The sequence below is a fragment of the Papaver somniferum genome, chromosome 10 (assembly GCF_003573695.1).
Source record: "Papaver somniferum cultivar HN1 chromosome 10, ASM357369v1, whole genome shotgun sequence".
Lineage (NCBI taxonomy): Eukaryota > Viridiplantae > Streptophyta > Magnoliopsida > Ranunculales > Papaveraceae > Papaver > Papaver somniferum.
The window spans coordinates 161230940-161303028 of record NC_039367.1 but is presented as its reverse complement, the minus strand read 5'-3'; the positions used below and the strand labels follow the sequence as shown (position 1 = coordinate 161303028).

General features: G+C 38.6%; 6 protein-coding genes and 1 long non-coding RNA gene across 7 annotated transcripts; 2 read left to right on the top strand and 5 right to left on the bottom strand.

The window, feature by feature from the left end:
• The first annotated feature begins 13025 nt into the window (after positions 1–13025).
• Positions 13026–14909, top strand: LOC113315200 (probable acyl-activating enzyme 5, peroxisomal). Its single transcript, XM_026563504.1, has one exon. The coding sequence runs from the start codon at positions 13076–13078 to the stop codon at positions 14747–14749; it is 1674 nt and encodes a 557-aa protein (XP_026419289.1). The 5' UTR covers positions 13026–13075; the 3' UTR covers positions 14750–14909.
• A 16352-nt stretch (positions 14910–31261) lies between these two features.
• On the bottom strand, positions 31262–34687 carry LOC113316735. Its single transcript, XM_026564881.1, has 6 exons — positions 34108–34687; positions 33441–33966; positions 32919–33344; positions 32076–32363; positions 31942–32005; positions 31262–31843 (listed from the first exon to the last, which is right to left on the bottom strand). Exons 1-6 carry the CDS (start codon positions 34685–34687, stop codon positions 31262–31264), a joined length of 2466 nt encoding a protein of 821 aa, XP_026420666.1.
• Positions 34688–38990: 4303 nt separating this feature from the next.
• LOC113316733 lies at positions 38991–42507 on the bottom strand. The gene is made up of 5 exons (XM_026564880.1): positions 42469–42507; positions 42258–42320; positions 39975–41837; positions 39511–39723; positions 38991–39086 (listed from the first exon to the last, which is right to left on the bottom strand). Exons 1-5 carry the CDS (start codon positions 42505–42507, stop codon positions 38991–38993), a joined length of 2274 nt encoding a protein of 757 aa, XP_026420665.1.
• A 4242-nt stretch (positions 42508–46749) lies between these two features.
• Positions 46750–47106, bottom strand: LOC113318222. Its single transcript, XR_003344330.1, has 3 exons — positions 47079–47106; positions 46877–46996; positions 46750–46775 (listed from the first exon to the last, which is right to left on the bottom strand). It is a non-coding gene; the product is annotated as an uncharacterized LOC113318222 (long non-coding RNA).
• A 171-nt stretch (positions 47107–47277) lies between these two features.
• LOC113316732 lies at positions 47278–48639 on the bottom strand. The gene is made up of 6 exons (XM_026564879.1): positions 48610–48639; positions 48492–48527; positions 48160–48402; positions 47854–48056; positions 47603–47773; positions 47278–47380 (listed from the first exon to the last, which is right to left on the bottom strand). The coding sequence occupies exons 1-6, from the start codon at positions 48637–48639 to the stop codon at positions 47278–47280; spliced, it is 786 nt and encodes a 261-aa protein (XP_026420664.1).
• An 8302-nt stretch (positions 48640–56941) lies between these two features.
• Positions 56942–57914, top strand: LOC113317018 (ylmG homolog protein 1-2, chloroplastic-like). The gene has a single exon (XM_026565173.1). The coding sequence runs from the start codon at positions 56974–56976 to the stop codon at positions 57679–57681; it is 708 nt and encodes a 235-aa protein (XP_026420958.1). The 5' UTR covers positions 56942–56973; the 3' UTR covers positions 57682–57914.
• Positions 57915–69128: 11214 nt separating this feature from the next.
• Positions 69129–70202, bottom strand: LOC113316731. Its single transcript, XM_026564878.1, has one exon. The coding sequence runs from the start codon at positions 70200–70202 to the stop codon at positions 69129–69131; it is 1074 nt and encodes a 357-aa protein (XP_026420663.1).
• Positions 70203–72089: the final 1887 nt, after the last annotated feature.

Below are 72089 nucleotides of genomic sequence, written 5' to 3'. Positions count from 1 at the left end.
CAGTTCGCCAGTATGAGTACGGGTACGCATACCTCCAAACTCAGTTGAATTTCCGGGTCATGAAACACATGCTAGTACGCATACCAGTATGGATACTAAGTTCCCGGACTTTCACTAAACCAAATAGTACGCATACGGGTATGCATACCGTGGTTCCCGGACTTGGACTACATATATGCAAGTACGCATACTATGCTTTATCTAATCATGGTTATTTGTTCTAAACTCCCATTTCAATCATTGAAACATTCTTAGAAGACGACAATAGCTGTCTCACACAAACTATTATCTTAAAAGAAATTATCAAGTGATCGAATGATCAATACGAAACATTTCGTGTCTACATCAAATGATTGTCTCACACAAACCATTTAAGATGTTACCAGCCGATTTTCACATGATCATCTTTTGATTTTTGTCAAGAATATAAGATGAACTTGGTTAAGGAGAAACTTACCAACACATATTTCGAGAAATATGTAAGCGAGTTAAACTCAACTCGAAATATCAAATGTGTATAATTGAAATCTATATAGATATACGAGTTTTGTCTCAAATAGGAGATAGAGTAGATAGACTTTTGAGTGACATATGAGTTCAAGTCTCCATATACCTTTTGTTGATGAAGTTCCACAATCTCCCCTTAGTAGTTCTCCTTCTTCAATCGATGAACGTCGTGAAGTCTAATGCTCAACTACACTTACTATCATAATCCGAGACTTAGCTATAAGTAGACTAGAAATCAAGACTTATAGTTTTGGCAACTAAACTTGACAAACAAGCTTGAGATAGCAACGCTTGCGAGTTCGACCGAGTAGTGCTCTAACAATCTCCCTCTTTATCAATTTTACTGACAAAACTATCAATACATATGGATTACAAAATAAATAAACTTTGTAACTTCTCATCCAAATGCTTGATCTCCTTGGTTCTTCAACATTACTCTAAATCTTCGTCACTTCCAAGTACTCTAGTGATTCTAAACATGTTCAACTCAGCATCATTGTTGTTGAAGATCCGTAACTATAACAATATATAAAAATAAGATGTTTTTTCGTATTTTTATACAATGTCATAGTATTATTACACAACATCAAAGTCCAATTGTATCATAACCTTGAAAACAATACTATGGTGATATGTATCACTCCCCCTTAGTCAATACTTTATCTCACATGAAAACCACTCCCCCTGACATAATGATCCGTAAAAAACATATGTATTTGTACTGTGAACTACACATTAATTCTCCCCCTTTTTGTCAATATAAATTGGCAAAGGTATGAAAACTAGTGGGAACCTCATGAAATTTTCATAGAGATTCTTCATGACTAAAAGAGAACATATCAAATTTGTTTAGAAGCAATCATATAGTCGAAACTAAATGCATTCATCAAGGAGTTAATAGAGATACAAGAAAATACTTACAATATTCCACAGCCGTACTCCACACAAAGATTTCGCAATTAAACACAAGTTCAATTAAGAACCCTCCCCCATAAAATGTCATTCCCGAGGGAACAACAAGAGCGATCTTACTTTTACAAGAAAAGAAGGATTTCTTTAGACATTAACAAATCACATGAACACATGAATTTATATCCAGAAAACTTAATTAAATTAACCACAAGAGAACCCATGATTAATTTAATCGGAAATGCTCACATAAGAGAACTTACGGAGTCGTACAGTATTTACACAAAGATGTGGATCATGGAAAGATCAATACTGCGGAATATTCAAAGATTCATTCTATTTTTCATCAATATTTGCATAAAGACATATAATAGACTTAATCTTTGCAGATAAAAGTTCATCATATCTTCATCAATATTTGCATAATGACATAATAGGCTTAACTTTTGTTGTCAAAAGTTCATTCTATCTTTTATCAATAAAGACATATGATAGACTTAACTTTTGAGCAAAATATGGGACAATCACAGTTCACGGACAAAAACCCACATATCCCATAACAAGTTGCAATATACAAAACCATAAAGATTAATATTGCAAAATCATCTTCCAAATAAAATTTAGAATTTAAATAAATAAATATAAAAATATTGCAAGATGAAAAACACTGGGAATAGCTACCTGTACTCACAATAATTGCTATTCCAAACCATAATTATCCTTCTTTAGAACACAAGAATAAATTCTCATAATAAGTTTCCTAGACATTGAGACCCCTGAAAAATTCTTTATCATCCCCGAACTCCTTGTCGCCAACATATATTGGAACATAACGTTCATAAAGATATGAGTCAATTCCAACAAACCTTCTTGACTGATGCCGAACTAGGGCCTTCTGAATTTCCAGATTTCTAATAGCCTTTATTTGAAGAATCTCCTTTCTTGTTTCCTTCAACTCTTCAAGAACACCAGAAAACTTATGAGAATTTGAAGGAACAACACTTGACTTGCTCACATTCCTTATTTTTATTTTCAATGTTTGAGGTAAAGAAGATTTATCTTTTTTCTTCATGATTGATGACTTAACAATCATATTAACATCTTTTTTCATCAGAAGACATAATGCTTGAAGTCTCCATACAAATATGAGATTGTGGGAGGAAATCACAAATCAATCTCAATAAGCAATCTTATGATAAAAAGAGTTTCTAGAGAAGGAAAAAGGAATGTAGGGTTACAGAACCTTTAAACAACAAAAAGTTCATGTACCCACAACTCACAACCCTAGAGAGGGAAGAATTGTCGATATTAACCCTCATTTATGAATCAATCAGGGAAACCCTTTTAAATACCAATTAGATATGAAAAGATGGAAGAATTCTAAATAGGTGAAAAGACGAAGACAAAAAGAAGAAAAAAACAAAAACGATTTTCTTTTCCTAACGCCTGAATGTGCGTGTTTCTTTTTTAACCAGGCATATGAGACAAGATACACCGACAACACAATTAAGTTGTGCTGGGGTGAAAAATAATCTGTCCACCATAACCTTTTTGAATGGAATTCTTAGAACCCTGTTTCACAGACTGTTTAGACCGTATTTTCTCTCTAGTGGTCTAACCTTTTCTTTGGAAATTAACTTCTTTGGAGAAGAAATGATTTTACATACCTTAGACGACTTCTGAACAAGTTTGATCTTGTTTGCTAATCGATTTGCTTTCCGTTGAAGTTTATTAACATATCTTATTTTATGTTTGTACTTGTAACATTTAGAGTGTTCATGGCCCGTAAAAGTACAATAAGAACATGTCAATGTGGAGGACGGTTCAGACACCTTAGCGGAGCAAGTTGCTAGAAAAAATGTGGTACCAGAAATATTAGAAATAGATTCTTCAGAATACAGAGAAAAATCCATTTTATCCTCCAAAGAGATTGAAGTTTCTCCAGGAAGAATATAGAGGTTGATATACATATTGCTACAATTATCAAAATCAATATTTTCACAGAGGAGTGCAACACTTGATTTTTCGACTTCATTTGAATCATAGTGATCATACATTTCATCAAGAGTTGGAGCAAGACCTTTGTTTCCAGTGTATTTTCTACGATTTGTACACTCACTGGAAAAATGACCAAAACCTTTACACTTAAAGCACTGTGGCATATCCTCGTCATCAGTGTCATAAACATCCTTGTTTTTAGGAGGAACACGATTATGAGGTTTAACTGATAACTTGGGTTTATTTCTAATGAACTGTTTACTTCTCTTCAAAATAAGATCTCCAAACTGTGTTTGTGATTAAAGAGACTGACTTGTCAAGATCTTCATCTGATGAATCAATCTCAGAAGGATCATCTTCAGAGATGCCAACACTTTTACTTTTATCAACGTTCTTTTGTGCTTTGGAAGCAATATCACTTCCATATTTGGATACATGCTCTTGATCAAAGATCTTTAACTTCCCAACCAGAGTATTTTTGGATAAAGTATTAAGGTTATTTCCTTCAACGATGACATGTTCATATTTGGCTGACAATCATCTGAGAATTTTCATCACAATGTCCTTTTCAGGATTAGCCTTACCCAACGCAAAAGATGCATTAAATAACAATTTTTCAGACACATTGTGATTAAACTCATAAAATGAATCCTCATCAGTCATACGAAGGTTTTCCCATTCAGAACATAGGTTTTGAAGCCTAGCTTCCTTCTCATAGGAATTCCCTTCGAATACAGATTCTAAGATATCCCAGGCATCTTTAGACTTAGTGCACGTAGTCACATGGTGCTGAATATCTAGGGTAATGGCATGTATGATAGCATTTAAACCATCAGGATTTTTCTTTGCAACAAGAATCTCGTTACGTTCATATCTACCAATATCCTTTGCAATAGAGACACCGTCTATTGTAACCATTGTAGGATCATAGCCAATAACAACATAAACCCATGTTTGTAAATCAGGCGCTTGATGAAAGGCACGCATATCAATTTTCCATCATGAGTAATTTGAGACATCGAAGACTGGTGGTACGTTTATAGAGCTAACACCTATGTCCATAGAGTCAGATCGCTACAAACACAGACTTGTAAGGTCTTAAACGTGTTTTCATGCTCTGATACCAATTGAAAAAAAGGGGGTCTAACAACCACACACAATATTTCTCTTAACAATATGTATGGACAAACTCCAACATAATTCCAAGAGAATCAACTAGACAGTCAAACTTAATCAGTGAAAATATATCCAAAAGTTATACCTCAATTTCTCAATTAAATCTGCAATGAAACAAATAGGAATTTGCGAGCCCGATTGAATATAAGAAATAACTTGGGCGGTATCAAAAACCAATATGCAAGTGTTAATCAATTTAATAAAAAACCAAAGGTTGGATTCCCAATTGATCGAACTTACGCACAACTTGTGATATTTCAATTATATAAACAAATATAATGCGGAAAAGAAATAACACAAACACCAGAAATTTTGTTGACGAGGAAACCGCAAATGTAGAAAAACCCCGCCACTAGTCCAGATTTGAACACCATAATGTATTAAGATGCTACAGATACTAGCCTACTCCAAGTTAACTTCGTACTGGAATGTAGTTAAGCCCTAATCAATCTCACACTGATCAAGGTACAGTCGCGTTCCTTAGGCCTCTGAATCCCGGCAGGAATCTGCGCACTTGATTCCCTTGGCTGATCTCACCCTCAACTAAGAGTTGCTACGACCTAAAGTCAAAAACTTGATAAACCAATCTGTCTCACACAAAAAAGTCAATTGAATAGATAAATTTGTCTCCCACAAATATACCTATGAGTTTTGTTCCGTCTTTGGATAAATCAAGGTGATCAGGATCCAATTAGTATACCGGGCTTATATTCCCGAAGAACAGCCTAGAAATATAAATCACCTCACAATAATCTTAATCTTATAGTAGCGAAACAAGATATTCTGGAATCACAAACGATGAGATGAAGATGTTTGTGACTACTTTTTATCTTGCCTATCAGAGATTAAATCTCGAGCAAATCTTAAAGAAGATAGTACTCAATAACGATAGAAAAAGCAAGATCGGAACACGCAACTACAAAGAAAATAGTTGGGTCAGGCTTCACAATCCCAATGAAGTCTTCAAGTCGTTAACCTACAGGGTTTTGGAAAAATCTAAGGTTAAAGGAGAATCGACTATAGTCGCAACTAATATCACACATGAGGTGTGGGGATTAGGTTTCCCATTTGCTAGAGTTCTCCCTTATATAGTCTTCAAATCAGGGTTTGCAATCAAGGTTACCTTGGTAACAAAGCATTCAATATCCACTGTTAGATGAAAACCTGATTAGCCTCAAGCTAATATCTTTCAACCGTTAAATTGAACTTAGCTTGTTACACACAAATGAAAAGTGACTTCATTATATATTAGTAACTATACCTAAATGTGTGCACCTCTATTGGATCAACAATATTTAACCGAAGTTAGCCATATAAACACTTTCATATTAACCATATTCATCTTAACCATAACTAGTTCAAATCACTCAAATGAAACTAGTTCTAGAGTTGTTCAATTGTTTATATTCTCATAGAAGTATACAATACCCAATTGAAGCAAAATCGATTTGGATTCACATGAATCAGTTCATGACCATTATAGCCATGGTTTGCAAAATATTGCATTCCTTATAAATGTATTAGTTCATGAATAAACCGATTTTAGAACATAACCTACTCAAGTATGCAAATGGGTATGCATCCCTAAGCGGCAGGACTAAATTTGGGTTCGCCAGTATGCGAACGGGTACGCATACCTCCAAACTCAGTTGAATTTCCAGGACTTGAACCTCACGCTAGTACGCATACCGGTATGAATACTAAGTTCCCGGACATTCATTAAGCCAAACGGTACGCAAACGGGTATGCATACCATGGTTCCCGGACTTGGACTACATATATGCAAGTACGCATACTATGCTTTATCCAATCATGGTTATTTGTTCTAAACTCCCATTTCAATCATTGAAACATTCTTAGAAGACGAAAACAGCTGTCTCACACAAACTATTAGGTTCAAAGCAATTTTCAAGTGACCGAATGATCAATACGAAATATTCCGAGTCTACATCAAATGACCGGCTCACACGAATCATGTAAGATGTTACCAGACGATTTTCACATGATTATATTTTGACTTTCATCAAGAATATAAGATGAACTTAGGTAAAGCGAAAGATTACCAACACATATTTCGAGAAATATGTAAACGAGTTAAACTCACCTCGAAATATCAAATGTGTATAATTGAAGTCTATATAGTTATACGAGTTTTGTCTCAAATAGGAGATAGAGTGGATATACTTTTGAGTGATAGATGAGTTCAAGTATCCATATACCTTTTGTTTATGAAGTTCCACAAGATTCCCTTAGTAGTTCTTCGTCTTCAATCGCTGAACGCCGTGCAGTCTAATGCTCAACTACGCCTACTATCATAATCCGAGACTTAGCTATAAGTAGACTAGAAATCAAGACTTATAGTTTTGGAAACTACACTTGACAAACAAGCTTGAGATAGCAAGGCTTGCGAGTTCGACCGAGCAGTGCTCTAACACAAAGGGTTATAAGAAAAAACATGAAATTGATTACTTTGATACATATGCTCCTGTTGCTCGGATTTCATCTATTCGTTGTTTAATTTCACTTGCATATACTCACAAATTAATTATTTATCAAATGGATGTCAAAAATGCTTTTCTAAATTATAATTTAGAAGAAGAAATATATACAGAACAACATGAAGGTTTCATATTACCAGGCCAAGAAAAGAATTTAGTTTGCAAGTTGGTTAAATCTCTATATGGCTTGAAGCAAGCTCCCGTGCAATAGCATGAGAAGTTTGGAAAAGTATCTTTGTAATATAGTTTTGTTGTCAATGATGCAGATAAATGTATGTATAATAAGCATGATAGTTCTGGATGTTTGACTCTATGCTTGTATGTTGATGATATGCTTATTTTTGGATCTGTTATATCTCGTATAGAAGAAACAAAAAAGTTTCTTAACTCTAACTTTGACATAAAGGATTTAGGAGAGGCTGATGTGATCTTAGGAATAAAAATCCTATGAAAGGGAGATGAGCTGGCTTTAACCCAAGGTCATTATATTAAGAAATTTCTCATGAATTATGGTCATTTTGATGACATTCCAGCCATCACTCCTTTGGATCCTAATGTAAATCTAATGAAGAGTATTGGTCGCGCTCATAAGAAACTTTTAGTGCTATTGGAAGTCTTATGTATACTATGCATTGCACAAAACTGGACATAGCTCAAGCCGTGGGAGTGTTAGTCATGTCTCAAGTAACCCAGGAGTTGAACAATGACCAGCAGTTTCAAGAGTGTTGGCTTACTTGAAGGTAACCATTGATTATGGTTTGCATTACCAAGGCTATCCCACCGTATTGAAAGGATACAATGATGCTAATTGGAAAAATGTAAAATCCAAATCCAAGTCGACAAGTGGTTAAATATTTGCATTAGGTGGTGCTGATGTGTATTGGAGTTCCAAGAAGAAAGCATGTATTTTTGATTCTACAATGTTGTCAGAATTGATAGCACTTACGGATGCATGTAAGGAGGCAGAATAGCTTAGAAACTTACTTGATGAGATCCCATTTTGGAAGAAGCCAACTCCAGCAGTCTTGATTAATTGTGATGATCAAGATACAATTTTTAATGTCACTAACAATACATATAATGGGAAGTCAAGACATGGAAGTCTTAGACATCAAATTGTGAGACAACCACTCAAGAGAGGAGTAGTTTCGGTTAACTTTATTGAATCAAAGAAGAACTTGGCAGACTGATTCACAAAGAGTCTACCAACTGCAGTGTTTTTAATAAAATATTGGGAAATAAGACTAAGGTCTGTGAAAGAAAGTTGATCACCCATAGTAGAAACCCAGCCTATGTTTTGAAAAACATAAACAAGGTTCAATGTGGTACCAAAAAGTTATGGATGTGGTTATTGTGCACTAATTATAAACTTCCCATTTCAAATTAGTGCTTTGTTCGTCAAGAAAAAGGATGGATGAAAATCCTTAATGATTCTATAGTTGTTTACAAGTGTATCGCAGAAGCACCTTTAGAGACTTACCTATATGACTATGGAAATCAAGTCGTTTCCTAAGAGAAAAAGACCGCTCTCTGAGAAGACTCATGAATCCAGGATAAACACAAGGACATTAACGCGCTGGGCTATATAATACACAGTATTTGAAATCAGTATATGTGGAGGCTCCGGTTCCATCATATGGGGTACTTGGTTCAAGACTGGTATCACCACCGAATCCCGATAAGGGTTTGAATCTCTTACACTAAGTGAATGTTCAAATCCAAAAGATACCTATCATTTATGTATTGATTTCTACGATGATGCTTATTTCCCAACTGAGCGTGAACTATGTTGACTTGATCCCACTCGGGTACATAGGCAGTCACTCTAGTGATGCAACCACTATGATTTAAAAGTTTTTTACTTTGTTTTTGTTTTGTTTTTTTTGTTTTTTGTTTTCTTTTTGTGTTTTTCAATTTTGAAAATAAGGGGAGAATGTTGGATATTTTCGAAATCTAATTCGGTTTCCAGAATTTTCTACAGTCACGTCACTTCTCATTAATGAATGATGACCTATGAAAGCATCCGTTGGAGATGCAAAAACCTCTCCAGAAGGCATGTAATCCTCTATAAATTGGAAAGGGTGCTTCCCATCAATACACATCCAAAATCTTTGTTTTCTATCTTCCCTAAGCATCATCAGACTCTAAATACTGTGTGTTCTTGGTCGGGTCAAGGGAGTACAACTCTTGAATCTAACAACATTGTTAGGACTTCATCGTATCCTGAAAGCATTATTTCATTGACCAATTATACTTGCCAATTATTTGGAAAGGATCGAAATATTTGCTGAAAAGAATTGAAAGACTTTGAAGCTTAGTGATACAACATACTTTTATGTTCTCTGAATTTCATCCTCTGAGTATCCATTTTCCAACATTTTCCAACATGGTTTACAAGACTATGCTCTCAAAATTTATGCACCAAATCTGACTTCCACTAAATTTGTTTTGTTCTCTGATTCTCATTTTTGGATCACAGGATGTAAGTAAGACCTACTACCTGTTGATTGGCGGTTGGTGTACACAATATAATGAAACGAGACCAGGGTCTATAACTTCAGGGCTAAAAAATAGTGATGTCTAATGTAATTCCCCAGATATTCTGCCTCTCGTAGTCTTATGCAAGCCTTTGCCTATGAAAGAACCTTTATTTAAAATGAGAGTTAAATTATTGACGTCTGGTCATGGAAACAGGAAATGTTGCTATTAAAATTGTTGCTTTGCACTAATTTTGCCTCATGTATCAGTTGAGTTGTGTGCAAAAGAAACTTAATGCACAGCTGTTCTATATGCAACTTACTATAAGTTTGCTTCATATGAACATAAGACTTCATGTTTATTATTATTGTATTTGCACCCGCTGTTAAGGAAGTTGCATTTTTATTCTTTTGCACCGAAGTTGAATATATAATGTATTTGCATCCAATTACCCAAAGCTAGTGTGGTGGCTCGTCCGGATGAATATTGGGTGAAACACCTTGTGCTTTTGTGAGTTTGAAACTGAATAAGAGCAAGCTGTCACTAAAGGACATTATAGGGTTTTGCAGGGTGCCTAAAACTGTTGGTTCTGAAGGGTCTCTTCCTAAAACAGCTACTGGTAAGAGTTCAGAAATTTGTGCTTCAGAAATTTGGTGAAGTGTTGACCCCCAAGTTGGAGTAGAGAATTCGAGAGAAACAGGATATGCAAGATTGCCTTTTTGGGCCTCTTGGCAGAGAAACTCTTTATTTGTTGATGTGCCGCTAACCATCAGACTAAGGCACCTAAAACCACTAGACTAATGATGAAATTCCACTCAATTGGCGAGTCTTTTTGAAGTGTTTTTATGGTGTTGGCTCATGGAGTACTAGTTAAGTGGCAAATGGGCAAAATGCCCGGAACGGATTCCAAGGTTGTGAAAATGCCCTAAATATTAGGGAAAATTTTAAAATGTCCCAAAATCTTATCAAAATGCCCTAGTCCGTTACTTTTGCCGTTAAAGATGGTTAAATGGTAAAATTAGCACGCATGTGGTCCGCACGTGCGAAAAGATGACATTTATACCCTTATGGCAAATAAGGGTACGTGACTATTTTGGTGTGTCCAAGATCGCACACATGCTCTATTTCTTTTCCAGCGCCGGTACCGTCTCCGGTCTAGAAGTAACCGGTGGAATCCAATTAAGGTTTGCATCTATTGAAAATCGTATCCGTTTAAAATTACAACTACCCAAATAATAAATTAGCAAAAGAAACTGACATATAAAATCCCCAAATTTCTTTACCAACCAAAACTAATTAGGTCTTCATCTCTGTAAATTCGAGCTCTACTCTTTTCCATCTCCACCCAATTCCAACCTAAACAGCTCCAATCACTTCGGTAACATCAGTTCTTCCAACTGATTTTACAATTTTTCTCAATCCATTCCAAACCCCCCCAAAATCCATCTTGTGTTGCTGTAAATTCAAATTGAATATAAACCCAGCCATCAAAATCGATGAAAACAACAATATCTCTTGTTTTAATCGACCCCAAGCAGATCCGATCGGGAGACTTTGTTGCTGCAAACCCAATTCAAATTCGTGTTTAGAAATCCCCAAATCTGTTGTTCTTACTGTTGGAATCGGAAGAAGAAATCTACAATTGATCAGATACAGTACAAGACGACAAAACGACCCCATATCCATTCCCCCGTTCCTTTATCATCTTCACTTTTCTGTACCATTCAATTTCATACGAGGAAGAAAATCAAGTTTGCAGTAACACCATGCTATTAGGACACGTACGTTGTGGGTTAGATGGACACGTCCCCAGTTTAGTTCGATACTTTTATCACACGATGAAGAAAAAATTAAGTGTGATGCTCTTCTCACAAATCACACCAAACGTGGTGGTGCAGATGGACACGTTCAGTAATGTGTCAGTCATACTCCACGTGTCAGTCACAGTCCACGTGTCAACAGTTTACATTGCACTGTCATTGGTTTGCATAGCCCGCGTGTCCACAAATTTATTAGCGCAGTGTAACATGTCGCGCGCTATTTTTATCGAGGGGCAAAAGACACAACTCAAAACACAGTTGAGCAGTTAAAATTGGTCAAAATGTCCCATTTTGATTATTGTAGATAAAAATAACAGAATGGGGCATTTTGATATTTTCCCAAACGTCCGGGACACTTTCACAACCTTGATGTCCATTTTAGGACATTTTACCACTTAACCCAATGCTTGAATTTACAAATATTGTTATTATATCAGATGATATGTCATCATTTTGGATTAATGACCAAGAGTGTTTTTCATATCTCTCCATAGAAAAATGAATCATGTGCCGAATGAAGCTTATTAAATTTCTTGGACAATTCAAAAACTATCAAAACAAGCACAGGTAAACACATCTTCAAGGAAATTTCATCACAATGGGAAAACAACACCAAGACTAATAGACATAACAGGGAGTCAGTTGGCCATTGACTTCGCAGACCTGACCTTGACCTAATGGCTTACTGGCTAACTGGACCATTAGGTTTAGTGCTGACTTCAGCAGTGAATTCGGGAGAAACATGATACGCAAGATTCCCTTCTTGGCAGAGATCGAGAAACTCTTTATTTGTTCGTACTTGAAGTGATATGCGGCTAACAATCAGCACCTAAAACCACTAGAGTAAGGATGAAATTCAGCTAAATTGGCAAGTCTTTTTAAAATGTTTTTATGGAGTTGACTCGTACTAGTTAATGGGAAATGCTTGAAATTTACATATATTGTTATTATATCAGACTCTATGTCTTTTTTTTTTTTTTTTAATCGGGAAAGATTATATGTCTTCATTTTGGATGAATAGCCAAGCGTGTGTTTTAAATTTCGTGGGAAATTTCATCACAATGGGAAAACAACACCAAGACTAATAGACAGTTGACCTTGACCTACGACCATCAATGGACAAATGCAGGAGTTGACACCAATCTGGTAAAAAAAATGGTTAGGACCTAAATTAAAAATGCTCATGATATTAGTATTTGTAACTTTGCTGATCAAAAATGTTTAACCAGCGCGCGAAAGAAATCTTTTCGTCCGTGTAATGGTAATTGATTCAGTGGTACAAATCACAATGTAGCTTTCTCTCTATAAAATCCTACACATTGGTTGCAATGGGAACATACGACTTTGACAGAAAAATAATGACCAACAAACATGCAAGTCAACAAGAACTTTAAAGGTTTTGAGAATACATCTTCCAGGTTATTTCATTCACGTCATCCCGGTGGTGCATGTACCTACTTCAAAATTTCCAACACAATATAAGTACTACAAATTCCTCCTAATTCTTACCTATCCACCATCTTCTTCCCAACATCTTCAAGAAGTGCAGAAAAAGAGTGCTAGTATTTCTTTTTAAAGTCTGTAGCAATACAAGTTCTTTCAAAGTTAAGTGCCAGATACTCAGAGATTTGGAATTCGATCGTAGGTATTAAACATCCAACGATTCTGCAACAGTATTTGTAGGTTCGGATGGATTTATTGAAACCAAGTGCAGCAAATTCATCACCAATAACCCCAGTTGGATTCTTAGAGAGAGCAGCAACAGTATATGGTGATTGTACGTCAATCATCTACAATGAAACCACTTTCACATGGAAGCAAACTAACCGTAGATGTCTTCGACTTGCTTCAGCTTTGAAATCAATCATCGGTATTCAACGTGGAGATGTTGTCTCAGTTTTGTCTCCAAATCTTCCAGCTATGTATGAACTTCATTTTGCTGTACCTATGAGTGGTGCTATATTGAATACCATCAGTACACGTCTCGATGCGCGTACTATTTCAGTACTACTTTGTCACAGTGAATCGAAACTTGTTTTTGTTGATTTTCCCTCCCGCTTTACAGTTCTTGAAGCATTTTCTCTTTTCCCAACAGAAATTGTACCTCCGATGCTCATTTTAATCAATGATGATGAGGATGACATAGAAAGCTCATTATTCACCTTAGAGTTTAATCTCGAATTTACTTACGAGCGTTTGTTAACGAGAGGTGATCCTGATTTTCATTGGGAACGACCTCATAGGGAGTGGGATCCAATGGTGTTGAATTATACTTCAGGTACAACATCATATCCTAAAGGTGTAGTCCATTCTCACCGTGGACTTTACATTGCGACAGTTGATTCTTTGGTCGATTGGTCTGTTCCAAAACAACCCGTCTTTCTATGGACCCTGGCAATGTTTCATTCCAACGGATGGTGCTTCCCTTGGGGCATGGCAGCAGTTGGTGCAACCAACATATGTGTGCGTAAATTTGATGCTGTGTCAGTTTATAATTTGCTCCGTCAACATAAAGTTACACATATGTGCGCAGCACCAGTTGTGCTAAATATGTTAGCAAATGAGCCAGGTATAAAACCACTACCCAACCGTGTTCATATTTTAACAGCTGGAGCACCACCACCAGCGCCAGTGCTTCTTCGAACGGAATCATTAGGGTTTTTGGTGAGCCACGGTTATGGGTTAACTGAAACTGCATCAATAGTCGTGTCTTGTGCATGGAAACCTGAGTGGAACAAACTGCCAGCAACCCAAAGGGCTCGGTTGAAAGCGAGACAAGGAGTTAAAACTCTTGGAATGACTGAAATTGATGTGTTGGATCCGGAATCGGGTGTAAGTGTAAAACGAGACGGATTGTCCTTGGGTGAGATTGTTTTACGAGGTGGTTCGATTTTACTGGGGTATCTTAAGGATCCCATTGGTACAAGCAAATGTTTAAAAGCAGATGGATGGTTTTGCACAGGGGATGTTGGTGTTATGCACCCTGACGGATACTTAGAGATTAAAGATAGATCAAAAGATGTGATTATAAGTGGCGGGGAGAATATAAGTAGTGTCGAAGTTGAATCTATATTGTATTCACACCCGGCAATTCATGAAGCCGCTGTGGTTGCTCGGCCAGATGAATATTGGGGTGAAACACCTTGTGCTTTCGTAAGTTTGAAGCCAGAGAAGATCCAGAAGCCATCGCAAAAGGACATTATAGAGTTTTGCAGGCTGAAAATGCCTCACTATATGGTCCCCAAAACTGTTGTTTTTGAGGAGTCTCTTCCTAAAACTCCTACTGGTAAGATTCAGAAATTCATGCTTCGCGAAAAAGCTAAAGCTATGGGTACTGCAGCTCGATTGGCGAGTCGTATTTAAGCGTTTTTGAGGAATTGACTCCGACGAGTTCATGTGAAATGCTTGTATATACATAAATTGTTTTTTTTTTTTTGATCAGTATTTATTTACATAAATTGTTATTATCAGATTATGTCAATAATGTATAAAGGCAGTCAATGTCATGCATTGGCGGGTTTCATTTCTCTGATTATATTCTCTCCATTGTCTTTTTTAAAGGAATAGAATCATGTTATGTGTTGAGAGAAGCTTAATTAATTTCGTGGATGATTCCAAAACTACAACAAAAACAAGCGAAGTGAAAACATATTAAGGAAATTTCACAATGGGAAAACAACAAAGACACGTAACAGAAAGTTAGTTGGCCAATTGGTTTTTCATCTTCATCTTCTCTAATTTTAATCTCTCGATAATTCTACTTCTTTAGTTTAATCATTTCACTAATGACTTCACTAATCATTACCTAAAATTAATCAGAAGAGTAATTTAGGTATTAATATAAATGTCTAGATAAGGGGTGATCTAGATTTACTTCTAAATGTCTTACTAGAAATAGAACCATGGTCCCCAAACAAACCATGGTCCCAAAAAATCGTTTCAAATATGCCACTTGACACAAATCTGTTGAACACTTAGGATTCATATTGGCAAATGGCAACTAGTATGTTGTAAAAAAGAATTATTTACAAATGGAGGAACCAGACCAACTGCAAAAACGTAGAAATATGAAGGCTAATGGAGGGCCCAAATATTTATTGGGCCGGAAACTGGGTTATGACCTGGTTGGATACTAGATTCCACGAGCAAGGGATAACACATAGTGATGAACCTATACAATATCCTATAAGTCTATAACCATGGCTTAGCTGACCACTAAAAGTGATAGATTTTTCTAATTCTCTACAAAATAATTACTTTCATTAATTCCAATTATAACATGTTCTTTGATTAATACATGTTTATTAGCTTTCATATTATTGATGATAAGTCATTCCAGAAAACTGGAAGGAATTCTAATGACAAGCTGAGATCCTGCTCTACCAAGTTGTTGCTTTTGGTTACATTGTGGCCACCAAAGGAAATTCGTATAGCGTGAGCAAGGGACGCTATGATATGGGCGAACATGAAAAATGGACGGCCAAATCAACAAATTCGAGGGCTATCCCAATGCGCCCAATTAAGAGGTGCGTGTTTGTTCTTGTATTGCGCGGCTCAACAAGAACCGCCAACGCCAATGGATGAACATAAGCCATAGTTTAAGTTAAGTCGCTGATGTTTTACCTATAGCCGTGTGAAGCAAGAAAAGCCGACCAATAGACATATCCAACGTCTAATCCAACTGCTCCTCTATAAATAATCATTTCTCAGGTCATATTTAATTAAGCCTCTTTCAAATTTAATTTTTTGGGATAATTGGTGTTTAGTACTCAGGTTTTGGCCAACACTAGGCCTTGGTCTAACATTTGTCCGACGTTAGGGCTTGGTATCTGGACTGGATGTTGACCAGAGTTAACTGTTTATGACCAAACTTTAAATGATTTTATAAATTAAAAATCTGTAGAATATTGATATTACAAGTCTAGCCTTGAGGTGAGTCTAACATCCAACGGTTACAAAGAAAATCATTTAATCTATGGCTGGGATGCAAAATCTAATAACCATATACTTGATTATTTTTACTCCGCCCCATCTCAATCTCCGTCTTCTACCTCTGCATATATCAAGAACACACAGCCAAAAACCCCATTAACTTGTTTCCTGATTTCTTCAGTAGCAAAATCATGGAATCGATTACTCTCCAAAATCAGAAGTTCAATTTCAATAAATCGAAACCCCAACTTACCCAATCGAAGAAAACCCTTGTTTACTGATTAAATCATAATATCAAATTCATTGAACCAAAACCAAAATTCCAATTTCTACACCTAATTTGCTAAATCAAAACCCTAACTTTTGAAAATAGAAACCCAGATGAGAGTGATAGCTGCAACTGAAGCTTTAGGCCGATGGGGTTTATGGGTTGCCGACAAGAAAATGGAGATCGAACATGATAAATTGCAGCTAATGATTGAAGCATCGATGAAGCATTGAATTGAAGCTTCTTTGAGAACTAGGAAGAATATAGATGAGGTTGGATTTGAATTCAGACGAGTTAGAGTTGAATCTGTGATGTTCTACGTTTACAAGTTAGGTGATTGATTACTTGTGTTGATGTTCGTAACTCTAATCTCGTTGTTGTTCTGCTGGTGGTCATTTGATTACTTCCTCCTCCCTTTTCCTGTTAGGTTTCCATCTTTTCCTGATTTTCTGCTTCTTAAAAATGGTAAGTTGGATTAGGGTTTTCAATTGGTTGATGTTTAGATACGAAATTGATGTGAAATTGATCAATTTATGATGGGTTTGATTCCAATTTGTGATGGGTTTGATTCTTAATTGAAGTATAGATGATACTATGAATTAAATTGACTGTTTGATTATCATGGGTTCGCAGTTATGGTGGAAATGGTAATTCGTAGACAAGAATCAGATGAAGCGTGGGTTAAACTCGAGCCTAAATGAGCAGTGACATGGTTCGATTTGAGCTGAATTAGGGAGGATTTGAAGTTGCTGACTGAGATGGTGATGAACAAAGAAAAAAGAAGAATAACTGGTGATGTATTGCTTCCATTATTGTGTACAAATTAAGGGTGTTAGAGGACTTTGAATTGAAATTGGCAGATTGGGTATGTGGTTTAATTGAAGAATGTTGTGGTGGTTCTGGGTGATGTGTTGCAGAAGATGTTTCTTTAGAGAAGGTGGTGGTGCTGAGTTGATGTAGCGGATGAGTGAAATAAAGGAGATGGTGGTGCTTAGGAAAAGATGGAAAGTGAAGGTTATTATAGTAAACAGGCCATCAATTTATGTAGTCCCTCCGTCCCACTAATAAGTGACCTAGTTACTTTTAGATTTTGTCCTACCATTAAGTGACCTATGTCACTAAACAAGGAGATATTTCTAAAATTATCCTTTTAATTGATTATAAGAAATATAAGAAATATGCATAATTTGATAGTCATGTTTATATTCGTTACTTAGGTGTTTTAAAATGCATTTCAATGGTACGAAGTTTGTGAATATCCGTGGTGTAGTTTGAGAGATAAATCATTTCAAAATTTCACTATTTATTATCCATAAGGGTATAATTGTAAAAGTTCTTAAAAATACTTTTCCCTTTACTTTCCTTAAAAATTGTGCAAACTTGAACTAGGTCACTTAATAGTGGGACGGAGGGAGTATTTTATTTAATTTATTTACTTTTTTAATAATATCTAAACACAAGTTAGTATTTAACCGAGTCAACATGGGTCAACATCTGGTCCAGGTACCAAGCACTAACGTTGGACAAATATTAGACCAAAGCCTAGTGTTGGCCAAAACCCGAGTACTAAACACCAATTATCAGGGGCGGAGCCACATGGAGAGGTGGGTATGCAATTGCACCCCCTCAAATGTGAACTCCCAAGCCTAATTTGAGTTAGTTTATCCAATTTTTAGTCATTTTAACCCTTTTGCATCCCCTCAAACATGCATTGATTGATAAATTGCCTACCCATTTTCCGAATCCTGGCTCCGCCCCTGCCAATTATCCCTAATTTTTTTACTGAAGATGTAACAAACATTGTTAGTTCGTCGTGATCAATATGTATATTCAAGAAGATGATTTATCTACTTATAAAACTATGTGTTACAAATTCAGCTTGCCGCATCAGAAATAATGAGTGTGAATTTTTAGGAGGCCAATATCCCTCAATTTTTCTTGTGTAGGGGGTTGATAATGAATCATGGTTCTTTTGGAGGAGGTTGGCTAAAAATGATAGACTCATCACGACCATATTTAGCCAACGCTGACATATCAAAACCTATACATGTGCATATTGCGCACACCAATTATCTGCTTCGCAATTATCTGGTACCATTTTAGATGTTTCGGTTACATTCATTTTAACCGTGTTTTTATATCATTCCCATGGCCTCTAACACAAACCACCAATATTTTATCCACAGACTTGCATCCGCTTTGGGAGATTTTTGCCTTTATAACTGGAAAAATAATCTTTTTCTCCAATACCAAACACCTTTATTTATGTCTAGGTGTACAAAACAATTCTTTGTAGTGATGTTTATGGGTGAAAACTATTCCTGCCGAATTTGGTAATTTGGGGTGTGTGGATGAGGAATGAATCTAAACCCTAAACAAATGCACTGCACGGGAGTGCTTGTGATTCGAGAAATCAATCTGTACAATTCTGGCCTAAACCAAGAAATGGCCGTTCCAGAATTGCTTTGGTCACAAAGTGAAGGAGATGGGGTTGATCTTAGGGAGGGAAGCGAAGAATGTGTTGAGATTATGAAGGTGTTGGCTATGTATGACTTGTATCAGAAAGCTGAACTGGCTTGCAGAATGTAAGCTATCAGTTCCGGTGTTTGAATATGGTTGTATCAACACTTTCTTTTGTTTTCTTGTCTTGTCTTGGAAGGGAGGAGAACCTATTTATACAAGTCTTTGAGCCTGAACCTCGTATCTCGTGGGAAGTGGAGAAAGTGGAGTGATGGGGTAGTGGAGTCGTATGTTAGTATTACACTATTAGTCTTGCCCACTTTTCCAATCATCACTAACCGTTTATGACTTCCTGACACGTTCTTGTGATGGCGCGTTGCACGCTGCACGCTGTAAACCGCTAGACCAATACCCCAGTATGTATCCCCCAGTTTGTGACATGATTGATGTCTCGAGTGTGTGGATCGTGGGACCCACATAAAGTAGCATGTAATGCTAGATTAGATAACTAAGTGTTTAGGAAGTCGATACTTGTATAGTATCGTGTGTATTCTATGCAGGTAATGCATCGAGTATATTCAGCATGTATGAAGCATCGCTGTTTGGGCGTCTCAAAATATCTTCATGTCCAGCCTACTTCATGTGATGGTTTGGAGGTTGCACAAGCAAGTCCTCCATTGGACGACCACATGGTGTGGTAGAGTGACGGGTGGTGATCACCATGACGCCTCACTGACCAATTAACTCTTGACCAAGGCTGTATAGCCAAGCCGGTGAAGTTGGAAGGACGAGATGATCTTTGAGACACTCATCTGCGACCGTTAGTGGAATTAGGGATTTGGAAGAGGTGCACAAGCACCACTTTTCAGCTTGGTCGAATCCAAGCTTGGGACACGATTTTGGCATGGCTGATTGGGCATGTGTGTAGACGACATGCCGGTGTACATGCCCATACCTTGTTGTCCCGTGAAAGTGTAATCTGGACTGCTCAATTTGTCCGACAAAGAGGAGCGGTCAGGATTGATTTACGACAGAAGTTTGGTGTCGCAAATGCCGTGCGCCATGCCTTCTTCAAGCGCGCGTTTCGAGACCACCAAGCTTGGTCGGTCCCGGCCGATTGGTTCGGAGTGTAGGTGATAGGCTGGTGTTCACGCCTATACCTGACTGTCCCATGGAAACGTGATCTAAGCCACTCAATTTGTCCGGTGAAGTTGAGTGGTCAAGATCAGTTCCTGATTGGGAGGTGTGACCACGCTAGTTTGGGCGTGCGAATCTAGGCGACCAAACATGGTATTCCTTGGAGGATCAGGTGTGGAGATAGATGGGTCAACAGTGATCATGTTGATGCTCACTGGACTTGCTCAGTCGACTTCTAAACCCTCCATTCGATCAGGAGAAAACGAACGCTCACGATCAATGTAAACCCTAATTAGGGTTTTTTCCGGCCGTGCGGCAAGCCCAATTTGGGCGTACGGTTTGGAACGACCAACTGTGGTTGGTCTTGACCAATTGGTCGTGTTTGTAGGCGGGCCCGTGGTGATTGTGTTGACATGCTCTGGGCCCTTTGAATCTACATCTACACCGTCCATCTATGCCTGCGAAGATGGATGATTGAGACTGATTTGCGACTCATGTAATGTGTCGCAAACCCTAATTTAGGGTTTCACGTCCATATTGCTTTAGCTGGACGTTTTAGCAAGATATGCTTCCCTTTTTTGGGGGGTCGACCATATGGGGTCCGCATTGGTCCGGTGTTGAATGCTCCAATACCTGCTTGAGGGTTATGGATCCAACTAAGCCATCCAATCATGCTGGTAAAGTTGGATGGTCATGATTGTTTCTGAGACTGATATGGACAGTCCGTATGCTCGATCGGGATAGTATAACACTCCGAGAGTTATAGCCTGTACGGGTGTTTCGTATATGCCATCTTATTTAATGCTTGGAGATTCGTGTGGCTCTGCTGAGAGCGATCACTCAGTCGTCATGCTGCACCAATAATGAGAATGGAGTAGTACAGGAAATACAAGGTTGGTCATGCATTAATTGGTAATGTTATAAGTTTATAGTGAAGAAGTATTCTCCACTTTATCAGTGTCTTTATCCTTTGCAGGATGTTAGCACATAGTTTTGGCTTTTTCAATTTTAGCCTTAACTGAAAATCCATCATCAACATTAATTCCCCTTCCTAGCACATAATGGTTACACTATTGTGGGGTAGGCATGAGATGGAGACAAATTTGTAAAAGGAAATGACTAAGTTAAAGTAAATACACATTTACCGCATAGATAGACATCGCCAGGTGGAGCTGGTCAAATTAGGGTTTGGGAGAAAAGCACGACTCAGTTGGCGTCGAGACCTCCGGATAAACTCTGCTGTAGCTAATTTGGTCTTCCTTTAGGGTTTCCTTCAACATGTATGCGGGGTTTAAAAACCGTTATTAATTGATAGGCTTTTCTTGCAGAAACTCTATCTCTTTGACATGTCGAACAACAGCAGATCATCTTCTTCATATCACCCAGGACCTTCTATTAAACGCGTACGCCCATCTGAGGTTCAGGATGAACAACTTTGCGATAATTCTCATGTTCGTGTTCGCCGGAAGACCGTACCAGTTCGCTCCTCCTTTTTTTTGCAGAGACGCCCATGTGTGACAGTGGTCGATGATGATGATTTGACCAGTCCCCTTCCTTCAAATTCGAATACGCCCACTCCTGTGGATCACGATGATGCCGATATAGGTATCTCGTCTTACGAATACCCCAACACAGGTCTTTCATTCGATATTCACATGAAATGTCTATCTTCTAGCTATCGAACCATCGGAGGATTCTTGGTGCGGAAGGAGTTCGTACCCTTATACACAAAAGTATGGAAGAGGTATGGCCATATTGCAACCAGGAATGTAGTTCAACACTGTACATCTGCTTTGGTTACCACGGTAAACTGCCTTCTTCCGCTGATTACTGAGATGGAGGGTATCTCCATCCGTAACGTTGCCGAATCAAAATTTGAAGAGTGGGAGAACATGGTGTCTACCTGTGAATCGATGAAATTCAATGTGGGTTGGCTGCATCAGCGTCTTGACATCATCAAGGTTGATTGAGCCGACATCCTTGCGAACGTAGTTCCTGCTGCGAAGGCTATCTTGGAAGAAGAAAAGGCTCTGGCTGCTGAATCGGAGAAGGTGGAGCAGGAAATACAGGACTTGAAGAACATGATAGAGAGATATCAAGCTAGACTGAAGATGATGTTCTCAAGGAATTATATCTGTTAGATGGCCTCTTCTAAGCCGCATTCATCTGTATTTTCTCATTGTTAACGACGTTCATGTCAAAAGGTTTGAACATCTTTGCGCAATAAATTGTACTGGTTTTTTGATTGATGAAACATGTTTTTTCATTAAAGCATCTGTTAATAAATTGATAATTCAAACATGTAATGAAAATAAATGCCTGTGTTGTTGTGTCATGAGACAGAGCGGACAATGATCAAGAATGATATGCCTTGAGCCATTTTCCGTTGATGACTATCTCTAGCGTGCCTCCGTCCACTTTAATGATCTTGTAGTATCCGGTACTGTAAGACTTGGTGATCGTATAAGGACCTTCCCATTTCGGTGAGAATTTCGGTGCGGACATGTCTTGCTGGATGTGTTTGGCCGTTTTCAAGACCAAATCCCCCACTTTGAAAACACGTGGTTTCACAGTTTTGTTGTATGACCTGGAAATTCTATTCCTGTACACGTGAGTGTGTTCTTCTGCTTTGCTTCTTCTGAAATCCGGAGTGTCTAACTCCGCTACTCTAGAGTTGGATGCTTCAGCCTCATCCCAGTGGACCCCGGTTGCTGCTGCAATCCTGGATGATGGGATTTTGATCTCTGTTGGGAGAATTGCGTCTGCACCGTAAACAAGTGAGTATGGAGAAACTCCAATGGAGCTTCTGGGTGACGCTCGATATGCCCATAGCCCCATTGGTAACTGGTCATGCCATTCTCTAGGATTGTCATGCACTGCTCGAATGATGATCCGGATCAGTGTCTTGATGGTACTCTCCGCTTGTCCGTTTCCTTTAGGATAGTAGATAGTGGAGAAGACCTGTTTAATTCCATACTCTTCAAGTAACTCTCGTACCTGTTTGTTGGCGAAGGGAGTGCCGTTATCAGTGATGATATGCTTTGGCACACCGAAGCGACAAATGATATGTTCTTTAATGAAAGCCGCAATCGTTTCTCCTATAATCCCTCGTAGAGGAATGGCTTCTACCCATTTAGTGAAGTATTCTGTCGCGGTTATGATGTACTCGTGCTGCTTTGATGATAACAGATTGATTTTCCCGATAATGTCCAGTCCCCAACTGTACAATGGCCATGGACTGCTTATCGAGTGTAAAGGGGTGGAAGAAGCGTGAACAAGGTTCCCATGAATTTGACATTTGTGGCAGCTTTGGACGAAAGAGGATGCGTCATCCTCCATGGTCGGCCAATAGTATTTCTCGTGTATCTGGAGAAACAGTTTCCTCTTCCCTTGATGTTCCCCTTTGTGCGTTTCCTTCAGCATGATTGGGATTTCTACCCCAGCCAGGCATCACAATAGATCCCCTCCGAAGATCTTTCTATACAGAATCCCTTCGTGAAATACGAACCGCTTGGATTTTTTCTTTATCTTGAAAGCATCCTTTTGATTAGTGGGAGTTGCCCCGTCATGAAGATAGTTAATGTCCATCTCTATCCAGTCCCCAGTGTGGTTCACACTAAAAACCTCCAATTGGTGTGGCGGCGCTTGACAATTTGAGCAGGACTTCTGAAGTAGTCTGGATTGAGTCTCCATCTTTGGCCAGTAATATCCCAGGCGTTGAAGTCGTCGGTAAAGCGTTACCACCAGTGATTGTCCTCAAATTTCATTGTGAACACGGTTAAGCTGTTGTTATGCCTCATCATCTCCAAGACATCTTGATAGAGAGCCATCCGGGTTTCAATGATATAGCATACCATGAATCATGAAGAAGTTCTGCAGGGTTTTGAGACTGACCTTTCCTTGAAAGAGTGAGCTGCTGAGCTCCTGAATTATCGGCGTTCGCCAATCGTGAGCCTCGGTGTCGTTGTATTGTGACAGCCATGTTGATTCTGTGGTTCTCCTCTTTACTGTCAGGGTTTCTTCAAAACCTTCGAACTTCAATTTGGAAACCAACGTTGCTAGGCAATCGGTGTGTTTGTTGTTGCTGCGACTAATATAGGTTATGGTTGCATCGACAAAGTAGTTTAGTAACCTTTGTGCTTCTGATCGGTATGGAGCTAGCGTTACTTCCTTCAATGCGTATATTCCATTCATCTGATTCACCAGTAGTTTGGAGTCACCTCTTATCTCCAGACGTGTGACTCCTGCTTGTTTGGCTATCGACATCCCTATGAGGAAGGCTTCATACTTTGCTGAGTTGTTAGTGCATTGGAAGTCCAGCTTGAAGGAGTGTGAGAATACTTCCCCAGTCGGGGATACTAAGACCACGCCTGCTCCTCCGGTGTTATTGCTAGGGGTAGCGGAGCCGTCAAAATACAAGATCCATGCTTCTTCCTCGACAACAGAGATGTATGGAAATTCTCCAGGAAGATCTTCGTGTAGCCCCGTAGTGCCTTCCCCAGGGAACGCTGCTAATAAGTCTGCGACTGCTTGCCTCTTGATAGCTCTAGGCGACGTATGTGTTATGTCCAACTCCGACATTTGGAGAAGCCACTTGGCCGTCCTTCCCACCAGGACCGATTTTGAAAGCAAAAACTTCGCAAGATCAGATTTAGATATGAGTACCACCTTATTGGACAATAGGTAATGTCTGAACTTCTGAATGGAATGGTTTAGAGCTAAACATGCCTTATCCGCCTTGGGATACCTGAGTTCATCATCTCTTAATATTCGACTGAAGTAATATATGGGGAGTTCGATTCGCTCATCGTCTTCCTGGGAGAGTAAAGCCCCCACAACGGTATCACTGAAGGCGGTATAGAGATATAGTGGCTTCCCTTGGACGGGAGACCTCATGATGGCTGGAGATGATAATATTCGTTGAATCTTTTGAAACGCTTCCTGTTGAGTTGCAGTCCAAATAAAATTTTCTCCCTTCTTCAGCAAGGGGGTGAATGCAGCGACAAACTGGGCCAAGCCAGGTATAAAATGACAAATGTAGTTCACCTTTCCCATGAAGCTCTGAAGTTCCTTCACAGTTTGTGGTGGCGGCATCGTGAGGGTCGCTTGAGTCTTGGACGGGTCTACTTTGATCCCTTCAGCAGTCACTTGGAATCCCAGAAATTTGCCTGAAGAGACGCCGAAGGCGCATTTCAAAGGATTCATCTTCAATTTGTATTCACGACACCTTTCGAACACTTGTCGTAAGACTCCCGTGTGATCTACCTGAGCTCTTGACTTGACCACAATATCGTCCACGTAGTCTTCTACTTGCTTATGCATCATGTCATGGAAGATTGCCGTCATGGCTCGTTGATATGTTGCACCGGCATTCTTTAAACCGAAGGGCATAACAGTATAATAAAAATTGCCAAGAGGGGTTCGAAAGGCTGTCTTACATGCATCGTGTTCATACATCCTTATTTGATTGTAGCCACTGTAACCATCCATGAAGGAGAACATGCAGCGTCCGCTGGTAGCATCTACTAACATGTCGATGTTAGGCAGAGGAAAATCGTCCTTGGGGAAGCACTTGTTCAGGTCTCTGAAGTCCACGCAGCACCATACCTGTCCGTTTTTCTTCTTTACTGGAACCACATTAGATAACCAGGTCGGATGGTGAATAGGTTTGATGAAGCCAACAACTAGCAACTTCTGAATTTCGGTTTTGATTTGCTCTTCCACTTCGTGTCTGAATTGCCTCGGAAACTGTTTGATCGGCTTGGATCCACGTATGATATGTAGATGGTGAGTGACCAATTTTTCATCCAGACCAGGAATTTCCTCATACGTCCAGGAAAATACGTCTTGATACTCCTTGAGAAGCTGGACAAGACTCGCGCGTTCGTCTGTGGACAAAGTAGAACTGATAAAGACAGGCATAGGAGATTCTTCATTCCCGATGTTAACAGTTTTGAGCTCGTCAGTTGTGGAGTTGGTGCCATCTTTTAACTGTCGCGGAGCGTCCAATACTTCTTCTTGCGACCCATCGTTCTTGAAGCACTCATCTGGGCGGAGAGACTGGGTGCCGGTCTCTCCTGCTAATTGCTAACATCGGCATCGGTATATTTTTTCCCCTTCTGATCACGGGTTTCCTCGAAAGTTCGTTCCCTCTTGGTGTGAACGTGGGTTGAAGCTTCACCGGATAAAGATGAACGCCTCATCTGCAAAGGTGCGTCGTGGTGCTCAACCCTTAGTAATGAAAGTCTGTCTTCTTCCTGAATTGACGCCCACGTGGGTAGTGGGGTGCACAAGTCTTTGTCTGATCTTCCCTGCGGAGTTTCCTTTGGCTCGAAAAGTTCCACTCCGCATAATGGTGCATACGGAGACAATGATGCAGGAATACAAATGACTTCCTCATTTAGCATGGTCTTTAGGCACTAGTGATACGTTGAAGGGATGACCTTATTATCATGAAGCCACGGTCTCCCTAGTATCATATGATAGTCCGGCTCCTTCTCTATGACTTCAAATTTCACTTTTGATTGAACAGGCCCTACTGATAAATTCATATTGACATACCCGTACGTGTTGGTCTGGTTTCCTTCGAAGTCTGTCATTGTGGTGGGCTGTCGTACGATCTTGCATGGGCGAACTTTGGCTGTCCAGAGAGTCTTGAGAGTAATCACATTCGAAGATGCTCATGTGTCGATGAGGGCCCTTCTGAAATCTGAACCCTTGATGTGTGCGGTAACATGCAGGGATCAGTTGTGACCTTCTTCTGCCATCATATCTTCTTCTGTAAATGTAACATTATTTACAGATGTTTCTGATGCGCTTAGGCCCTCTGGACGTGAAGGAGCCAGGTGTACGTCCAAGGCTATCTGGTTAATTGCAGCAAACGTCTCCGCCCGCTGATTATTCGAGAGGTGTAAAAGTTCACAAAAAATTTCCACTAGAGACGCCGCTTCCTGATCCACTGGTCTCTGGTTCGTAGTAAAGCTGTTGATTAGAGAATGACCAGTCTCCGGTGTGGAAGCCTATGGAACGCTCATCTCTGAAGTGATCTTGACGAGGAGGTCAAATATGATATTTATCGCTTCCTTGATCAGCTCCACGTTCTTCGTGTGAATCTCATATACCCACGGTAGTTCATTCAACGTTGGAAGTCTCCTGATTATACTGTCAGGTACGCCGTTGGGAGGAGGGGTATCTCCTTTGGAGGAATTACCAGGATTTGAGGCCGTTGAGGCGGTCCTAAGACCAACCATTTGAAACCAATCGAATGGTATTGAAGAAATTGACTTTACAACTGAGAGATTAGCCTCCCACTGCGGTCGCTAATTGTTTATGGGTGAAAACTATTCCTGCCGAATTTGGTAATTTGGGGTGCGTGGATGAGGAATGAATCTAAACCCTAAACAAATGCACTGCACGAGAGTGCTTGTGATTCGAGAAATCAATCTGTACAATTCTGGCCTAAACCAAGAAATGGCCGTTCCAGACTTGCTTCGGTCACAAAGTGAAGGAGCACTACACCATTTTTTCCGATTCGAAACGGTTATTGAGTGTTACGAATCGGGGTTGTAACTGTTCCGGACCGTTACGAAAAGGGGTGCTACATTTTTTTTGTAACGGCCCAGCAGCCGTTACGATTTTTTTTGTAACGGCTCTTGTAACAACGTAGAGCCGTTACTACGTGGCACTGTCGTAACATGCGAGAGCCGTTACGAATTTATTTAGTAACAGATCGTTGTAACAAGCTGAAGCCGTTACGAATTTTTTGCAACAGTAAAAAAATTACTGCCGGTCAACCTTGACCTGGTCAAAATCAGTCAGCAATGACCAATTTTGACCAGGTCAAGGTTGACCGGCAGCTCATTCTCGGCCGGAATACGCCGTAATTCAAAATAACCACCTGCATACACCTTTCATTTATCCTTCACAATCAACATTATTTTTTTTCAATCAAATTCATGTCCATTCAATCAATTCTAATCACATTCAAATGGATTCATACAAAGGATTCATACAAAGGATTCATACAAAATAGAACTTAAATTATTCTAAGTATCAAATAGTAGGGGAATGTATACAAATTCCCATAAGTATCAGTTCATAGAAATTCCTATGTTCACAAATTTATATAACTGAGACTGTACATAGAAACTTACTGCAAATTTTCTATGTTCACATCTAGAGCTGATAAACCAACTTGAAGCTGCAAATTTTAAGACTTCAAGTTCGAAATCCATGCATAAAGTTATAGATGAAAAGTATCTGCTAAGTTTAAACTTCCTAAGCATATATACCAACTTATGTTAAAAGCAGAAAAAACTTTCAAAGAAATATAAATTGGGGAGAAGAACAATGAGAAATACTTACTGTGGTTTTGTAATAAGAACAAGCCCATGATTTAGTCATCAAGAGCTTCAACTGAAATTGCAACCACTGATCCAGGCCATCATTGCAATTGGTCCTGATACAAACCAAAGTCCATAAGCTCTCTCGCACGCGCAACAAACAAAAGTCCCGTAAGAAACATGGAATCTAGAAATATACAAGTTAAGTACTTACCCGGTATTCTAGAAGGTACACAAGTTGATGCCAATCCAGCTGTAGTTCACTTCCCACCAGCATAATACCTCGCAAGTATAAATTGAAGGTCAGAAACCACGCCTCTTAAACTTTATAGTAAAAATATAACCAAGTGAAGTAATTACCAGGGATTGATATTTCCCCGGCTGGCTACTGCTGCTTCAGCTGACCTTGCGATAAGTCCCCCATGCATTCACATATAACAGAACAAAAGCCACCCACACATATACAAATAAATGATGAACTGAAAGTGCATATCCATTCATAAGCCGGTTTGTGTTCACATAATTCAGGAAAAAGTTACATCGAACAAAAAAAGTTGCTTCAAGTAAAGCTATTCTTATGCACAACTGCATAAGAGTATGCGTATGAGTCAACATACATACAAAAGTGTGAACTGCAAAAAGAAAGGGAAAATAAGCCTAAATACTTGTATGCAGCACTGCAGAAGTTGCTTCAAGTAAATCTACTCTTATGCACAACTGCATAAGAGTATGCATATCAGTCAGCATACATACAAAAGTGTGAACTGGAAAAAAAAGGAAAATAAGCCTAAAAACTTGTTATGCACGTATGCATAAGAGCATACGTAAAAAAGTTTGAACTGCATAAAAAGACCAAAAAGAACCATATGAGTTGAGGCAGATACCACGCGATGCTCAAAAAGGTTGACACATCAAAAAGAAAGAGATGGTGTGTCGTAACTTGAGAGGCACATCTTTGGATGAAGCACATATCCTCCAATTCCAACGTCTCTGAAGGTCGCTGCATACTTGTTGGCACTCACAGTTATTGCATCTGGTTTGGAAATAGTATCGATACACACCTTGACAAGATGTAAGGGTACAGGATCTCCGTGAATTATTTCTCCTAAACCACCAGTACAGATGTTACCAGTTGCAACCACTTGACCCTCGAAGTTCAGTAATGAACAACGCGGCATGCCATGTACTCCTGATGCAGCTAGTGAACTCGTCGCAGCTTGTGGAGATGATAGAGGTGAAGCAGAAATACTCCCTGTGGAGATGATAGAGGTGAAGCAGAAACACCCTGTGGAGATGGAGCTTTTGAGGTGCTGGCCAAGTTTGAGCCAACTGATGCTGGCATTGCAGCTTGGATATCTTGAACTATGTGGCATAATTTGCCAAGTCCTTCGATTAGAACCCCCACCTTTCCACCTAGTTCTTCCACAATTTGAGTAACACCACCCTCCTTCTGTTTCAACTCATTGACCTTGTGACGCGCAGAAGCAGAAAGTTGGACTTGTGTACGAGATACAAGTCCAAGAGAACGATCCCGTCCTCTAGTATCCTTTCCAAAAGCCGCAGCAAGTGCACAAAGTTCCTCTACTGGAAGACCTGCATCCAGTTTTTCTTTGATCTCTTCTTGCGCCTTCTTCAGCTTATCCTGTTGTGCCAAGCATAACAATCGAGAAAATTATAATATGTTTAACTAAAAACAATTAGAAGACTTGAAATAACTGAAAAGTGAACTGACTCACAGCATATGGCTGGGCGCTAGGTAAGATTGAACCACTCTCTTGTGTATGAGCTTTAAGCCACACATCCTCAGGACTGATCTCTACACCAGGATTCTCGGCCTCCTACATTTACAGAGATCAAGACGAGTTGTGAATATATCAGAGTTTGAGGCATTATTGAAATACAACAGAGATGGGGAAAATTGTGAATGTAGAAGAGATCGAGAAAACTTACGCACCAATTCAGCTCTGACCAAACAATGAGGTTTGCGATCGGAACAATGTGTGTAGCCATATTGTTGTCTTTTCCGCTTATGGATTCTACTTTGCGCTGCCTTTTCTTCTTTTTCATTCTTACAAAATTTTATCCAATCCTCTTCTCTTACAGTTGGTGGAACATTTAGAATCCTTTCTTCATGAGTAGGGTACAAATCATAATGATCGGTACATAACTCAGTTTTAAATCTCCTCCATGGAACAGCCATGGACTTCTGAACAATATCCTTCGATGTTTCAGGGATATTAAATTCGTCCTGTAAAGTCAGATCTCATTAATGGCTTACTGAGGATACAACCACTATAAAAGAAGTTAAAGGAGTGAACAACAACTGAGGATACAACCCTCATTAAGGTAAGTTTTGTACCTTAAGGGTATTCCAAACATCATCCTTATGCTTCTGAGGCACAAGCTTCCAGTTTTTGTATGAAACAGGCACATGTGTACGAACCAATGAGCCCTTCCGGTGACCAGCTGTCGTGCAGTTCCTGGAAACTGGTTGTCCATACTCATTGACGACTACTGCTGCCATATCCTGGAAAAAAAAACAAACATCATGAAAGAAAATATTGCACAAGATAAAACAGATCACAGAACAAGCGAATAAAACAAATAACACCTCTCAAATAATAAGCGATCAAATAAAACAAAACAAAAGCAAAACAAGAGCAAAACAAAGGAAGTCGTTCTTTTTATAGATATTCGTGAAGCGCAACACATTGCAAAGGTGGCATCAGTTTCATTTCAAATAGAACCAATTGAAAGCAACTTTTTGAAATTATCATTGTCAGTAAGAACTGATTGATAAGCTGTAGGAGCTTCAAATTTATCTACTGAACAAGTTAACCCCTGATGTGAATGCAACACCACGGACCATCCCTCATATGTAAGATCCTTCGAGTAGAACACTTGAGCCTCTTCAGATGCAAGGATAAACGGCTCATCGGACACTCTAACTTTGTTTTTCATCTTGGATAAGTTGACCTTTATAACCTTTGAAACTGCATCAACCTTACACACATTCTTATCTCCAACACTAACCCAATCACAACAGAAAACAGTTTCTTCAAACTCCATGTAATTCAAGACGATAATCTCTTTAATAACTCCGTAATAAGTTATTTCTGCTTCCTCGGCCGACTTCGCTTTCAGTCTTGTAAAAGCTTTCATTGATACGCCACTGTTTTGCGATATATTCTTCGCCTCACAACCTAGTGTGCTAAAAGTAAAGCCATTGACTTGGTATTTACTATAGGATCGTGCCTTAAAGAGGGGTCCTTGCACGAGTCTCCAAAGTGTTGAATCAGTCTCTTTGGATTCTATCAACTATAAAAGTTCATGTTGGAGTTAGTATCACAACCAAAAACATAACAAGTTGGGATGAAAGATTTAAGATATCATGTTACCTCGTCGCGCAACCATACATGAAAACTCTTTGAGGTCTGCTGACCATTAGACGTGTTGCCGCTAACATAGGAATCATACTTCCTGCAACCACATAAAAATAGTATCAAATAATGAAAACATCTTAATGCATCAATGAAACAGTAATGTTTACCTTCGCCAGTCATCTATCTCAAAATACTTAGATAGTATCCAGCTGCGGCATTGTTCAAATTGTACTTGATTTAAAGTCATACTCTTTCCAGTACTTAAAGGCATCTCATCTGCAAACTCATAGTCATCATCTAAAAAATCCCGTTGAGTATGTTTATGAGTACCATCACCATCATCTGACATGCCATCCATAAAAAATAAGCTAGCTTCTCGCAACGAATACCCTCTCGCAATGCATCCCTCAATGTACCTTTTATTGCGCACCAACCCTTTAAAGCCTTTCATTAACCTACAAAGAATAGTAAAGTGTAGAAGCTGTCAAGGCCTTATCAAGCATGATTCTTATACTAAGTTGTCAACTTCATAAAATTTCAGAAGAAAAAAACTTCAAATATTAACTTTCTTAATCAAAGTATATTACACTCAGCACCTGACATTCCATATAACATTCTCAAATTCAATTTAATCTATAAAGCAAGGGTTTGTACCCTCCATATCAGCACTAGCATAACACACATAGTAAGATGTTAAAAGACACAACCTTTCAATACTGAGAACAAACAATTCCACTCCTTTTTATGGTTACCATTGGATTTTTATACTACTTTGTTAGTCCAATCATGCATTTAAAGTCATCCTCTAGCATAAAAGAAATTAATCATGACAGCACAATAAAAAAAATTGCTAAACAGGGGAAATAGTCAAGTGGGAAATTTGCCTCTCAAAGGGGTACATCCACCTAAATCTGACCGGACCGCAGATTAAAGCTTCATCTGCCAGATGAATCATCAGGTGGATACTAATGACAAAGAAGGATGGAGGAAAGTATTTTTCTAGAACACACATAGCCTCCACCAAACTAGGTTTAGCTTGTAAAAGATGCTCTCTGTTAATAACCTTCGCACATAAGATATTGAAAAATAAACTAATCCGGAGAAGAGAAACTCGCAGATCTTTAGGAAATGAAGTTGCAGTATGAACAAGCAGTGGAAACAAAGACTGCATCATAACATGGTAATCATGAGACTTTAAATTATTCAACTCCGGTGGATTTATACCAACGTTGTTGCGAAGATTGGAACAAAAATTTGAAGGCACCCTTAAATTCTTCAAAACTGTACAGAAAGCAACTTTTTCATCCTTTGTTAAGGCAAAAGACCCATCTTCCATTGTTGTATTGCCCGTGTTGTCATCCTCTTTCAACCATAACCGCTTTTTAATCCCCATAGCTTCCATATCTTTACGTGCATTAAGACCATCTTTTGACTTGCTATTTCCCAATACAGTATTAACAATGTGCTCAGTTATATTCTTCTCGGTATGCATCACATGTGTACAGTGACGAACTGTGTTCGCTCCCCATTACGGCAAATCATAAAGAATAGACCTTCGAGAAAATAAAGAGTGATGGGAAATTTCTTCATCAGCATACCCTTCAGTCCCTCTTTTACGTTTCTTTGATGGTGGTTTTCCTTTACCCTGTTTGCTTTTCAAATTAGCTACCATCTCTTGAACTTGCAATCCTGTTAGTGTCCATGGAGCTTTACCATGCTCAACTCCTCCACTGAAGTTTGTTTTATCATCTCTAAACTTGTGTTTCGTTGGCAGCCATCTTCGATGTCCCATATAACACAACTTCTTACTATATGGCAGCCACTCAGCATCTGTTTCTTCTCCACAACTTGTAAAAGCAAAATACCCATGAGTTACACATCCAGAAAGAGTCCCTAATGCTGAAAAATCATGAATTGCCAATAACAACCTAGCTCTCATCAGAAATTCAGAACCGGTGAAGCTGTCGAAAGTCATAACACCATCATTCCATAACTCTTTCAACTCTTCAATCAATGGTTGTAAGTAAACATCGATATCTTTACCTGGTGCTCTCGGGCCTGATATCAACAAAAATAACATAGAAAACTCCCTCTTCATACACATCTAAGGAGGAAGATTATACGGACAGAGAATTACCGGCCAACAACTGTAATTGAGACCAAAGCATCCATTGGGGTTGAAGCCGTCAATCGCTATACCAAGAGTAACATTCCGTGCTTCCTTAGCAAACACTGGAAAAAAACTATCCGCACAACGCCAAGCTGAAGAATCAACGGGATGACGCATTACATTGATATCTTTCTGTGCTCTAAAATGCCAAAGCATCGCCTCTGCTATCCATGGTATACTATAAAATCTTTTCAACCTTGCAATTATTGGAAAGTGTCTCAACGTCTTCTGCGCAACTTGAGTAAGTTTTCTCTCATCATTGAAAACTCTTACATACCGCGGTTCTTTACATACAGGGCACTTCAGCAATGAACTCTTATCCTTCCAATAGAGTATACAATCATTCACGCAAGCATCGTAGGTTACATAATCCATCCCCAACTCTTGAATTATCTTCTTGACATCTGGAAACTTACTTGGCAGGGTATTTTCTTCGGGAAGCAACTCTTTTATCAATTCTAACATTGCAGTCATACCATTATCTGAAATCGCACTAGTAAAAAAATCCCTTTTCATCACGGTTTTTACCGTGACCAAAGATCTACGGTCACGGTATTTCAATTTTGAGAAACCGTGTCCAAAGCCTGCGAGGCCAAAAGTGTTTCCCATTTGGTCACGGTGAGTTTCGTGACCAATTTGTACATTTCACCGTGACCACAATTTCTTTGGTCACGTACTTTTGTTAGACACCGTGACCAATACGCACAATTAGACACGGATATCGTTCTATACCGTGACAAGTTCATGTTTTTAAACCCGGGAAACTAACATACACCGTGTCCAAATTTGATCATTGGTCACGGACAACATTTCATACCGTGACCAATCAGTGTAATGGTCACGGATCAGGAATACCCACCGTGTCTAGTCCAAGTATCCCCCAATGTTGACTACACATTTTTAGATCAATACTGTACCCAGAAAAGTCTTAAAATTCATAACTAACAATAAACTGAGTTTTTATTGAAATTAAAATATTATATCCATGACATAAAATTCAATAAACATATATAGCTTACTGTTAACAAGAATGAACAAGAAAGCATAATGAAATCCCTATTTACAATGCTGGTACCACTTGTAATGTCCAACTTAGACCACCAAAAAAGTCTTAAAAGCCATAACTAACAGTAAACTGAGTTTTTATTATATCCATGACATAAAATTCCATAAACATATATAGCTTACTGTTAACAAGAAAGCATAATGAAATCCCTATTTACAATGCTGGTACCACTTGTAATGTCCAACTTAGACCACCAAAAATCTAATCACGGAGATGGAGACAACTCCCAACCTAGGCACTTCCATGTCAGTATTACTGGAAAGCATGCACTGTATTGATCCCAGCTTCACAGGCGAGGTTTATTTATCCAACAAGAAACTCATTGAGATCATAGCAATGAAATACCTTTACGCGAATATAGTTAGTGCGTTTAAGTCTCATGGAGCATCTAAGTCTCTGACACCGCATGTGTGGCATCTCCATTAGCACCTTGGTGTGCCTGAAATTGAATGCATATTGCCTCTTGCATATCTTTACACTTTTCCAGAAGTTCCTGAAACGTAACCAAATTAGTGTGGTTCACTGTTCTATCAGATTTTTAGATGAAACACTACAGCTAAATTACGGGTCTGATATATCAATGACAAAATGAAGGAAACAATTTGTTTGTCGTAAGTTCTGCAGCTTCAGCTATAAACGTAATGCTCAGACTTGTGCCAGTAGTTTTCCATTGCGGATAACCGTTGTAGGTCTAAATCAGATAGCCAGCCATTCACAAGTACTGCAGCCCCAACAACCTGAGAAAATACCAAAATCTATTTTAACTTTAGTTTGTTTAAGTTCTACCGAACACACCTCACTTAAGCACCCAAGTTGACTGTTTTATTCATTCTCTGGTCAAGGGTTGGTAGCTACAATCAATTCAACTAACGAGAACTACAGCCGTCAATAGGAAGTTGATCCATACAATATATATTATGGGGACAGTATTTGATGCAGTACATTCAACAAAGACGAAGAGACACACAAGTCAAAAGCTCTTCCGAAATACTGAAATAGTTTCACGGAAGCATTCAAAAAACTGGTTTACCTTTATCGGAGGGTACTTCGAGAAGGAAGCATGACCATGGTCCATGGGCCAACTCTACAGCAGTTTATCCCAAATGACCAGATATCAGCTGTGCAAGGTGTATAAACAAAGAAACTTCACAAGAGTATATAGTGGTTCTTATAGACATATGAGATAAGGGTTTTTCTGTGTATCAGTATTTTTCATGGAAAAAATCAAGATCTGCCGAGTAAAAACTGTTATACAGTATAGTAAGAGATAAAAAACAGCCACTCATTTGAAATCATATCCACTTCCCGGCTGAAAAACTTCTAAGCCATCCCGTAAAATATGGGAATGTTTTCTAAATTCAATTGTGTACAGCGGTGAAGAATGAAAAAAGGAAAAAAAAGGAAGAAACAGAAGATTTTCATTCAGAAAAAACTTGTTAGAAGGAAAAAAAAACAATTGACGAGCATGCAGTTCTTACAAAAGTATCCCTTGAGCGTTGCCTGCCACCCTTGTCAAATACACAAGCTGAAACACCGAAATCCCCAATCTTCACTATTCTATCGCTGTCAAGCACAAGCCTGCATAGATGCATTCCTTCAGTTCAATCAATCTCTCCAAATAAATCACAAAGGGAGAACATATGTATCTGTCTCGCTTCTAGTAAAAAGCAATAGATAAAAAACCTTGACGTCATTTCAGTTCAATCAGCATAATGTACTTACGCCATTTAAAGCCATACTATATACGTCACCTCCAGTCTAGTTTAGCTGTGCCTCGCTGAAGCAATCACAATACACTCTCCAGTGTACCGGAAGGAAGAAACTCAAATCAGTAATGCATGTGGAATATCAATTCAGCCAAATTAATTAGAATTATAATTGATCTGGATTGATAAAAAAAAGTAGAGTCGATAATTATAATACAGAACAAGTTACACATCTAAGAGATAAAGGGTGCATTTGAATTGATTGACTTCCCAAAGATATTATACATTCACATTGAGAAATAATGTAATAGCTAGCATGATATAATCAGTGACCAAGACTCCAAACTTCTCATCTTACCAGCAAGATATTCACCTAATGATCCAGGATTAGAAAAAAAAACGAACAACAAAGAAAAATCAAAATAGTATATTATAATAAAAATTACCTGATCAACAACCTCAGTGATGAAATCCCCAGCTACCTCCCCAGACTCCGCAACTCCTCAGCGATCCAATTCCTATTAGTTTCAGTAGTAGTAATGAAACTAGCATGTGTGAAAATCCTACATTTTGAGGTGCAAAATTCTAAATCACGAGACATGAGTACTTCTCCACATTTTGGTAAGTTTTCAGAAGTAAAAAATAATTAACCAAAGAAGCATCCAACATGTTAAGCATAATATTTTCCAAGCCACTTAAAACAGTACTTGCCGTTAACCGAAAAAATCTTCATCGCTTTTCTTTACCTCGCACAATGTAGTTTGTTTCCACAGGTTTTAAGAATTTAATGGTACAACCATACATGAATATATCCAACATAGATAATGGAAAGGTAAATGAAAAGAAAAAAAGACTAACCAGGGGTTGGTATACCCCCAGCTGGCTACTAACACATGACCGCTACTAGCACATGAACTTCATTGCCCTTGGTTCTTGATGCTTATGTACTTTGCAGAAAGTAGAGTAAAGGTCAACATCGTAAGTCTATGATGTCCGTTATATAGACAGAGTGTTACTGCCATAACACATTAAACAAGAAGTGAAGATTGAACTTCAATCATAGTCTTAACTGTAGAATCAAAAAAATCAATAAGAAAACACTGAAAAAACTAGAACATCAATGGGAGATGACAGAATATTGATGAACACTTTCTATTCATTTCAAGAAAACCCTTATCTAGCATCAAAATTCTGCTGGTGATTCGAGCTAGTTATAAGATATTCTTGCCAAGGCAGTACAACGGATTACAGAACATAAATAACAAGTAAAACAAGATAAGAACTTAATTATATGTGCAAATAGAATTCAGAAATGGAAGTAAACGATTTTGAATCTGCCGTAGCACGACAACTACACACAAAATCCACCCTCCCTTCATAATAACAAGCAGGAGGAGTTACCTGCAACAATAAAGCATGGATGAAAGATAATCAAATTTATGGGCACATTACCAGCTTGTGAAATTACAAACTGAAAACAAATCTAGCTTCTTCGAAACTGTACTGTTAACATACTGAAACTGGTGGGTCTCTTACCAGCTGTTGCTACCATCTTATTGTTCAAAGCAGGGATCAACATATATCCCCTGACCATCATCGCGAAAATAAGAAGTGTCAGAATCGTCGTCCACATAAAGTGAGCTCATATCTACTGCCATATTATCTTCTGGCCGACGATTCTCAGACATTAGCTCATCCTCAGTAATTTCATCGACATCAACGTCATCCATATAGTCATTTAAAGGGCACGATATAACAACATACCACCTTGGATCTCCTTGATCTTCTACATAAAAAACTTGATTAGCTTGGGAAGCTAAAATGAAAGGATCCTTTTTATGCCCTAATCTGTTGAGGTCGACTAGTGTGTAACCAAGTTCATCAGTTTTGACACCATAACCATTGTGTACCCAATCACACAAGAACACGGGTATCTTTACGCAGTGGTAATCAAGAACCCAAATCTCATTTATCACTCCATAATAGCGCGATGTAGCAATCTTTGGGTTACTGTCCTTCGCACTAGCAATGTGCATTCCTGACGCCTCCAGGCTAACCCCACAGTTTTGGTTTACGCCAACATCACGACTTTTAGTGCGATACCGGCATCCATTTATGTCATATCCATTGTACTTTACAACTAAATGACGGGGCCCTGTGATATCCACCTAAGATATTTAGAGATCTTCTTCTCCTCTGCCATGATTTCATCTTCGTTCTCCAACTCCTTCTCGACCTACATAGTTAATGTTTTAGATTAGAAATCGTGGAACACAGTTACGATGCAAATAGATGTACGTACTAATCAGGGATAGAAAGAGATGCCCAATTGATTAGAACATAGTTAAACTGCACAAATATACCTAAATGGAAAATTTGAAAAACCACTGAAAATTGATGAAATGATTACCTTTTTGTTCAACCATCGACGGAACGTTTTATTGTGTTCATTTTGCAGCCATACTTCATTTCTAGCTTTCTTTCCATACTGTTGCTTCAATTCGGACATGTGTTGGCTGGCAGTGAGAAAGAAGTTATTAGTTCCACTGACTTGAGTTAATAAACTTGTATGAAAGGAAAAAGAGGAGGACATACTCTATGTAGGGTTTTACTTCTTCAGTATTGTGTAACACAACGAGGTGGGCTTGGGACAATAATACGCCATCTACCACATCCTCCTGAGCACCTTGTAATGGTTTTCCATCTGATATTATACTTGAACCCTCCGAAGAACTAGCTCCAGTATACTTTAAAGGAGGAATACCGATTGTTTCCACGCCAGACAACCAATCGGCAGCAAACTCAACAAATTCCTCTAACTCGTTACAATTTACAATACAACCTTCAGCACGATTTTTATTTCGAATGTATCCCTTCAAAATCTTCATGTACCTCTCAAATGGATACATCCATCGAGTAAAGACTGGTCCACACAATTTCACTTCTCTGACTAGATGCACGGTGAGATGAATCATGATGGTAAAGAATGACGGTGGAAAATACTTCTCAAGTAAGCATAATGTCTCCACCAGGTCCCTTTGTATATTATCCAATTCAACAATATCAATCTCTTTTTGCATATTGACTTGAAGAAGGATGACAATCTAATGATGGTATTTCTTACGTTCTTTGGAAGAATCGATCTAACCGCAAGTGGCAAGAATTGCTGCATAAGAACATGGTAGTCATGTGATTTGAGACCAATCAACTTGCTATCTTTTAGCGACACCAGACTGCTAAAATTAGAACAGTACCCTTGTGGAACCTTCAACTCGTACAATGTTTTGCAAAACTTCACCTTCTCTTGTTTCGTCAATGTGTAGCAGGCAGGAGGAAGATACATCCTTTTTCCTGCAACAACAGGTTCTAACTCAGGCCTTATCTTCAAATCATTCAAATCCATGCGAGCTTTATAACCATCTTTCGTTTTTAAAGGATCATTAAGCAATGTCCCTACTAAACTCTCGCACACATTCTTCTCTATATGCATCAGATCAAAATTATGTTGGACAAGATTGTATTTGAAGTATTCAAGCTCTTTTGCCCAAATTGACAATTTCTTCAGATTAGATGAATCCTCGTCCTCAAACTCCGACCTTGTTGATTTTCCCAATGTTCTACCGCCATTACCTTTCTTTCCCCATGCATTTTCAATTGACTTCGCCTCTTCAAACCTTTGTAACCCACTCACTGGTTCAGGAGCCACACCGAATTCTTGATTGCCATCAAATGGCTTCATTTGATATCTGTAACGATGGCCAGACGGTAACCATTTTCTATGACCAGTGTATGAAACTTTTTTAGAGTACTTAAGCCATGTGGAGTGTGTATTCACACCACATGTTGCACAAGCATCATATCCACCAACAGTACAGCCACTCAAATTGCCGAGTGCAGGATAGTCACTTATTGTCCACAAAACTACAGCCCTTAATGTGAACCTTTCTTGTTTGTAGGCATCATACGCTTCGACCCCTTCATCAAACAATAATTTCAGATCATCAATAAACGGAGCTAAAAAAACGTCGATGTCATTGCCTGGTTCTTTTGGTCCTTGAATTAACATTGTAAGCATCATGAATTTTCTCTTCATGCATAACGATGGGGGAAGGTTGTAAACCACTGTTAGGATAGGCCAGCAACTATAACTTTTCTTCTTACCACGAAATGGATTCACTCCATCAGCTGACACTCCTAAGCGAATATTTCTAGGATCCTCAGCAAAATCAGGGTATCTTTCATCAATCGCCTTCCATGCTTCAGCATCTGCTGGATGACGCAGCAACCCATCTTTGTTTCTATCACGATCATGCCATATCAATTTTCTTGCTATGTACTTCACCAAAAATAAACGTTTCAGTCGTGGAATGATCGGGAAATACCACAAAACCTTTACAGGCACCCCCTTGCACTCCTTCAATGTTATCTTATCCTTTTTCCATCTTGATTCCCCACATGTTGGGCATACTTCTTTCTTTTCATGATCTTTCCTATATAGTATGCAATCATTAGGACATACATGTATCTTCACATAGTTCAACCCTAACGGATTAATGGATTTCTTAGCTTCATATGTAGAAGAAGGAATTTCATTACCATCAGGAAGCATCTCGTTCTTCAACAAATCTAAAAGCTCACCAAAAAACTTGTCTGATACTCCATGCTTCGCTTTCAAGTTGTACAGCTTGATTATTGCCGACAGCTTGGTAAGTTTCGAGTCTCCTGGAAATAAAGGCTTCTTAGCATCCTCTATTAACTTCTCAAACTTTCTACGATCACCTGGAAAGTCCTCTAGTATCGCGTCGACCATCTTTGTTGCCTCTGCAACATAATCTGGAGCATCATCTATAGTACTGTCTGGAATATCACCCAATGGCCCCTCTTCAAACTCATGTTCTGTAGAAGTATGAGTTTCAAAATTAACAGTACAGCTACTAGCATGAGGAGCATGAAGATTCTCTCCATGTTTAGTCCAACAAGTATAGCTCTGGTCAATACCATAGCGGAACAAATCATATCTTACTTCGCTTTCAGTTTTACGACAATGGTTAACACATATTTCACATGGACAAAAGATTTTCTTTAGTTTCCTTCTCCGTGCATCTTGAGTAGCAACTTTGATAAAATCGTTAACTCCTGCTGTATTCGGGTGATAATCTATCCATTCTCATCCAAATTTTGTCCATTCTGAATGCTTGAGCTAATGCCCCTTCTTATCAAGTTTATTCTCGTAGATTCTGTGTAAATGAATGTTGTAGGACAAAACCCTAACAATCACCAAACAAACACCCAAATTAGATAAACAAAATCACAAATATTAAAATTTTAGAAAAGTAAAGCAAACTTTGGGTCACTTTTCTACCTGCGGTCCTTACTCTCCAGGACGTTCTGCACCCAAAATATTTACAAGGGCATCTGTATTAGCTTCACAGACAATTGTACCCTCTTTGATCTGTTTTGAGCAGTCATCCTGTCACAAAACCAAAATTTTGCACACATTACAAATTAGGATAACTACTTACTTTGTACAAACACGAATTTCATCGGTTTTATATTCCCAATTTTCATTTTGGCGTGCAAGTATCCCAATTTTAATTCTCGTGGAGGGGGTGCATCACCTGTTTTCTTTCTTTCCCTTTTCTGAACAACAAATACATTAATATCAGTATGATGCTTATGTTGAATAATACTATGTTTCATCTAAAATCTTATATCAACAGAGAAAAAAACAAAACTGAAGTTAGAAATTTCTGAAGGAGATACCAATCTCTAGTAAAAACAGAAAAAAAAAATGAGAATCATGTATTCACAAGCTCTCTCAGCAATAAATTTCAACATTTTGCTAGAAAAAAAAAACAAGTTATGAACGCATACCTTAAAAAAATGATGAGTTAGGGGAATGATTAAGAGCTTATGCCTCTTCTTCTCAAGCACATTTAAGGGGATTCACGACCCTACAATAAAGTAGGAAAACCCTAACAATGAGTAAACAAAAACACAAAATTAGATAACCAAAAACTCAAATTTAAAACTTAAGAAAAGTAAATCTAATAAAGGGTTAGAAATAAGTCAGATCTAAAAGAAAAGATGAGTTAGATTGAAGATTTAGAGATTACCTTGTTGACGGAAGTTACAATGGAGACGATTTCACTGTAAAATTAAAAAACCCCAATACTATCACCATACGAATTCGAGTAATTCCAGTACTCGAAACAGGATGTTTCTAAGATGAAGAAATAGGAAACGAATATTAAGTTAAACTAAAATTAGTGGGGAAACTGGGGGAGGTTCCTTCTAGATTATTCGATTCCGCCATTACAGGGTATAACGGGGAGGATTGAGAATACATTAATCACCACGATGAATTCTCTCCTAATAAAAGTAATAAAATAAAATAAATGGAAAGAGAATATAAGTACTATGCAGTTTACAGTAGAACAAGCACGTGTATAAGTATTTCATGGGACATTTTGGCAAAAATAAAAATTCTCACACCATGCACAAAATCCCACTTGTAATCCAAAATATTAAGGCATAAATATTGGTTGAAGAGTAAAGAAGGTCTCCAAACAACAATAAATTTATGGTTGGTTTGTTTTCAGAATTCACTGTTTCTAGGAATTAATAATCCTATGGGATTATAAATTTTGGATTCATGTAAATTTTTGTGTGTTTGGTAACTCAATAAAAATTCCTAGAATTTATAGATGTGTTTGATAACAGAGAAAGGAAACAATTCCATGGAAAGTGTTTCCATGAAATCAGTTTCCCGGAGGAGGCAAGGAAAGACTTTCCATGGAATTCCACGGAATTGAGTTTAAAAAATACCTTAGTTCACGCTTTTATTGCACCAAATCCCCTAGACTCATAAATTCCACCTTTAAAATTCTACATCCAAACTCATCATTGACTTCAAAAGAAGTTATTAGAATTCGGTCGATTAGGGTGAATCTTAGTCAAAGAGATAAAATAATGTAGCCTCATACTAAAAATGGGGGAAGGAAACCTCTTGATTTCATTAATATGTCAAAATTGAATACATCAATTCCAAATACTTCAAAGATGGGAACAATAAAAATTTACATATATCTTGTTTTATAGATGAAACTGGTATTTGAAATATGGCATGTGAAATAAATTCCTGCCATTTGAATTTGTCTTCTACATTAAGATTAAAATTTCTCGGAGGAGAATAATATGCCCTATTTAATTTTTCTTATTCTTTAAGAGTAAAGTGTCCCAGAAGGGAATAGTATCCCCAAATCATCGCTATCACGATCACTTCTTGTTAGCCATGTACCTTCAGAAAATCATAGAATCATGGCCGCTTTTAAAAAAATACATATCATAATCATATTTACACCCTAAGATCGTTTGAAAAACGATGATTTATTTAATAATACTAGTAACTAATGGTTGTACCCGATCAATCTGGAAGATCTGAATAAATCAGATCAATTCCGATAGATTTGGATCAAAATTGAAATAAATCAGGAAGTTTGTATATCAGGAAGAGAAAAATGAGATTAAATCAGCTTACAGGATTTATATGAATGAGAATAGTACTTTGGAAGTGCTTGTTTTATATGGAAAGTTTGGTCAATTGATTGTCTTCCGAAAATAAAGTTCTTCATGTGGAAAATCTTTGCTCGATGCGGTCTGTTAATTCCTTTCTTAAGTTCTATAAGCCTTACATGGATGATAAATGTCCTTTATGCTAAAATGAGGAAGAGTTTGTTATGCATTTATTTATTAGTTAAGTGTCCCATTGCATCTCATATTTGGTTTGGGGTTTCTCTCTGCAACATCTAGTTACTACTGATCTAGATTAGATTGATGAGTTATTTCTTTACTGGCATGATCATACCCTTGGCATATCCCCTTTTGTTATTAGTTGGCCAAGTATATGTGCTATTGTTATGTGGTTCATTTGGAAGTTAAAGTATGATGTAATCTTTCTAGTTGTCATTCTTTTAAAATTGTGTGTATTACTATAAGGCTTGTTAAAAAACAATCTAGCAGACCGACTTACACGTCGGGCTAGAAAATACTATGTCAAGGATATTTGGATCTCCTTTCCTTTTTTGTTGGATAGCCTTGTTAGGAAGGAACCATTAACTGAAAGAAGTCTTAATGAACCCTTAATGAACCCTCCGCTTCGTTAAATCTAAGGTAACTTTCTCACCAAAAAAGAAGAAGGAATAAGTCCTTTGATACCTATCACAGACTCGAAACTTGTGACCCATAATCATCCATGCAATACAAATTTTAAGTAATGTGACCCGAAATCCACTTTCTATCTCAAGCATTTCCTTATAACCCGAAACCTACATTTGAAATACAACATTGTGACATGAAACCTCTCACTTGACCGGAGATATGGTTATTCGAAAGTCATCAAGTGATTCAAAACTTGGACAATATAACCCAAAAAATAAACTTAGCTAGAGAATCTCCAATGCAATGGGCCAAGGTTTTAAAAAAGCATGACATATAGGATTTAATATCTTTTTCACCAAATTTTCATATCCAATGCAAGGATGAAGGTCATATAGAACAATGACATGACTAAGTGGGGGTAAAGTAGAAAGTCTGATCTAGACTTTCTTCATAACCCTGTGTCTTCAGTCTAAAATCTAAATCATCTTTTGTCTCTAAATTTAAATAAAAGGTGTTAATAAGACCTTGAGATTTTTTTCTCTTTTCTCTCTTTCTCTTCCCTTTATAAAAAACAACCCTAGAACCGTTTTGCACAAATTTGTTCCCTTTGGGCTAGATTTGAGCAAAGATTCTTTGTCTTTTCAAGTTTTTGGTAGTAGTAGGTAACTGAATAAGATGCGTTTACATCACTTTTCGTGTTTTTGACATATTTCTTCGCCGTTTTGGGGCGATTTTCTTCGTCGTTATGGGGAGAGTTTTTCAAATTTTAATGGTTGGTTCATGGCTTACTATTCTCGAATAAAAACATCGACGATTCATTATGACGTCGTTTTCTATCGGCATCTGCGTTCGTGTGGATCGACAAGTTTATTCGAAAATTACTCCTTTATTTTAGGAGCATCTCTTATCGAAGAAGAATATAATCAGATTAAATGGTCAAAATTTACTTGAGAACATAACATCATCTCTCCCTTATACATAAAAAGAAATTGGATATCATTACGGTTTATTGTTCTTTCTCTTCGCGATATACTTATAGATGTCTTATTTGTATTAGGGTCTTAATTATCTTGCATTTTGATGTTTTTGTTATTCTTGTAAGCGAACATGTAATCCCTATTTTTATTTGTATGTATTGAAATATGTTAATTATCTAAAAAGTCTTATCTTTATTTTGTTTTGCCATTTAGCAATAACTCACACTCAATTCCATGCTCCCAAAATTGAGCACTTTGACCAAAAATATTCTCACTCAATTAGTACATGCCTCACATGTGATCGAAACACATGTTGTCAGAATCTATCTTTGGTTTAAGTAATCACGGAAACCTGTTAAGTTTTCCTTCACACAGATCCCCCTTTTAAAGTTTCTCTCATGCGCAGTGAAGGATATCCTATTCAAAATGAATTATGAGCACCATTTGCATTATAAATTTAGATTAAAATTAAAACAAAAAGAAGAGAGAAGAAAAATGAACACAATATCAGACAGTTAAGACTTAGGAACACCATTTGCATCATAGCTGCACCAATCCTTTAAAGTTCAAACTAAAATAAGGAGCTAGGGAAGACAGTATTTAAAACGTCATTAAATTAATTAATTCAAACTAAACAACAATTTTTTTCTCAATACTTCTTAAGAATTGGTGAAAAACATCAAATTTTTTTTCTCATACTTCTCAAGAATTGGTGAAATATAATCCATCCACTCCCTTTTGATTTCATCAATTTCTGTCGTACCATAGTTCATCCCCGACTTAAACATCTGCATTCAAAGAGTTCAAACACATGTAAGCTCTGTTAAAAACATTTTTAGTATCACATCGTGGAAACATATTGAGCTGCATGAAGAAGTTGAATCACTACCTCCTTAGGGTTCCTCATTGAAGTGTCATAACTTTCTATAATGTGCTTCATATATAGCATCACAAAAAATCCACACTCCCAATCTCCTTTTTGTTTAGGGTTGTGCTGCATGTATCAATTCTACGTATTTGAAACATACTCTTTAAGAGTTAACAAAATAATGGTAAAATAATGGTATTAATCTTAAGTTTCTTTTTCTTACCTTCACGTCCACCCAGAATACTTTCTCTTCAGATCGTTTGACACCTAATTTTCTTAAAGCTTTTGAAACACTGGTGAAGAACAAAGAGATATATTTATTAAAAACTGGATACTAGTTTCACAAATCGTTCAATGGAAGTGCCATGAGTTTAAGCATTTTTCCTTCTATGCATACAAAAAAGTTCAAACCCAAAATCAACTTACGTGCTCATTTGCTCCTCTAGTTTGTATCTACTCTTCTCATCCAACGAATTTAAGTAATAAAATACCCCATCGAAAAATACAATTAGTACCCAATGAATTCTACAAAGTGAACAGAGAATAAGTTAGTATATGCAAGTATGCAAAAGCAATGTCAGCAACACCAGATGATATCAAAGAATACCTTAACTATGCTTCAAAAAAAAAACAAGGATACCCTAACTCTAATAGTTTTTTTTACTTGATATGCAAATTAAGGTTAAATTCTGAAGAAAAAAATATATCTAAATTCGAGATGAATAATGCAATGCATCTTCCGCTTACCCTGTATTACAAGGAATAAATATGTATTTTCGACTCGGCACTGAATCTTTCAGTCTATTTAATACACTTTTCACGAGTTCTGTTTTATTGACTGAAAAGTGAACTGCCGCTGGATTCATAAATCCGAACTTGGTTTTGCGTGCATCGCCATCCAATTTTTCATACAAAAATCTAGGAACAAATAAAAACACGAGTTCCAATAGCATACCATTAGCTAGTCAAAAAGAAGGCAACAATCAACAGAGACTTACCGGATGAATAAGACTATAGCATTGTTCGTAAGTTTCTGAGACGTGCAAACAAACTCAATATCTTCTAGTGCCATATGTATAGGCACATCTACAGTTTGACCAAACACATCGCGATGCAACTCAACTTTGATCGCAGCCCTGCTTCTGAACACTTCTTTTGCTCTCTTAACAAATTCATCAAATGCATCCAATCTCGTTCGCCCCTGCAATAAAAAAGTTCAAGTACAAGACGACCAACACCTAAAAGAGATATTAAACTACGCTGTAAATGATTTCATAATTGAAAAAAAATAGAGATTAAAATACATTTCCGACAAGGACCACCAAGTGTTTTGGCCATTGAACAACACTTTCACGGGCATCATACACAGTAACAATATCACCAGATGGATATGGAAGTATTGCAGTTTTTATCTCCATAAAATCCACCGACACACGTAAACAATCATCACGCATTTTTTTTCCATGAATCATTTTTGAGTCGCTGTGAATAACATGTCCCAGCACAACAACCCTGCTGATTTTGTCGTACAATTCACACGGATGGCTCTACATGACAAATATAAAATTATATTTGGAGTTATCTAGTTTCAGATGAGAACGCCATTAGTAGGGGTTCTTTAGATTAAGAAACTTACCCTGTTAGAAGGCGGATGAGGTGGTCCTGTTGGTGGCTGCAGACGTCATATAATAACATATGAATGTCCTGCATAATCAATTAATCTGGTTTGATTTCTAACAAATTAAACAACTCACCTGTGCAACCACTTTTTTTGAGGACAACATCGAATTAGGTACCTAGATAAATTAAATGAGTAACAAAATCAGGATCAACAAAATAAACTATGATTTATCACCATATCATAATTAGGTACAAGATTCCAAACATTTGAGGATAAAAAATGTAGAAAATAAACCGAATAAAACACTCACTTGGGCGGGCGCTTTAAGAGAGGCCGGGATAGATGTACTGTTCAATTCTTGAGACGTCTTTCTAGCATTCAGTTTAGAGCTTTTGGCCCCATTATGTCTCTAAAAAATTGATATCCAACGAAATTTTTTTTATCATTCTCAATATATCCTGATTGGTTACTGCAACTCGATTACGACAAAGGTACTCGTACACAAGAACAATAAGTATATGTCTAAAGTTCAAATTTTGACAAACCCGAATATTTTGGGCCTTTCCTTTCGGATCGTGAACAGCTTCCCCCCAAGTTTCAGCTAAGTCCTTATCCTCAGCACCCTGAAAACTTTGCAATGCCATTTCCATTAAGGTGTTCAAAAACGATCAAACCAGATTAACCCAATAAACTAAAAAAACAACTCACTAAGGCAGGGACATTTTCTGAGGACATCATAGGTGGCTGAATCGTATCATATTGGGATTTGCCCAATAATTCTTTGAACTGAAGGAATTGTTTCTGCAATTTTCTCTCTGTGTCTAGTGACTGTTCCTCCAATTGTTTTTGGAATTCTTTTCTCAAGTTCTCTTCACTTATTCTTGCTTGTACATCTTTCACTCTTAGTTGCTCTTCCAGTTCTCTGATTTTATTCAGATTATCTTTATTTGATGATCCACGCCGTCGAGGAGTGTCAAAATACTGACTATGGGTCACTCTTGTACCTGCAGCCCTTACTCTTCCACCATGTTCTTCACCCAAAATCTTTACAAGGGCATCTGTCTTACCTTCACAGACAACTGTACCCTCTTTGATCTTTTTCGAGCAGTCATCCTGTTACAAAATTTTTTTTTTGCACACATAAAGAGTTAAACTGGATATCTACTTATTTTAAAATAGAACTTGTGTATAATTAAATTGAAGTTGTCTATCTTACAATTTGAGAAGCAACTTCACCAATCTCATCAGTCTTATACTCCCCATTTTCATTTTGGCGTGCAAGTATCCATAATAATTCTCGTGGAGGGGGTGAATCACTTGTCCACTTTCCTTCTCTTTTCTGTACAGCAAATACATTAATATCAGTATGATGCTTATGTTGTATAACACTATATTTCATCTAAAAGCTTATGTTGACAGAACACAACAAAATTGAAGTTAGAAACTTTGGAAGCAGATAGCGAACTCAAGTAAAAAACAGATGGAAAAAAATGAGAATGTATACACGAGCTCTCTCAGCAATTAATTTCAACATTTAACTTCACAAATTAAAAAAAAACAAAAAAAAACTTATGAATGCAAACCAGTTTGTCCTTTAATCCAGCATAGGTCCTTCGTCCCATCCTATGCGGATATTTGTGGTGAGCTTGTACCGTTTTGCCAATTTCAGACAACTCCTGAAAATTAAAAATGTATTAGCTCTATATAGTAACAAAATAATTCTCGACCCAATCTTGTTTAGCTCAATTGACATACCTTGCCTTTGTCGCTCAATCTCCGTTTTACAAACTCTTTCCAGTCTTCTTGTTCTACAAAACCTCTTAAATCTGAAGGAACATTCTTAAGCTTTTTTCGGCTTTTTTCGAATGGGGTAACATGCTTTGCAGCAGTTCGTTTCCTCCATCCTCGCCACAAGTCAGAAAATTGTCTCAATACATCTTTCCTCTTTGATTCGTCGAGATCAAACTTAAACTGGAGGTAAATAAACATCGACTAAGTGATATATATATATAAAAAACATTGGTAGGGATTTTAACATTGGGCATTTCATTAATTAATACATACCGTTACGTCCTCCCATAACTTTTTCTTCACTACAGGTGGAACTTCTTTCCAACAGGTATACTTCAGTCCAAGACTTGGACCAACTTCGCTGCCTATGTAACTTGAGAGCAAGCAACCATTTTTACCGGTTGCTTGGTTGGCTTCATCATAAGTAACAGTCCGCCTTTCACCATTAGTATCCCTTAAAAGCTTTGGTAATCTTGTCTTACCCCGCTTTCCTTTATTTGCATCCACGTTATCTTCACTTGAAACTTGAGATAAAAAAAAAACGAAAAGAAAAACGAATTGATAAGTGTTTGGCGCGGTACAACCTTAAGGATCTTTATATTGTCAAATTTTTTTGGTCGAATCGACCATGTATACTGCAAGAAAACACTTAAACAACAAACCTGATTGTTCGCTGTGGGAATCTGAATACTCTTGAAGCCCGCCATCATACTCTGTGTCTGAAGTATCCATGAAATGAGCTGCAAGAACAGATAATATATACGCTGCTAGGAGCAAAAAATTACAAACATATCCAAGAACAGATAATATCTGAAGTTCGAGATTACTAGTAAAGACAATAACGAAAAATTACAAACATATCCAAGGTGCTATTACTAATGAGAGATCGGCTAGTATTTGCTATTACTAATGAAGTATTTGCTATTACTAATGAAAATAGATTTCTATTCGATTTTAGCATGAAAAAATGTGGTTAACTAATGAGAGACCGACTAGTATTTTCTAAATGAAGCGCTTTCACTATACCAAATATCATAACCATTCAAGCCATTTAAATCTTCCTTTTCTTCTTTAATTGTGGCCAATGCCGAGGTCTCCCTAACACCTGATATCACTAGCCCCTTAGTTAACTTATTCAAATCCTATAAAAACAACTATAAGGAAAGAGATGACGCAATAAATATAAAAGACAACAAATAAAGAAATGCAAAACCAAAGGTAAAGACAACACTTAATCTTTTCTTTCTAAAATATACTGCAAGTGTGAGAATCAGGCAGTATCCCATTATTTGACATTTCATCAAGCACCTTGTATGTAATACCCAATTCACCAGCCCATTGATCAGAGTAGTATAAGATACCGAATTCGGAGAATGACCCCAAAAAAATATAAGAGAATGCTTTGATTTTAGGAGGAGAATACCTTGTAATCAGCTGTTGATGCTTTCACCTTTTAATATATTAGTTACAGGGGAATGGAAGGATTTTGCTTGATTAACATCAGATAGAGAAAACAACTTGCAGTTGACTTCATGTAATCCCTTCAACACTGCTGCGGTTTCAAACAAGGAAATAATGGAGAGAAAATAGGGAGTGGAGTAGTGTTGATCGTGGGAAACCAAAATTGGAGGTAAATTTGTAATGGGTATATCGTAGGCGCGGGTATTAAGCAGTTGCATCAAACATGATTGAATTTAAGCCCTGTCCAATAAAAAATCTCTGTGAGACCTCATCGATCAATAAAATCTTCGGTAGAATTAGCTGAATGGATAAATAGAGATTGATAACAGTGGAGAATGAATTTTGTTTTCGAATTGTTGGCAACATAAACTCTAGGACTTAGGTTTTAGAAACGGCAGCTGTTCTTCGAGGCTAAAACCTTATCTCCTCCCTCTTTCTGATTTTGAACTTCGGTCATATCGAAACCAAGATCCAAAATCCAGAATCATATATCAAAGTGAAGACACGTCTCTAGAGATAGATAAACACGTATTAGGACTTGGCCAAAACCGAGTCTATTAAATAATAGGAATCTAGTGTCTCAGCTAAAATTAATGCCGGGACTAAAGATATAGTGAATAGTCCCGCAATTTTATATCCCTGAGACTAATTTAATTTTGGTCACGTATTTACATAAAACCGTGACAAGGTCAACCGTGACTAAAACCCCTTATTGTACTAGTGTCGCATACTGAGTCTTTATGTTGTTCACCATTATCGCTACATACAACGCCGACTTTCCTTTAGGACACGAAGGATACAATGGTACTCTTTCTCGCTCGGCCGCTGATAACTTTTTCTTACAACACCCCTTGGTCCCAACATTATCATCCACATCCACATTTGTTGTAACATTCTCATCCACATCCACACCTGCTGTAACATTATCATCCACATCAACTCCTCCCGTGACATTCACATCCATATCCATAGCAGATGTAACATTCCCATCCACATCCACACCTACTGTAACATTCCCATCCATAACTGCTGTAGTGTTATCCCTATGTCTTGACCGTGCTGCTACTGAACTTTCACCATGATGACGCCATGTTCTATACATCAAACAAATACCATATTTGAGCAAATGCAATGATATCTCACTAAGTGAAACTAAACCTTTACCATTCATAGAATTTCGACAAGGACATGAAAATAAAACCCTCCCACCACCATGATTCTTGGCAAACTGTATAAATGACCTCACACCTTGTATGTATTCACCAGACTTACGGTCACACTTCATCCATTTCTTGTTCTCATCAGATGACATATTACCCTTCAAAATAGACTTTATAGGATCAAACCAAGTACTTAGTCCTAGTGGTGGGTTTTCCGAAGCCCTCATGAAAACGACAGAAACATCCTCTCAACGAGGAGAGGATGGTCTACAAGTAGTTCATAGAAAACAGATTACAAAGAAAACAGAGTTCATACATATGGTCTACAAGTAGTTCATAGAAAACAGATTACAAAGAAAACAGGTTGTCGAAGCCCTGGCCAAATAACTTCACATGCTAGTTTACATAAAACACCATAATCTTAACATGCTATAAAGAAAAAATTAATTCATACTAATTGAAACCCTAAAACTGAAATTAAACAAATCAATTCATACTAATTGAAAACCTAAAAATAAAATTAAAAAAAATCAATTCATACTAATTGAAATTAAACAAATCAATTCTTATACCTTCAACTTCAGCTCTTTGGAGTTTTTCAAAGTTCTTCAGTCTTTCAAACCCTAACATGAAATCAGAATATCAGTTAGTATATATCCTTCAAATCCTAAAACTTGATTTAACAGATGATAAAACAAATACCTTCAAAGTTCTTCAGCTCTTCCACAGATAAAACCCTGAAATAAGAGAAAGAAATCGTATCAGATTTATATCAGATAAAAATAAACCTAAAACGAAATCAGAAATATAAATCATAATAGATTTATCAGATGGAAAAACCCTAAAATTAAAAATCCCAATGAAAAAAACAGACGATGATCGAATGAATAAAAAAAAAAAACAACAACTTACGATTGAAATAACAGATCGAGAAATTTGAATACTAACTGATTTTCTGATATCTTCTGATCGAGAAATTTGAATACTAACAGATCGAGAAATTTGAAAAAAAAAAAACAACAACTTTCTGGTATCTTCTGATGAGAAACGAAGAGAGAAAGAGAGTGAAAAAAATGAAATGAGTGTACTCGATGAAACCCTCATCTCTTCACGAGCTTATCTCTTCAGGGGAGGAATAATACTCTAGCTTAGTGAACTTGGGTGGAAAAAGGGGGCACACGGCTGAATGGCACACGCGCAATAATATCTGTTACCGGCTCTAGTGTCACCAAGCGTGTGACTGACACACGTAAAAATTAGCATGTTACTATTCGTAACAGTTTCCCCCTGTTACGAATCTGGAAAAATTTTGTAACGGCTCCTCCCTGTTACGTCTAGGTTGTAACGGCTATTTGTAACATAAAAGTTTGTAACGGCTGCTGGGCTGTTACAAAATTTAGTTGCAATTCGGGGAAAATGGTGTAGTGGAGATGGGGTTGATCTTAGGGAGGGAAGCGAAGAATGTGTTGAGATTGTGAAGGTGTTGGCTATGTATTACATGTATCAGAAAGCTGAACTGGCTTGCAGAACGTAAGCTATCAGTTCCGGTGTTTGAATACGGTTGTATCAACACTTGCTTTTGTTGTCTTGTCCTGTCTTGGAAATAGGGAGGTGAACCTATTTATACAAGTCTTTGAGCCTGAACCTCGTATCTCGTGGGAAGTGGAGAAAGTGGAGTGATGGGGTAGTGTAGTCGTGTGTTAGTGTTACACGATTAGTCTTGCCCACTTCTCCCATCATAATTAACCGTTCATGACTTCCTGACACGTTCATGTGATGGCGCGTTGCACGCTGCACGCTGTAAACCACCAGACCAATACCCCAGTATGTATCTCCTAGTTTGTGACATGATTGATGTCTCGAGTGTGTGGATCGTAGGACCCACAGAAAGTAGCATGTAATGCTAGATTAGATAACTAAGTGTTTAGGAAGTCGATACTTGTGAAGTATCGTGTGTAATCTATGCAGCTATTGCATCGAGTATATTTAGCATGTATGAGCATCGTTGTTTGAGCGTCTCAAAATAGCTTCATGTCCAGCCTACTTCATGTGATGGTTTGGAGGTTGCGCAAGAAAGTCCTCCCTTGACCGACTACATGGTGTGGTAGAGTGATGGGTGGTGATCACCATGACGCCTCACTGACCAATTAACTCCTGACCAGGGCTGTATAGCCAAGCCGGTGAAGTTGGACGGACGAGATGATCTTTGAGACCTTTGAGACACTCATCTACGACCGTTAGTGGAATTAGGGTTTTGGAAGCGGTGCGCAAGCACCACTTTTCAGCTTGGTCGAATCCAAGTTTGGGACACGATTTTGGCATGGACGATTGGGTATGTGTGTATACGGCATGCCGGTGTACATGCCCATACCTTGTTGTCCCGTGAAAGCGTAATCTGGACTACTCAATTTGTCCGAAAAAGAGGAGCGATCAGGATTGATTTACGACAGAAGTTTGGCGCGCGTTTCGAGACCATCAATCTTGGTCGGTTCCGGCCGATTGGTTCGGCGTGTAGGTGATAGGCTGGTGTTCACGCCTATATCTGACTGTCCCATGAAAGCGTGATCTAAACCACTCAATTTGTCCGGTAAAGTTGAGTGTTCGAGATCAGTTCGTGATTGGGAGGTGTGACCACGCCAGTTTGGGCGTGCGAATCGAGGCGATCAGGCATGGTATGCCTTGGACGATCGGGTGTGGAGATATATGGGTCAACGGTGATCATGTTGATGCTCACTGGACCTGCTCAGTCGACTTCTAAACCCTCCACTGGATCAGGAGAAAACAGACGTTCACAATCAATGTAAACCCTAATTAGGGTTTTTTCCGGCCGTGCGGCATGCCCATTTTGGGCGTACGGTTTGGAACGACCAACTGTGGTTGGTCGTGTTTGTGGGCGGGCCCGTGGTGATTGTGTTGAAATGCTCTGGGCCCTTTGAATCTACATCTACACCGTCCATTTATGCCTGCGAAGATGGATGATTGAGACTGATTTGCAACTCATGTAATGTGTCGCAAATCCTAATTTAGGGTTTCAGTCCATATTGCTTTGGCTGGACGTTTTAGCAAGCTATGCTTCCCTTTTTTGGGGGTCCGACCATGCGGGGTCCGCATTGGTCCGGTGTTGAATGCTCCAATACCTGCTTGAGGGTTATGGATCCAACTAAGCCATCCAATCATGCTGGTGAAGTTGGATGGTCATGATTGTTTCTGAGACTGATATGGACAGTCCATATGCTCGATCGGGATAGTATAACACTCCGAGAGTTATAGACTGTACGGGTGTTTCGTACATGCCTCCTTATTTAATGCTTGGAGATTTGTGTTGCTCTGCTGAGAGCGATCACTCAGTCGTCATGCCGCACCAATAATGAGAATGGAGTAGTACAGGAAATACAAGGCTGGTCATGCATTAATTGGTAATGTTATAAGTTTATAGTGAAGAAGTATTCTCCACTTTATCAGTGGCTTTATCCTTTGCAGGATGTTAGCGCATAGTTTTGGATTTTTCAATTTTAGCCTTAAATGAAAATCCACCATCAACAAGTGAATAACCCAAAATCCCTTGTACCAAATGAATCTAAAACTCAAAAAAAAAAAAAAAAAACCGTTTTAAGGACAAACAACAACACTTCGAGCACTCCATGTAATTTTTTAATATCTTTGAGCAAAAGCAAAAATCTATCCTTAACAATTTACTCACTGGGGTTTCTTGGTCATCCGCCAACGGCTTAACCAACCACACATGTCAAAACTTCTATCACGCACTTCTTCTTCCACCAGTGCGTATATTTGCTTGCACATAATAGACCTGATTCGTTCATCCACGTGTCTGATCAAAATTCTCAATGTGCAAATTACCTATCGGAATTACCCTACGTCAAGGAAGAGCACCATAATGCTTGTTCTCACTTCTCACGGTTAGTTTGCAAAGCTAGCCAGTAGTGTGTGGGGATAATATAATATTGTCCAAGAATATGAGATGGTGCCCCATATCATATAAACCGGATGTACCAACAAAAAGCATCAATAATAGAGATAAGAGTCCCTCTACAGAGCTCAACAGAGGCATAACTCGAGAAGCAAAAATGGCTACTTCTATCATGACGGCTGCTAATCCCACTAAAACCCCATTAACTCTTTCAAACCCACAATCTTCTTATCTTCCAAACCTCCGTTCAAATCATCGTATAATATCTTACTCAAATCAAGCAATCACTTTTCCAAGACTATCTCTCAGTATCACCAATAAACCCCAATTCCCAAACTTTAGGGTTTCTGCTTCATCATCATCATCAACAGCTTGTCCTCTTGTTCTCCCAAAATCAAACCCTGATAAACCCAATACTCTTCTGTCCGATTCAATCACATCAATTTTTGCAATTGGTTTATCATTATCGAGAATCTTTCAAGGGGTTCTGAACAAGGCAGCAGCAACACCAGAATTGGGGAGGAATTTGGTTAATACAGCTGGTCCATTGTTTTTTGCTGCGATTAAGGAAAGACCCAGAGGTTATTTGAATACGCCATTGACTGTGGTTGCTTCTGGTATGTCAAAATGGCTTGATATTTACAGTGGGGTTTTGATGGTTAGGGTGTTGCTCAGTTGGTTTCCTAATATTCCATGGGATCGTCAACCACTGAGTGCGATTAGGGATTTGTGTGATCCCTATTTGAATTTGTTTCGGAATATAATTCCACCGATTTTTGATACATTGGATGTTAGTCCGTTGCTTGCTTTTGCTGTTTTGGGTGTTTTGGGATCAATTCTTAATAACAGCAGGGGAATGTACTGATTGGTGAAGTGATGATAGCTTTGGGGTTTTCTTATGGTTTATACATCTGGGGCAGCGTTGAATTGGAGTAAGTTCTGCTGCTTTTAAGTTTTATGTTTCGTTTGCTATTAGTGCTGTAATAGTTGATTTTGCTGAATATAGTACTGATTATCTTATCTGAATATATATGAATGCTGAAATTTTGTGAAAGATAAAGTCAATTCTGGGTTATGCATTTCATTTCTTGTTCTTAATGGATGGAATGTTTGAGTCTTATATGATGCGCAAAAATATGTACCTTATGATTCAATCTATTGTCTTTGTTTGATTATCACACTAGTTAATCATTGTTCTTATAGTATCCTGAATTGTCCGATAGATTCAGATTTTACTTTGGATGAGTGAGAAGGAAAAATCTAAACTTTTGGAACCGTTGTCTGCTGAGCCTGGTTATGTATATCTTTATCTTGTAGAAACATTTTACATGTTTGGGGATGGAAACTTAGATTGTTCAGACCTGGCATATCAAGTATACGTGTCTAGGATTATGGTTGTAAGCCATTCTAATTCAACAGTAGTTGAGGGAATATTATCATTATCATTATCAGCAGTTGTATAAGTATCTAACAATATAGATCTATTATTACGGATTCCATTGCCTTTACTTTTGAAGTCTTTGTTTGTATTCTAATCTGTATCAAAACATGTCATTTTCTCATAGAAGATCCCCATATGCATCACAAGCATTGTCTTCAAAACCCTTGCTTTTCAGTCCCTGGAATTTTCTGGAACAATTTTTTCTTTATGGTTTATACTTTATACCATACAGAGCTAGAATTGGAGTAAGTTCTGCAGTTTAAGTTCTTTGTTTCGTGTGATATTCTTCTTGTAATAGTGTTTTTTGCTGAATGTATTAGTACTTGGTATCAGATACTGAGATTTTGTGAAAGTTAAAGTCAATTGTTAGTGTAATGCTATTCATTTCTTATTCTTAATGGATGAAATATGTAAGTCTTATACGATGTTTAGAAAACAGAACGAAAACTTCTGTGGTGTGTGGAAATGAAACCTTAGATTGTTCAGACCTGGCATATCAAGTAGAGCTGTCTAGAATTATGGTTCTAACCCGTTCTAAGACAGTAGTTGAGGGAAATATTTAGATCATCATCAGTGGTAGCATCAAGCAATGCAGATCTATTATCACAGTTTCTATTGTGTTCGCCTTTGAAATCTTTGTTTGTATTAAAACAATGACATTTTCTTATAGGATAGCCCCATTCCAATCACAAGGATTGTCTTCAAAACCTTTGTATTTTAGTCCTAGGAATTTTCTGGATCAAAATCTTATTAGGTCGGGGTCAATCTTAAATGGTGTACGAGTATCTGAATCTTGAGGGCGTTGAGGGAATAGTGGTTCTGTACCACTAAAAACTGTAGTATTTGTTGATGTAGATTTTTCAATAAAGATTGTGCAGTCGTGTATTGGATGTTTCCTTTGTAGTAGTCGCCAATGTGACTGCGTTTACAGACACGAGCTGATTTCATTGTTGTTTTGGAGTGTGTTAGTGATTGTTTCCTGGTTAAACTACCTAAATTTGTGAGTAAAATTTGGTGATTTAGAGCTGCGTTTCTACAGATTTTTATCAAGTTTATAGTTATAGGCATGTGGTTTTTCACTTTGTCTTCTCTCCTCTGAGCTGCAATGTACTGCAATCTTTAAATTAAAGCTGCATTTGCAGTAGGGATATAGTACTGGTTGTCTTATCTCAGTTATTTAATTATATATGAATACTGAGATTTTCTGAAAGATAAAGTTAATTCTAAGTTTCGCATTTGATTTCTTCTTCTTAATGGATGATATGTTTAAGTCTTATATTATATTTAGTAACTTATGTTTCGACTAATTGTAACTTCATTTGATTATTAGACTAGTTTATCGATGTTATTATAGTATCTTGAAGGAACAGGTAGATTCAGATTTTACTTCGGATGAGTGAAAGGGAAAAAACTAAGCTTTTGGAACTGTTGATGTTTGTTATGCTTATGCATACCCTTGTCCGTAAAAATATTTGTCGTGTTTGAGAATGAAACCTTGGAACATTGTCTTATATGTTATTTAGTAACCTTGATATAGTTTGTCTAGGATTATGGTACTGAACCATTCTAATTCAGGTAGTATTTGAAGGAATATTAAGATTATCATCATCAGCAGCAGTATCGAGTAATGTATTGTCACTGATTTTATTGAGTTTTACCTGCGAAATCTTTGCTTATATTCAAATCTGTATCAAAACTATGGCATTCTCTCACAGAAGAGCCTCTTTTTAGGTAGGGGTTGGCAGCTACCAGTATACGTGTACATCTATCTTGATGGAAATGAGAATGCTGGTTCTGTACCACTTAAAGTCATAGTATTTGTTGGATTTTTCAAGAAAGATTGTGCAATCTTGTAATGGTCTTTTCCTTTGTAGTAGTTGCCGATGTGATATTAAGAAATGTATTGTTACATTTGCAATCTGTTCACCAGGCAATACAGTATCTTACCGAAATCGATGTTAAGAAGAGGTGGGTAGAGTTATGTTGGTAGCGTTTTAGGTATATTAGCTTTGACGAGTATGGGGGCCATTTGTTCTGTAGTGAGGTATCTGTTAATGTGTGCAGGCTTTAATTTACTGGAAATGGACACTCTAAATGGTGGAGTGTGAATTACAGAAGGGTTAGTTTATTATCTAAGCTTGAGTTATCTTTGTGGTCACAGTTATATCTTTTGATGAAGACGTCGAATATTCACCCAAGTTGATACTACTGATACATGATGGTATCTTAAAAATATGAGCCTCGAAGAACTTTGTTATTTAGTACCAGAACATTACACAGAGGAGGTATACCATGTCAAGGATTGTTCAGATTCCATAAATTTGTCGAGTCATTTGCTTGTGTTTGTTTATTTATCTGAATAGAACCTGGTCTTTTGGTCTTTGAATTCCAAATGCTCTTACTCCTGCAAATCCAAGGGTAGCTTTTGCTGGGTATAACTTTTGTTAGATATCAACTTCTTTCATAAGTAGAGCAACAACAGTTGTTTCGGTGGTGAAATTGCAAATTGTTGCGTTAAATATGGAGGCAACTGCATTATTTCAGTATTATTTCTGTATGCTTACCTATAAAAGATTTTATAATTTTGGTGAAAAACTTGTAAGCATGAATCTCATAGACTTGAGCAATGTTCTTAAACTTTTAGGAGAGACAAGGAATCAGGATAGACTATGTAGCATTGTTTGCAGTATGTCAGACATAGCATTAGCTAACTCTGTATGCATCCTAGCCTTTTAGGCTCAGCCCCATGTTTATGTCTGTTGTCTCATTTGATCTGTTTAAACACTCATTTGAGAACACATAGATAACTAAATCAAGCAATGGTATGATTAGAAATTCTGTAGTTCTTGTATGTATATAGGGCATAATTAAGCAAGTATGTTAACAAGAAATGTAGCGAGTTCCCAAATGACATTTAGCACGCATTGTTTACTATATGTAGGACTTTTCAAATAGTAGACTCTGCTATCCTGACTAGTGCCCAAATCTCATTACTTGTGATTAGCTAGGATTAGGTGTAGGGCACGCCCGCGATGTCGGTAAGTTAATTGCACATGCATTACACCATACAGGTATAGATGAAGGAGAATTATAAGGTATTAGCAATGCTGATGGCGGAGCCAGGAGTCCATAGTCATCAGTGTCTGGTAGAAATGCGAAAACACTGCAGTATTTCTATTTAGATGTGTTGGAAGAGTCGCTATTGCTGCTAGCTGGTGATGCAATTCATATCTGGGCAGGAAGCTGCCAATTCATGCCCAGCTGCCAATTCATTTCTGGGCATGAGGAAAACCTTTAAAGTATGGGGGTTTTAGAGTTAGTCCCTGCCTTTTTTCTCCTTTACTTGGCGCATTAGATAGGGGCGGTACTTTGTTTAACTACCAGTGAAGATGCTTATACAATATCCAGATAGATGCTAGAGGTTTGGCCTCTTTTGGCTGAGCTAACCTTCTGGTATGTGGTACCCTCAAAAATCCGATTAGCTCAGAGAAGAATGAAACTGTGTTGCTCTAAGCATTTCATACTAGGCAACTATTGCTATTTGAATAGTGATCATGTTAATACTGCTTCTGGTTTCTCCTTATCCGCCTGATCGAATCTATTGAAACTTCAGCCAAGAGGGTGCTGTCTCGCGTATTTCACTTGGTGCTCTATACAGGTATGCGTGAGCTGCACTTCAGCAGTTATTGCAATGATGACGCAGAGATGATGTAGTAGCCATCAACTGTCTCAGATCTGTTATCCTTTGCAGTCCACATCCCAGTTGGAGTTTCAAACTCTTTTTTCTGAACTTTTTCCCTGTATCCCGTTTTGTTTTTCCTTTCTAATCGAACCTATAAGTAAAGTTGGAACATCATTCTCTCTGTTGATCCTACAACCTGAGTAACATCCTCATCCCGCACCATAATCCAGTCTCACGAAGCATAGCAGTGTATGCTCTTCACTGGGCTGCAGTCAAATATCCATCGAGAATTGGTTCAAGGGTAATTTAGTAGTAAATCTTGCAAACTTCCTTATAAGTAGATCGAACCCTAGAATTTCAGTAGAAGTTTTATAGGAAATAGAGACTACAGAGAGAACTAGTGTGGGGAAAAACCAGCCGCCAGAGCTCCGCTGAAAAGAAGTAGCATTTACCGTAATCAGATGTGTTGGAGTTTTTGTTTCATTTGGGAACCTTCACAAATACCCTGGAGATGAGAGAGCTCACAAATCTTTGAAATTGTCAAAACAACTTTTCCTCTCAAAATTAAGTTGTTGTGAGAAACATTGAAGTTACTCACAGTTACATGTTTCCTTCTTTGTATATTTCAACGCACCAAGATAGGAATCTAGATACTCCTCTCTGCGCATCATCTTTTTGGTAAACGAGGGAGGAGTGGAGATGGATTTGGAAAGTATTCGGAAGCTCCATTGAAATGCCTCAACTGCAAGTTTTTTGCAATGGGTAGATCTGTTAAAATTTTTATATGATTTCATATTGTATATATAATTTGAGACCAAAATACTGGCCTCACATTGAAAGTTAGGCCAAAAATTTGAATTCTAGAACTCCTGGCCCCTTACCAATAGAAATCCAGGATTTTGAATATAATTGCCAATTTTTCGCGCACACCAAATAACAGTGGTGAAGATTACTCACCGGTACACGTACAAAAGCTAACTTATCCCTCCTTTCTTCCCTCCTAATACTAAATCTCTTAAAAACCCTACAAAACTCAGAAGAAGAAACCCTACAAAACTCAAGATAAAATTGGTCAAAACTTGGGTTTCTTTTCTCACTTTGCTTATAAATCTAACCGGTAGATTCTTATGCGTATCTTTCCTCACTTTACTTATAAATCTAAACTTTGAGTTCATCGTATGATTTGATTTCTTTTGTTCATGTTAGCCTTATCAGGGTTTCAGATGACTTTTAATACTTTTTAGCACTCACCGTGAGAACCTTACGTCTCATGTAACATCTTTCGTTCTTTCATTCCATATCCTAAAACCCTAATAATCCTATCCCTAATTCTCTCCAGGGAAAAGATCACCGAGAGTCGAAGGACGTCATACCTAACTTTTTTCAATTGCATTTCAGTAAGTTTGTCGTTTAACCACTTTGTACCTGCATATTTTCTGACTACTACACCCAAGTAAGATTAAAGACTAAAAACTACTCAAACATACAAGATTCATCATGAACAAGATGTAAATAACATGAAATGTAAAGATTAACACAAGCATATAATGTGGTTCGGCCATGAAGACCTACGTCCACGGAGAAGAAGATGTTTTCTTATTGATTATAAGGTCTTACCCTTGAAAGTGTTACAAATCTCTTCTAAATTTCTCACTTTCTCTCTATCTAAGTCTCTCTCAGGAATTCTCTGTAGAAAAACCAACTAAGATTACATAAGTTGTCCACCTCCTAGTACATGGACTGGTATTTATAGACAGAATAAACTCGTAGTCGCTTGATCGTCGGAGCTGGGTGAGCTGTCATCCGTCGTCCTGGCTCCCTCAGACTCGTTCTATACCGTCCCTTGCGATGGCATACTTGGTCCTATCTCTGAGTTGTCTTGCTCTCCCTTGGATCGTGTTGCCCTTCTGTGGAGAACCTCGTGCTCCATCGCCTCTGGGTCGTAGTATAGATCGTCCGAGTCTTCTGTCACGATGCCCAACTACCCAAGTCATGTTCTTATCCTTCATTAAATGTCGTCTTGCTTTTTAGACTTGACCGTCTGAGTAGATTAGACATTTACATACACGCGTCATTAATGTGACGCTTGTGAAGTTGCCTCGACTGAGACAAATCCTTCTCTCATCGAGTGATTTGGTACTCCAACCTCATCATCTCATCATATATTCATCCCTTAGGATGTCGAAACGTGGCCATCAGGTATTTTAACCACACATTTTTCTCCTTTTCTTTGCAACTTGCCGAGGGCATGATGGGAAGAAAACTATGTAACCGTCGCAACTTTTCCTCCACGTCCTCGGTTTACGCCACGTCTGTGTTTTTAATGCGCTTTTACCCATTGAACCTGAGGCGCCGGTTGGTGGTCCTTCGGTTTCTTATAAAATCTATTGGGAGGAGAGAATGTCGCCTTTAATATCTCTTCTCAGAGTTCAGAGCTTTTTCATTCTTTCTCTCCTTTGTCTCTTGTTGTTTCTCCTTAATTTCTTGTCTCCTATAAAGATATTTATAATGTCTAGAAGGAACTCCCCATCTCGCTCCTTAAGACGGTATGGTCCCTTTTCTTTATCTTTTCTTTTGTTTCCTCCAATGATTATCATCGATCTCTTTTTGTACGTAATCATTCGGTTTTGTTAGAACCAATGATTCTTGTCATTGTTCCTTTCCCTTTTTTGGGTTATGTGGTTATTACAATCATTTTGACTGGTAACTTCCTTCTTTTGCTCCGGCTGCGAGGCTTTGCTGCCATTATTTCCGGTAGTTCTTACCGGTGTATGTTCGTTTTAGTCTAGTTTTTCATTATCATGTTAGCCACTGTTCTCACTTCTTTTCTTCTGTTTGCTTTTTAATCAGTCCCGGAAAAGCTCCGATGAGAACTCCTAGTTCTGAGCGTTTCTCCGACCTATCTGATGAGGTGTTTCTAGAGTCGGTGAGGGTTAGGCATCGTCTCAAACGGTTCAATATTTCTTTTTCCACTCCTGAAGGGCAATTTGGCGTTCTTTCCAAGGATCTCTTCGATAAAAACCCTTGTGGTCCTAACGAGATCATAGTCTCAGTGGGTCAACTTGACGCCGACCTTCTTCTTCCTCTGTACTGTCCGCTAAATCCCTTCTAGTACGAGGTGCTATGTAAGCTTGAACCTCAGCGAGCCATTTATCAGACCAATGGTAACTTCTATCGGATCGCCCGAGAGTGTAATCTCCGAAGCCAAGGAAAAGTTACTCAGCACGAGTTGAACCGGTTTACTCCCAATCAGAAGGATCTGTATAATCTTGATACTTTTGTGGAGAACTACTGGTGTCACCAGTACGATACCTATGATGGCTTTGGAGTTGGGATTTCTAGGTCTCGGAAGAGCGCTCGAGATTCGCAGTATCTCTTCGATTTGGATCCTCCTGTTGCTACTCAGCGTACTATTCGTAGGACTCATGATCCCAAGTGGCCTGTTGCTCATATTCGAATTGTGGGCCCTTACATTTATGGTTGGGATGAGCTTGGTAATGTTCTTCCTTCTATTCCTGAGATGCACGCCCATCTTCCTGCCTATAGACCTTGGGAGCTTAAGTGGGTTATCCCTCGTAGGCATTTGTCTCAGTCAGCCCGAGCTAGTGAGGATGCTAAGGTAAAAAATACTTGTCCTAATTTTTTGACGTATATATATATATATATACCTTTCCCCTGTTTTTTCCTTAGGAGCCATTGTATTTGTGTTGTTTGGCAGAGGAGAAGATTAATTGATGGTGCTGGGCCATCGAATGCTCCTGCTGCTGCGATTGAACATGCCATGGAAGTGGATGTGGATACTTTTTTTGGTCAGAATGAAATGTTGGATGTCTCTGATTCATTCTTCGAGGACCTTGATCAAACTTTGTTGGTTGATTCTTCCGATCCTGGTGCTGCCTTTGGATCGGAGATAACTCTGCCCCAGGCGAGGGATATCACTGACGGGGGTGCAGATGTTGGTGGCGACGGTCTTATTGTGACTCCGAGTGTTGGTGGTGGCACCCCGATTGTACCAAGCAACTTTGCTAGTGGTTTTTCTTCTGCTCCAGCGGGTCCGTCTGGTGCTTCTTCTTCTAAGCCCTGGTTTAGTGGCGGATCCGAGTCGATGAAGGTCATATGCTCCGATAGGTATGCTCAGCTGAGCGATGACGAGAAAGCTCGTGTCCTGGCGTCTTTGGACAGATCTGCACAACAACAGTTGGTGCTATCGGTATGCGGTGTTTAACTTGTTTCAGTTTTTCATCATTGTATTTTGTTCTTGTTTGCTCTCTTTTTTTTCCCCAGTCTTGACTGGTATTGTTGTATCTTTAGAGCAACAATTTGAGGATTGGTATGCTAGCCGAGGCTCGTGTGGCTATGAGGAAGGCCAAAGCTGCAGAGATGAGGTTCAACTACTTCGTACCGCATTGGCGAGGGATGAAGCATTATCCTTTCATCGGGATAAGAAGGAGATAGAAGGTATTTACCCGTTCTATATCCTTAATATTGCACCTTCTTGATAGGGATGATACTTCTGAAATAGTCCTTGTATTGGTAGTTATGGTCAAACGATTGGAGGAACAGTTAGATATTGTTGGTCATAGACATGTTAGAGAATGCAGTGGTCTTAGGCTGGATGTCAGCGCAAGCCAGTGTAAGATTGACTCTTAGAGCAAGAGAATGTGAAGTTGCAGGAGGACCTTGAGGTACATCTGAAACGCATTGTGGAATTACGGGATATGCTTGAGAAAGCTAAGAGAACAACTATGGAGCGTTCAGATGAGATCAAGGTGCTCCGGGCGCAAAAAGATGGGCTTATTAATTGGAAATGCGATCATATGCCTATCATAGCACAGGATGAAGATGATAGGGAAGCACTGAGGAGGCTTAAGCGGGATTATGTTTCCCTAGATAAGGAGCGGGATAGGCATATGCTATCTTGTCCTCATGGTGACATGGCTGTGACTCCTGTAGAAGCCCGGCTTAGTGCTCTAGATGCCGAAAATATTCAATTAGAACATAATTTAGCCGCCGTTTTGCTTGAAAACGAAGGTCACTTGTACATCAGTTTGTGTATTGTTTCGCCATGATATTTGGCATGAGTTAATCTTTTTTCTTTGCTCTTGCAGAGGTTTGTAAGCAAAAGGAAGAGTTGGAGCGTCAATTGGAGGAAGAGAGGGAGGCTAGGCGGGTCCTTGATCAGGAGATTAATGAGTTGGTGAGCAGTTACGAGGAAGAATTAGTTGCTGCCCAAGCGGAGAAGAATGAGAAGTTGAATAAACTTCATGCCGAGTATAAGGTGCTGATGACAGAAGCTTGTAAGGTTGATGTCCTTCGAGAGCGTCAATGAACCACCGCTGCTGCTGCTGCTGCGAACATCATGGTCCCTCCCCCTGTTGTCGAGTCCGAGCCTGTGCAGATTGTCACTGACGTCGAGGATGAAGGGGACGACGATCAACGGGCTCCTGATGGTGAACAATCTTAATCTTTCTCATTTTAACCTCTTTCTCCTAGTTTCTCGTGTTTACCATAAGTCTTGTAGGTTCATATGCACCTTTGTGGAAATATTTCCGTCTTTATTGGAACGTCCTCAACTGTGTGACTTTGTTGTTATTTTGTGGTAAGTCCTCGTATGTGGGAGGCATCTTTGATATTGTTACTAATTGCTTTTTGACAGTGTCGTTTGGCGACCACCTAAGTTTTAATCATATGATATTCTTATCATGATTTGGTTGTGAAAGAGTTTCGATTGTACATTGTTGGTCCAACCTCAGGTAACATATCCAAGGAGTGATCAATTCCTCTATTAGACATGCTATCTCTTATGGTGTTAGACTAGGATTGTAGCAACTTTCGTTTAGCCTTTTTATATTTTGTTTAGTGCCAATTGTAGGAGCACTTGTTTCTTGAGCTTGTTGTTGGAGCATATTCTCATGAGTGATACCTTGGTTGATCAATCCTTACTGTGGTGTAAGATAGAGTTGTCAAATCTGGGTATCTCCTGTTATTTCAGGACATCGTCCAATATCATGATCCGGACGACGTTACCTTAGGTCTGTTGTCTGTGTAAGGTAACTTTGGGTGAATTTACCCGCATTGTTTTGTTATAGGATGGGAGGTGTTTCCAGCACCATTCCATGATTGTTGAGTGTATTTGTGTGTTTGTTGGAAATGCAAGTATGATGCAAATATCCTATATGCATATATAAATCAGAAGAAAAATTAAATACATGCGATGATAAGAATTTAAATCTACATAATGTAAACAAGTAATACACAAAAGAAGTAATTTTATTAATTTCAAAATACGGTGTGAGCCCTTAGTACATTTCGACGGAGGTCGCATGACCTGCTTACAAGGAGGGGCTCGAAGCCCTGACTTCTGGATATCAACCTTCATGGGCTGTATATTGTGCTTAATGAGAGATAAGCTATAATTGCGTTAATGCTTCTCATTAGTTTGAAGCAACGTTTTGGGCTTTGCTTCTAGCCTACTTTGTGAGGTAATCTTGCTTAAGAGCCTAATTGGGATTAGCAACATTTGTGCCATCTTGACGGATGGCCAAGGGCTTAATGTATCGCCGAGGACTTTGGAGAGGGTGTGCTCTCCCCTTGTGTATGTTGTGCCCGGCTCAGGTGGACATCTTTGTGCGAGGCAAGGGTTGTAACCCGAGTAACTGTCCAATAAGGATATTAAGGCGTCCGTGGATGCAGCGTCTATAATCCAATCAATAGGCAATTTTTGGGAAGAGTTTCCCATGGGTCCTATTGATGGCTTGTTGTTGCCGAACGGAGGCTGTAGCATGATGTGCCGTGATCTTGGCTGGGTTAACTCCTTAAAAGTTGCTTGTTGGTTGTGGAATAACATTATCCGTTCCAGGTTGATTCCTGTGTGATACTCTCCATGACGTTTCTTAGGTGTGACTTCGACCTTGTTAAAAGGATGAGGTTCGATTTCTCCCTCATCGGGGAGGTTCTGCGATTGCTATAAGGGTCGTGTGGTCGGTCCCGAGGTTATGGTGTTGCATGAAGTTGAGGCGTCAGAAAAGCGTGCTGGTTTATCATTTATTGCAATGTAGTCATGGGCTTCAATCGAGTTATTAATACTTCTAACCCTCCTCGCCTGTGCTTTTGGAGAGTTTACTTTGTTCTCACCGTTTTGGACGTCCATCTTGTAGCAATACTTTGCTTCCCCTGAGTCTCCAATAATTTATGCCACTCCATCAGGTGTGGGAAATCTTAGCCTTTGATGGTAAGTTGAGTCCACTCCTTTGATTCTGTGGACCCAGGATCGTCCGACAATGGCTGTGTAGGGTGATAAGACATCTACCACACAGAAAGTGGTTAAGGTAAGGATTCTTCCAACCCAAATTTTTAATGTTATTTCTCCTCTTGGACGTGTTGATGACCCGTTGAAGCCAGATATGTTGTAAGTCGAGGGTATGAGGCACTCTTCTTTGAGGCCCATTTGTTTGAGTGTTTCATAGAATAAGATTTCAATAGAACTACCACCATCGATCAAAAATTTGGGCATTACCCAGGGTAGTATTTTATTCTTTGATTCCTTGCCCTCGTGTTCAGGGAGTGCGATGGCCATCGTGAACACTAGTGGGTCGTTATGAGTTTGTCCTCTTTCTGGTGCCTCCGAGGCTGAAAAGCTGATGGGTACCCTCATCCAATCTTCTATTGGGGGTTCTCTGGTTACACTAAAAACTTCATCACCTTTGAAGTTTCGTTTGTGGATTCTTCTGATAATATATCCCTCTCGTGCGAGGGTGGTTATTGCCGAGTGTGAAATGGTATTGCATCCCAAATACTGTGCCTCTCGAGGGATCTCCACACGATGTACGGGTGCCCCAGTGGTGGGTGGTGTTGTTGGTTGTGCAATGTATTCTTGGAGTTTTCCCTCATTGATCATATCTTGCAATGCGTTTTTTAAGTCCCTACACGAGTCTGTCGTGTGGCTGTGAAATTGGTGGAATTCACAGAAGTTAGTCCTATTTTTAGTTCGTTCTGGTTGCTGACCTCTATTCCATGGATAAGTGATTTTATGATGTCCGTCGATCTTCTCGAGGATCTCGGATATGGGGGTATTCAGTTTTGTATAAACTTGGTCAATGAACTTGCCCTTCTTTTGTTGGGCCTGGTCTCTTCCTTTCCATCCTCCAGTCCGATGCTTGTCGAACTGGGTTGACCCATTGTTGGATCGCCCTGCTCCGTGGGATGGCACTGGTGGGTTCTGTGGTTCTACCACGTTTGCTACTCTACTAGTTCCTCTTGCCATCTTATCATAACTTCCATCCTGGAGTTCCTCCAAGGCTATGTAGTCCTCTTGGATTTCTCTTAATTTTCCCAAACTTTTTGGCATGGATTCATACATGCGGACAAAAAGAGGGTATGTCTTTCTAAGACTATTCTTGAAACTTAAGATCGCAATAATCTTCAGGGACCTTTCCGATCTCAGCATAGAGTTTTCTCCATCGTGTCACCAGGGAACGAAGCGACTCGTTCGGTCTTCTAGATATTTGAAACAACGCATCAACTTTTGTTCGGATTCGACTGTTATGAATATATGTTTCTAAAAACAACTCGTATAGATGAGAAAACGACTTAACTGAGCCATTGGGTAGATTATTGTACCATAACAGGGCTTCATCTCTTAGACTAGCCGGAAATAATTTACACAACATCACATCGTACTGGTCCCATTAGGTCCGTGTCATATGATAAGTACTGAGGTGCTCAATAAAATCTCCTGTTCCTGTGAATGGGGGTGTGAACACTGGTAGGGAGCACTTCATTGGGATTGGCAATCTTAATAGATTTTCGGATAAGGGAGATTGTCCTGCTTCCTGCATGACCACTGCCACATTCTTGTTCTCCTGCTTCCCTGTAGATTCTCTATACATTTCCTCGAGTCGGTTGACTCGGGCTTGGAGTTCTTCCTCATCTCGCCTAGTTTCAGCCTTCTTTCTCCTTCCCAGAGCTCTGTCGGGCGAGAAAGATGGTTCATGGGGAGATGCCTTGATCGCCCTATCGTCCGATTTTTCGACGTATCACACAATCTTAAAGCGAGTTGACCTCGAGTTCTCCCCTCGCTTTGGGTTTGTGGCTGCGAGATTCTCGGTCTCGCAGTGAATATTTACTTCGTCGATTCGGTTCTTGTTTCTTCTGTGTTTGGGATCAACGTATGATGACCCTTCGGGTAGGATACCCTCGTGGTCGGGCACACCTCTACTTCCCTTAGGAAATCGATCCGCTGTTTCCTCGTTCGAGGTGTCAGGGATGTTAATTCGTTCGTCGTCTTGCAGATGCTGGACAGGGTTTTCCTCCTCCGGGATTTCTTCAATGGTGGTGAGTGGTACTTTCTTTGTTACTTTGCGTTTTAACCTGCGGTTTCTCCTTTATAGGTTTTTATTGTGCCTTTCTAAGTTCGTCATTCTCTTATCCCGAGCCTCTTGGGTTCTCAGGATGACTGCAATTGCAGCACTAGCATCGGCGAGGTCTGAAGTGTTGTCCTTCTTGACCTTACCATTTGCTGCTTCTATCGGCAAGCAGTTCAATCCTCCTGGATGAGTAAGACGAATATCGTCACGCTTCTCGAAGGGGTTTACCTCGCCTTCGGAACTAGAATTATCAGTTAGTCCTTCCCGATATTGGTCATCGGGTTGTCCCTCTCCTAGGATCAAGGGCTCGCCGGGCTCCATATCGTCGAGTCCTTCTGTTTGGGCTCCACCATTTTCTCCTTGGCTCGCACGAGTAGATCGTCGCGTCACCATTACCTTCCCTGCAACATACGCAATAATACTTATTTTGTCTTTTCTTTTAGAAAAGTGGGACCCTACATTTGCAGGTCACGTGCAATTACTAAGTCATAGTTCAGACTGGACAATTTGGTACATGAAGACTTTGCAGTATATTTTGGAGAATGTGAAAATGTCAAAACATCCCTGTTTGCATGAGGTGTTGATGATGGAGAAAAGGTGTTTTTCCCAGTCCTCTTTTTTCGAGGAAATATCTCCCTGAACACGCCATACCCCTATAGGGAAAGAATATAATTATGACGGTTGAGTACGTTTTCCCATTCTAGGAAATATATCTCTTCATCTTTTAACTTATGACATCAAACAAAATTTTGAGCTTGATGACTGATTATATACTCATTAATTCC

What these genes read in the sequence shown, in the direction of transcription:
- LOC113316731 (XM_026564878.1), bottom strand. Translation starts at nt 70,202, where the DNA reads ATGGCAAGAGGAACTAGTAGAGTAGCAAACGTGGTAGAACCACAGAAC.
- LOC113315200 (XM_026563504.1), top strand. Translation starts at nt 13,076, where the DNA reads ATGGATTTATTGAAACCAAGTGCAGCAAATTCATCACCAATAACCCCA.
- LOC113316733 (XM_026564880.1), bottom strand. Translation starts at nt 42,507, where the DNA reads ATGTATTTGTTGTTCAGAAAAGGGAAAGAAAGAAAACAG. An exon ending in AAGGGAAAGAAAGAAAACAG is followed by an intron (nt 42,321 to 42,468) that starts GTGATGCACCCC and finishes GTTTTGTGACAG; the next exon opens with GATGACTGCTCAAAACAGAT. An exon ending in AAGCTAATACAGATGCCCTT is followed by an intron (nt 41,838 to 42,257) that starts GTAAATATTTTG and finishes GGTATTGACCAG; the next exon opens with AGCTATACTTGTTGGACTAA.
- LOC113316735 (XM_026564881.1), bottom strand. Translation starts at nt 34,687, where the DNA reads ATGGGAAACACTTTTGGCCTCGCAGGCTTTGGACACGGTTTCTCAAAA. An exon ending in TCTATTCTTTATGATTTGCC is followed by an intron (nt 33,345 to 33,440) that starts GTAATGGGGAGC and finishes ATTGGGAAATAG; the next exon opens with CAAGTCAAAAGATGGTCTTA. An exon ending in GAGATAGATGACTGGCGAAG is followed by an intron (nt 32,006 to 32,075) that starts GTAAACATTACT and finishes ATGTGGTTGCAG; the next exon opens with GAAGTATGATTCCTATGTTA.
- LOC113317018 (XM_026565173.1), top strand. Translation starts at nt 56,974, where the DNA reads ATGGCTACTTCTATCATGACGGCTGCTAATCCCACTAAAACCCCATTA.
- LOC113316732 (XM_026564879.1), bottom strand. Translation starts at nt 48,639, where the DNA reads ATGTTGTCCTCAAAAAAAGTGGTTGCACAG. An exon ending in CAAAAAAAGTGGTTGCACAG is followed by an intron (nt 48,528 to 48,609) that starts GTGAGTTGTTTA and finishes TGACGTCTGCAG; the next exon opens with CCACCAACAGGACCACCTCA. An exon ending in TTTATTCCTTGTAATACAGG is followed by an intron (nt 47,381 to 47,602) that starts GTAAGCGGAAGA and finishes TTCACTTTGTAG; the next exon opens with AATTCATTGGGTACTAATTG.